The sequence below is a fragment of the Phoenix dactylifera genome, chromosome 9, assembly GCF_051530095.1.
Source record: "Phoenix dactylifera cultivar Ajwa chromosome 9, Ajwa_hap1_PhDact_Kaust_v1.1, whole genome shotgun sequence".
NCBI lineage: Eukaryota > Viridiplantae > Streptophyta > Magnoliopsida > Arecales > Arecaceae > Phoenix > Phoenix dactylifera.
Window position 1 is genome coordinate 14,763,503 of NC_143198.1, and position 72,089 is coordinate 14,835,591.

General features: G+C 41.3%; 1 long non-coding RNA gene and 1 other non-coding gene across 2 annotated transcripts; both read right to left on the bottom strand.

Moving 5' to 3' along the window:
• Positions 1–9,128: 9,128 nt before the first annotated feature.
• LOC148702463 (uncharacterized) lies at positions 9,129–19,088 on the bottom strand. Its single transcript, XR_016396434.1, has 2 exons — positions 11,577–19,088; positions 9,129–11,453 (listed from the first exon to the last, which is right to left on the bottom strand). It is a non-coding gene; the product is annotated as an uncharacterized LOC148702463 (long non-coding RNA).
• Positions 19,089–55,757: 36,669 nt separating this feature from the next.
• Positions 55,758–55,866, bottom strand: LOC148699883 (small nucleolar RNA R71). The gene has a single exon (XR_015973832.2). It is a non-coding gene; the product is annotated as a small nucleolar RNA R71 (small nucleolar RNA).
• Between the last annotated feature and the right edge of the window lie 16,223 nt (positions 55,867–72,089).

Consider the following 72,089-nt stretch of genomic DNA (forward strand, 5'->3'; position numbering starts at 1 on the left):
GTGCAACAAGCCGTTAAACCCCTAGGTTACCCTAGTGGACGAGTGTTGTCTCGTGAGGGTTTGCAGTGAAGTTACCCACAAACTTCAATCCCAAAATAAAATTTGGTTTATGAAATGAAAGTCTAATTTCAAGTAAATAACTGATAAGAATCTCAAAAGCACACAAGGTTTTAATTACTAAGTAGCCCAAATTCTAGGTTAGTATGCAATTTAAGTTGAAGTTATTAAGTTTTCTGCTAGGGAGTTGTAATACTTATTTATACTTGAGTGCTTAGTGAAGTCTAGACCATGCACCAGCTAAGGTTTCGGATCTCCAAAATATCGCTAATATTAGTAGTTTCCAAGAATTGGTCGGACAAGACCTATTTGCTGATTCAAAATCATCTTATCTGCAGAATTTCGAGAGCTGTGGATGTTTACTTTAATACCTCATGGGCTTTATCTGTAATATTCCAGTTTACTCGAATTTTTACAACGACGGCTTTCACACTATTGTCTTTCTTAAGGTCAATATACACATTTTTTTTTCATCATTTTTTTTTGTTTTTTTGTTTTTTTTTGTTTTTTTTCGTTAAAGAGAAATGATAGTGTATATATTGTGCACTTTTACTCCTGTGATGATTCCTCCATGTAGCGAGCAATTAGTCGACAATTCTCACACCAGTTGGCATGAGGTGTCGGGCATCAAGACTCCCCTACGGACCTATGCTCGGGTTCCTCATCACAAGCCCGCTGACCATTGTCAATAGGTAGCCCTTTTCGATGCACCTGACTAAATCCACCAAATAGTTTTTTTTTTTTTTTTAAACTTTTTTTTTTTTTGGATCAGAAAAAGATGGTTCATCAGGATTCGAGGTTGCTACCATATTCTCAACACAATGTCGATCCTATACCTTAGAAAATGCAGGCCAGATGTGTTGTGAAATTCAAAGCACTAATTAGCTTACAACTCACTAAAAGGAACTTAATAAAAAGAACTCACTTTGCACTACTTCCAACTAGTCATTGGGCTCTTAGATTTTATATACCTTGTGTGTTGTAGTTTTTTTTTTTTTTAAATTAAATTTTTTTTTATAAAAATTCCAAATGCTTAAAAATACCCCTAAACCTAAATCTAACATTGTCCTCAATGTTAAAGAAAATTTAAAGCAGTAAGAGGACAGAGGAGAAGTTACCTGATATGGGTGGGTAAATTGAAAGTTGGGGCAAAATCCCCCAAACCTGCATGTTAGTAATTTTTTGAACTTTTTTTTTCTTTTTTTTTAATAAAAGATATTTACATGTTGGGTTACCTCCCAAGAGCGCTAAGTTTTATGTCTTCAGCCAAACAAAATGTAAATCTTCTTTTTTTTTCAACCATTATCTAAGAATGGTTTTGGAAAAGTCCGATGAAGAACAGTCGGCTGATGACGATCTATGCTCATAAGGAGAACAAAACTAAGAGGCGCATGCTTGATCCCTTCCTCGGAATGGGCAAGGTAAGCTTCTAAAGGGTCCTTATTATAAGTTTGTAAGAAAGTCTCCTGAACCAGACTTTCAATCATGTCAACTTCATTGATTTCTTTGTCGTCTGGTGGTTGTTTACTTATGTTGAAGACATTAAGCTCGACTTTCATGTTGCCAAAAGATAACTTCAGCATCCCATTTCGACAGTTGATCACAGCATTTGCTGTGGCTAAGAAAGGTCTACCTAAAATTATAGGTGTGTGACTGTCTGGATGTATTGCAGGTTCAGTCTCAAGGATAACGAAGTCTACAGGATAGTAAAATTCATTTACTTTCCTATTACATCCTCTACAATCCCCTTGGGGTACTTCACTGTCCTATCTGCTAAGGAAAGGGTAATATTTGTAGGCTTTAATTCCTCCAAACCTAATTTTTGGTACACATAGTAGGGAAGTAGGTTTACACTGGCTCCTAAATCTAATAGAGCTCTCTGGATGATCGTCTCTCCTATTTTTATTTCAATAGTTGGACAACCAGGGTCTTTGAATTTCGGGGCAATCTGTTGTTGAATGAGAGATGAGGCTTGTGCAGCCATAACAGCTTGCCTAGGAATACTGGTTTTTCTTTTGACCGTGGTGAGGTCTTTCAAGAATTTTGTATAGGAGGGAATTTGTCTTATGGCATCGAGAAAAGGTATATTTATTTGAACAGTTTTAAAGACTTCCATGATTTCATCAAAGTTAGATTGTTTCTTGGAGTCCTGAAGTCTACTGGGAAAGGGAACCTTGGGTTTGTATGTTTCTATGGGTTCTTCCCTCTTTTCCGGTTTGTCCTGTTCTTGACCCCTCTTCTGAATAGGGTTCTTATCGGATTCAGTTTTATTTTCTTTTTCATGTTCAGGAAGTTGGACTTTATTGTCCACTTGCTTGCCAGACCTTAAAGTGGTAATTGCCTGGACTTCATAGGTCGGATTTCCATTAGAATTGATTTGATACTGACCTATCTGACCTTGATTTTGTTGTCTACTAGTGTTAGGCACTGGTTGACTAGGTAGTTCACCTTTCTTCCTATCCCCTAGAGAGTTAGCTATTTGGCTCAGACTAACCTCAAGTTTTGCAATTGCTTGCGCATGGAATTGGTTAGTCTGGGCTTGGGCTGTATTGGTCTGTTGTTGTTGCTTGATAAAATCTTGTTGTTGTTTCATCATATTAGCCATCATGGTTTCTAATTGTGAAGGTTGCTGTGAGATAGGGGCATTATAAGGCGGTACAGATGGAACCAAAGGTTGGTTCATTTGTGGTGGACCTATCCTGGGGAAGTTGTTCTGAAAACCTGGTGGACCACCTTGATGCTGAATAGGTTCATTTTGCTTGTATGAGAAATTTGGGTGGAACCTATTATCAGGGTGATAAACTGGGCTGAACGAGTTGGGAGTGGGCTTCTTAAAGGCACTATATGAATTTAGAGCATTTGCTTGCTCGGCCTTTATGGTGGGCAGATTAGGGCAGCACTCCACTAGATGCTCAGGACTGTTACACAAAACACACAAACTATATGACTCGTGATCCACTTTCATGACGGGATTTGACTCTTTGTATGAACTCGAACTAGTGGAAACAGTAAAAGCATCAAACTTTTTACTTAAGTTGTTCATTCCAGTCACCAGATTGGACATGACATTTTTGAGTTCTGGGTCTGCTTTCATTTCATAATTACCTGGTTTTCTAGACCCGAACTCATCTCTATTTACTTCCTCACCATAGCTACTCCAATTTTGGGCATTTTCAGCTAAGTCAACAAGAAATTCATAGGCTTGATCCGGGGTTTGGTTCATGAACCTACCCTTGTGCATGGACTCAATCATGTTTCTATGTGCTGGAGGTAGTCCTTTATAAAAGAAGTGGACCAGATCAGCCTTATCAAGCCCATGGTGTGGGCATTTGACCAACAAGTCATGGAATCTTTCCCAAAGTTGGGAAAATTCCTCCTCAGATTTGCCTCTAAAAGTTCTTATGGCATCCTTAATTTTTTCAGTCTTTACCATAGGATAGAACTTAGCCATGAACTTCTTAGATAGTTGTTCCCATGATGTGATGGAATTTGAAGCAAGGGAATACAGCCATGCAGCAGCACGATCCTCTAAAGTCATGGGAAACAACCTTAATTTAATACCCTCTTCATCTAAGTTTTGGTTTCTAAACGTTTGACAGATTGTCAAAAATTTGTTCAGATGAATGTAGGGTTGTTCACTCTCGAACCCATGAAACTTGGGTAACATGTTTATTGTTGCAGCCCGAATCTCGAATTGGGCTGCATTATTGATTGGTAATACTATGCAAGTAGGGGGACTAGCAGATGCGGGTGCGAATAATTCATTCAGGGTTCTAATATGTTCACCCATTATAGAGATCGACGGTTGGTTTACAGTTCGCAGGTTATGATGAAAAGTTCTGTCAATCTCAGGATCAAATGGGGTTAACTTATCCCTTAATGACCTTCTACCATGCATACATTTTCCACAACTTAATTAGACTCAATTTTTTTTTAAACGAAATCCTAAAAGATAAGAAGAAGGGCTAGACCAAGATGACCACAATCAACACCACACAACAATTTGACCCTATTAGTCTTAGAGCTAAGTGAGGTTTAGTAGGTTCTTAAATCTAGTTGCATAGAGACTTATCAGGTTAAAAAAGTTCCTGAAATTCTCTCTAGATTAGACAGCTCCTAATCTCCCTTTCAGATTAAGCTTGAGCTTACCAGTTAAGTGATCCAGTAACCAGTGACCAGGAAAGTCCTGGGGTGTGCAGTGGTGCCAGAAGGGATACACCGATACCACAATACCCGTAATAGTTCTCACTGTTGTAAAACTTTCCTAGACATCACCAATTACTAAATCCTCACTGGAGTGGCTTTCAGCCGCTTCTTTCCAAGAGCCTAATTGAGCTCGAAAACCCTAAGGCCGACGTCTAATTTGATTTTAATTTAATTTGGCTTAGGATAAGTATGCAAGGTGGTGATTTTTGGGCTAAGGACAGGTAATGACTTCCCGACCTTATCTTTTTAATGGGTTTTGCCCTTAATTACTTTATGCAAATGTTTAATACTAAATGCAGCAAATAATCAATATTTTTTTTTAAAGTTTATGCAATGTCATTAGGTTGTACTGATTAAATGAGCAAGCAAATTTTTTTTATTTTTTTTTTATTTTTTTTAATTTTTAATTTTAATTTTATGTTTTTTTTTAATTTTTAATATAGGAATAACTTGAATGTAAACTAAAACTAATCCTTATGCGTCAGTCAATCTCCGAATGCCCGTTGAATAAGCTCTGGAGATTACTCCGTAAGGAGTCCCAATAGAGGTATGATCACCTCGGGAGATTGCACCCTATCAATTACTAACAAAAATAATAATTTTTTTTATATTTTTTTTTGATTTAATTAAATTTTTTTTCTTTTTTTCTACTTCAAATTTCGAATCTCAGAATTCAAATTTTGAATTTTAAAAAAAAAATTTGAATTTTTGAATTTTTGTTTTTAAAATTTAATTTTTTTTTTGAATTTTAAATTTCGAATTTCAAATTTTAGAATTTAATAACTACGAAATTATTAACTAGAAATTATCAAAATAAGGAAAATTAATAAAAATAAAAAAAAAATAAAAAAAATAAAAACTTACTGCCGGAGTACGTTCACTCCGGGCATCCAAAATTTGATTTGATCTTCGTGATCGTTCTTGCTTCTCGATTTGCCTCCCCGGCAACGGCGCCAAAATTCTGTTCGTCCTTTCCTGTCTACCTAAAAATATGCTAGACAGATCGTTGTTAGAACCGACGGACAAAGTTTAAATTTAAATTCTACTCTTACCTGTTCTACCCGAAGAATAGTGGTCGTAAGAGGTCGATCCACAGGGAGGCGATTGGAGTTGCATAAAAATTAAAACGTTCACTCGGATTCAAAATTGACTTTTGAATGATGGAAGAAAAACATTATTTTGAGTGTGGAATGATTCTCTAGTCTATTAGAGAATTATTTTTAATTGAAATTAACTAGAAGACATGTACTTAGATTTAAAGAGCATTTATATTTGTAACTAATCAAAGAAAAGCTTTGGCATAAATTAAACTGGATGAAAACAGTATTAGGAAAATTGTAGACTGGAATATAGATTGCATGAAAGAGGATTTAATGGATTGCAGAACAGAAATTAAAATTGCAGAATAAATATACTTTCTACCTAAATAAACTCTCAAAAATTAAAACTCCAAACAAAACCTAAAATAAAACTAAAAATAAGAACAATATGCTTTCAAACTCAAAATGTACTCCTCAATAAAAACTTTCAACTAAAGTACAACTAAAACAGAAAAAAGAAAGTACATTGCTCTCTTAAATAAATAAAAAAAAACTCAAACCGAAAAACTAAAAAAAAATTTCAATGCTCTATTTTCAATGAAGTTGAAAACAGAGCAATGTTTTTTTTTTTTTTTTCTCTTTCTCCCACGTCCGCCTCTTCCCCTGTTTTTCTGGACAAACCGAAGGAGCCAAACTCCTTCTTCTTCCTTCGACCAGCCAGCCACCACCACCCCCAAGCTCCCTCTCCTCCTCCTCCTTCTTCTCCTCTTATAGCCGCAGGGTCACTTGAAATGGAATCACGGAAGGGGGGCGCGGACGCGGTGCGGGATCGCGGAATCACGGAAGAGGGATTCCGAATCCGGCTCGGGCGTGATGCTGTCGCGGAAGGAAGGCGGGGAGGAGTCGATTACGGAAGGAATCCGGTTCGGGATTCCTTCTTTGGATGTGCCAGACGCGATGCTTGGATCACGGAAGCGGGATCGAAGGCGAATCACGAATTAGGGAGAGCCTGGATCTCGGGGGGAAGGGGAAGGCGGTGATGCACTGCGGCTTGGATCCTGGCTGGAGCTGGGAGGAATCACGGAGGAACGCACGTACCGGCTTGATGCGGAGGGAGCTGATCTGGATGGTGATCCGTGGCTGGGGCACTGCGGAAGGAAGAAATGGAAGAGCTGGGATTTGGGTGCTGCTGGTACGGTGGCTGGCACGCGGTGGGGACGCTGAAGATGTAGATGGCCTGGCACAGATGCAAGGAAATCTGTCTTGCTGGGAGGGGGATCTGATGTGGAATGATCGCGGTTGATTTGGAAGGGATGCCATGGGACCGCTCCTGGGATTTTCCTTGCTGGGAGGGATCTGATCTGGATCATTGGATGCGGACACAGAGATGCTCGCGATGTTGTGTTGTATCGCGGGATGAAGTCAGGCAGGCCCTGGAAGATGACTTAAGCTCGGGCTGCCGGGCATTGGGCTCAATCCTAATGTTAATTGGTTTCTTGGATTACTGCACTCAAACACAAATACCACGTTAATTAGTTAATTTTATTATTAATGATTAGCTAAAATACTAATTAAAATAGTCTGACAATTGCACTTTTGTGCTCTCATCACTTCTCAAGTACTTAAGACTGCTCTTCATAGCTATCTAGCGCTTCTTGCCTGGATTTGACCGATATATGCTCGTGACACTCACAGCATGTACTATATCAAGTCACGTACATAGCATGGTATACATGAGGCTCCCTATAGCCGAAGCATAAGGGATCTTGCTCATCCGCTGAATCTCTTCAGATATGTTGGGGCACATCTTCTTGGAGAGATGTATCCCATGCCTAAGGGGTAATAATTCCCTTTTAGAGATTTTTCATGCCGAACCTCTTCAGCACTCCCTCTATGTATATATTCTGTAATAGGACAAGCATCCTCTTAGATCTATCTCTATAGACCTTAATTCTCAAAATATAGGATGCTTTCCCAAGGTCTATCATGGAGAATTCCTTACACAACCAAACCTTGACCTAAGTTAGTATGGAAATATCATTCCCAATTTGAAGGATATCATCCACGTACAATACGAAGAATGCAATGGCCCTCCCACTAACTTTCTTATAAACACATGGTTCCTCCTCGTTCTTGATGAAATCAAACGATTTGATTACATAGTTGAAACGAGTGTTCCAACTCCGAGATACTTACTTTTATCCATGGATGGACCTTTGCAGTTTGCAAACCTTGTGATCACCATCACAGTATCTCATAATCATATTATGCTGCAATAACAAGCAATATTCGAATGGACTTCAGCATGGCTACAGGTAAAAAAGTATCCTGATAATCAGTGCCCTCGTACTGACTATAACCTTTCGCCACTAGCCTTGCCTTATAGGTCTCTACCTAGCCATCCAAACTTAATTTTCTCTTATAGATCCGTTTACATCCAATAGGTACTATACCTTCTGGTGGATCTACTAAGGTTCAGACTTGGTTGGAATGCATGGAGTCCATCTCTGACTTCATTGCTTCCAGCCATTGCTCGGAATCGATGTCTAACATCGCCTCTTGTAGGTATTGGGATCCTTACCTTGATCCCTATCTTCCATGAGGAACACTTCCTCTATATCCTCTGTGAGTATACCTAAGTACCTTTCAGGAGGATGGAAGATCCTACTAAATCTACGAGGTGGAGGAGGTACAACATGTACTGGCTCAATATGAATAGGTTCTATAGGCACAATGGCTCATTGCTCTTCAGAGACTTTCTCTTAGAGCTCATTTTTTCTCCCACTGCCTCTATCAAGGATAAACTATTTTCCATGAAGATAGCATGTCGGCTTACAAACACTTTGTGATTCTTTGGGACGTAAAATTGTATCCTAATAACTCTTTAGGATATTCTATAAAACGAGCACTAATTGTCCTATCCTCTAACTTGTCCACCTGTTGTCATTTGACTTGGGCCGGACATCCCCAAATCTTGAAATAACCAAGACTCAGCTTCTTACCATGTCATATCTCATATAGTGTGGTAGGAACAGACTTAGAGGGAACACTATTCAATATGTAAATAGCTGAAAATAGGGTATCTCCCTAAAGAAACAAGGGTTGATCAGTGAAGCTCATCATGGACCTGACCATAGGGTCCAATAGGGTCTGATTCCTCCTCTCCGATACTCCGTTGAGTTGAAGTGTACCAAGAGGGATCCATTATGAAACTATACCATTCTCCTTGAGATAATCATGGAACTCTCTATTAAGGTGTTTACCTCCTCGATCCGATCCAAGAACCTTAATGAGTTTTCCTGTTTATTTTTCTACTTCATATCTGAACTATTTGAACTTTTCAAAAGATTCAGATTTGTGTCTCAAACACATATCCATACCGTGAGTAATCATCGGTAAATGAAGAAAAAAATTACAATCCCTAACCAGCACATCGAATGGGCCATACACATATGTGTGTACTAGGGTAAGTATCGTAGTGGACCTCTCCTATGTCCTACAAAGGGTAATTTGGCCATCTTTCCTTGAAGACAGGATTCACAAATCGAATATGACTCGAAAGTCAATGAGCTCAAAAGCTCATGTTTCTCCAATTTGTTTATTCTGTCTTCACCTATATGGCCAAGCCTGAGGTGCCACAAATACTTTAGATTTATCTCATCTCTGGATCTATTGGATCCTATGGTACTCACTGTTTGCTCAGATACATTCACAGATACATCTATATGTATGTGATAGAGACAGTCAATCATAAAACCACGTTGAACCAATTTATTTCTCAAATAAATGGAACAGTAGTCTTATAAAAATCTTTATGTGCTAAGCAAGATACAGAAATCAAATTTCTGCTAGCAATAGGTAACAGTCCCTAAGTATCCTGAGCATATCTGACATACCTTCTGGAGGTCTGTCACCCTTCATGTTCTTTATGCTTCCCATATATGTAGGACAGTTCCTCTTCCAATGGAAACACTTTTTCTTGCAATTGGCCTTTTTCTTGGAACTTCCTTGCTTGGCGTTTTCTCGATCTTTTGCTTCTTCGCAGGCTTCTTCTTCTTCCAGGTAGACTCTCTATTGGAAGTAGAAACCAACTCGACAGCAAGAACGATGCCCCTTGAACTCTTCAAGATCCCTAAGGTAGTTACCAATTTATTTAACAATTCTATTTTAGTGCATACAATCTTGTTCATATGGTAGTTTACTATAAACTATTCATATGAAGCTGGAAGGGATTGCGGGATCAAATCCGTTTGCAATTCCTTTTGCATGGTCATGCCGAGCTTCTCAAGCTCCTCTAAGTTCTTTATCATGGTCAAACCATGATCATGGACAGACTGCCCATCACGCATCTTGGCCTTGAAGAGCCTCTTGGACACTTCAAAACATGCTGCGTGACTCTGTTCACCATACAACTCTTGTAGGTGATATAATATGTCCCTGGCGGTCTTCATGTTCTCATGCTGGCATTGTAATTCATTGGACATGGATGCCATTATGCAGCACCTAACTTTATTGTTATTGTTCGTCCACTTAGCATGCGTCTTACGCTGACCAGTAATCGGACGGATTGGTAACACAGGGATTCCATGGTCTAGCATATACCCTAATTTCTCACAATTCAAAACTATTTTGAAATTTGCTGAGCCAGTTTTTATAATTGGGTTTGGTCAAACGGTTGTTCTATAGGATATGAGTTAAGAGTCTAGAAGCTGACTTTATAATCATCAGAGAGTAAAGATTCTAGTTAGAATTTTGTACTTGAACTCTATTTATTTTAGGGCCTTTTTTTTTTAAAACAAATACACCTCCCACTATTTCCTCGAATCTCTCACACTTCTCTGGTAGAGAAATGGAAACCTTGCGACTCTAGGTTTCAAGTGGGGTGCTACGGTCCCACCAATTTACATGCCACCTCACCTAACAGTTATTGGTGACATATAAATGATGAGTGTACAACTCTTGTACAATGCTTCTCAAGCAAGTTGTAGCGCTATCAGGTCTCTAAGTAATGAAGACCTCACCTAACAGTTATTGGCCCCATTCCTTAGTTAAGTCGGACCCACCGTATAACCGCAGAAGCAAAGCCGTCATTGGGTCCCTCACCTAACAGTTATTGAGCCCAACCCTATCTTTACCCCTACAACATCTCATGCCTAATAGAGAGGTCCAATCCCCCGATGCAACTTGTCCACTGTATCCAGCCGAGACAAATCAACGCCGGAAAGATCTTAGCAGCTCTACTACGGTGGAAGACCTATGGACTTAATATTTTTCGAGGAGATTTAATTTAGGTCTCTTTCATTTAATTATCTACATCTCATGCAAATAATTATCTAACTGCTATGCATAAACATAAACATAAACATCCAGGCATAATAACAAAAATTAAACTGGTGATGATCATGGATCCAAGATGGGGTCATAGTACAAGCACATGCACGTCAATTGGTTAGATCGTCTTCAACTCTTGACTCGATCTTGAGCACCCTTGGTCCAATTGCGATCAACTCCTTGATCCATCTCCAATCAACCCTTGATCTCGATCCGCGCAAATCATGCTTGTAGAGGCATGCACCGATCAACCATTGACATGCAAACACATCACAGATTACATCCCAGATAACTTTAAAAATAAATAAAATTAAATAATAGTTACAACCCTTTTTCATGAGACACGCAGGTCTCTAATACATCAATATAAGATGCACGCAGGCATCTGAAAATCTGATTTACATGCCATCACATAACATCACAGAACATCTCAGACATTGCAGAACATTTCAGCACAATTAAAGGGTCCATCCATGATCATCACCATACGCATCTCATGCATTAAATAAAATTTACAGATCTGAATATTTAACAGATTATGTCATCTTATGAGTTGCTGATCATGCAAGATATGATTCTAAATATTTTTAATCTCATTAACAAATCAATAGAATCATTAATCTAATCGCATAGAAAATCAGCATGTAGAAAAATCAGCAAGCTGAAAATTCTGCATGCAGAAAAATTCAGCAAGCATAATCTTTAAATTTTCAGATCTATTATGCCTTAATCATTTAATCCTAATCTTAATCTATGCAACCATGGCTCTGATACCACTGTTGGAATCCCTCGCACGCCGCAGAAAATTCCAGAAAAATTCTGCGCGCAGCGGAAGACATGCGCGAGATTCAGTTCATCGCATGAACTTATTTTAAAATTATCGTTCGTAGATAGATTAGGATTAAATATTTTTACATAATATTAGGAAGATCAGATCTTCACCTTGTGCGGGTAGATATTCACCGCAATCTGATGATCGTGGTATTTGTTGGAAGGTTCACTTGAAGCCGCACATGCGTCCGGCCTCTACGGGTATCCACACGAGGCAGAGGACCAATCCAAACACCTGAATCTCCCCGGAGTGCTAGCTCCCTTGCAGAGATTTGTTTTGATGGATGATATCCTCTCTTGATCTATCAACTCTTTGATTGATCTTAAGAGGAAGAAGAAGGATGAATCAAAAGAAAAATAAAAAGCCCTTGCAGCCTTTTCTTTTTCTTTTTCTTGGAACCAAAGAAAATGCATGAAAGAAGGGATGCACGCCTCCCTAGTTTTTCCTTGTCTTTCACGGCTGAAACCAAGAGGAATAGGATGCTGTTCACGGCTCCTTGGGAAGGGAAAAATCACATTTCACGGCTGCCCCTTTATCCTCCTTTTTAAAGGCATATGGAGCTCCTACCTTTTAGGAGCTCCATCATTATCCTTTTGTTTTTCCTTGTGGCTGAAACCAAGAAGGGAGAAAGGGGTTTTTGCTGCCGTATTCCCTTGTTGCTTGCGGCTCAAAAACCCAAGGGAAGAGGTGGTTCTTCACGGCTGAAAAAGAGGGAGAGAAAAAAACTAGGGTGCTGCCCCCTTTCTCTCTCTTATATATGGCATGTGGAGCTCCTAAAATTTAGGAGCTCCCATCCTTATCTCTAAGAAAAGAGGAGGGACATACGCCCCTCTTCTTTTCTTCACGTATTCAGCCAAAAGGAGGGGCGTAGCCCCTCCCTCTTCTCCCTATTTCACGCACGCCCGCTTAATCCAATTAAGTGGGGTGTGGGGCCATGTACAAGGTGGGTCTAATCCTCTTTCAAAGAGGATTGAGTGCACCCATTTTCTTTTCCCTTTAAATCCTAATCTAATTAGGATTCAATTGAACCATGACTCAATTGTACTCTTCAATCTTAATCCAATTAGGAGTCTTTTAATTAATTAGATTAAAATTAATTAGGAATTAAGAAATTCTAATCTAATTAGGACATATTAAATTTCAGTCCTAATCTAATTAGGACTCTAGAAATCCTACTCCTAGTAGGACTCTAATTTAATTTGAAATCCTAATCTAATTAGGATTCTTAGAATCCTACTCCAAGTAGGACTCGTGTCTAATATGATCAAGTCCAATTAATTAAATTAAATTACAATCAAATTGCAATTATTCCTTCTTCAACTCACTAACTCTTAGTGGGTTTACCAATTATCAATCAAATTGATAATTGTAAATTATTTGTGATTCCAAATCACAATTCAACCATCGGATCGGTCAATACCTCTAATGTGTGTGACCCCATAGGTTCTATTCTGTCTGGTAGTGAGATATATTGCGATCTCTATCACAATATCATTGAAAACTCCTTTCAATGGGTTGGAACAATTCCAACTCAACTCACCGGGGATCATCGGCCATCAAGATGGTCCCCGTGAGTCTCACCATCCACCAGTGACACCTAGCAGTATATAGTCGCTACCCAGCAGAATAGAATGATGAACCTCTAAGTGCAGTTATCATGTGATACAATCCTTCTATCATGGATTCCTACAGAACGGAGGTCATGGATAACTCGTCAAACCCCATCGTCTGTCATATGTCAAGATTTATTCGACTTAAGTTCGATAATGAAAAACTCCTTTTCCACTGTACATACTACCCCGGCCGAGGATTTACGAACTCAGTCTCATAAATCACATAGGATCTCTCTTAACCTATCAAGATCGATAGATTCTATCTAGATGCACCCCTACTCCTACAATGAACCTACTGCAGCCAATCTGCACCACAAGAACCCAATTGTCTAGGGCTCATGTTTATGTGCTCGTCAAACTACAGCAACCTCACTGTGAATAGCCGAGGCATCGCAGGTCAAAGGACCAGTCATACAACTGCAGCATCAAGTAAGTCACTGACGAGTGGATAGACATCCAAGTGACTACTTGCTATGGTCACGCTCAGTACCCTTGTTCTCTAACAAGCACTTGCACAATTACTCCAGTGTCGCCACACTGTGGACTCAAGACTCGTCCATCAAAGAAAGCGATCTGTGCACTAATCTCAGCGGATCGATCACCGTCCTCGTGATGATCCATCGATCAGGAGCAATTTAGAAATTAATCACCAATGACACATGCCTCAAATTCTCAACTCTTTAGAATATGCGTCATTATCTTATTAATTTCTTGGATGATTCATGGACACATAAGAACATAAATGAAAAGAATGCCCAACTTAATAAATTCATAATTAGGTCAAGTACAAATTTATGTCTCAGAATAAAATAATGCGTCAGCCAAATTGGCTTCTAGGGCATACTTCTAACAGTAAGGGCAATCACCCCAACAAGATAAGAACTGGATTTCATCACCAGATTCTTGCCCAAATTAGGTGAATCAATTCTCACATAGCTATCATGTTAAATAAAATCAATTAGACGTTGGCCCCTAGGGACATTCGAGCTCAATAGGACGAAGATCACCGAAAGTTACACCAATTTCGCTCTGTGGCTCAGTTGATGTCTAGGCAAGCTTTGTCCCAAGGGAGACAGTTCATCTGTTCGAGGCAAGTGATTTTTAAGTGGGACCTTTGCAACGCATCGTGACCCCCCCACTTACCTCGGAGCTTACCTGGTCAACTCAGTTCATTAGACCGAATTGGAGGCTTAGGTGCCCTCTTCAAACCAGTTAGGAGCTGTCTAGTGATTTTAGGGCAAACATGAGGAATTGATGTGTTTTTCTTTTAATGCATGCTTAACTGCACCTGATGCGTCTGGCTGAAGACGTTAAACTTAGCGCTTGTTGGGAGGCAACCCAATTCTCGTTGGTTATTTTTGCATATTTTCTTGTCACATTTTTTTCAGGATCCCTCATATTACTGATGCAACTACGGTAAAATGCTTCCATCCTCCATATGCATCATATTTTCGTCCAAAATAAAAAAATATATAAAACAATAAAAATAATAATATAATATTCAAAAAAAAATTCATCAAAAAAAAAAAATTGAGGACAATGTCTGATCTAGGTTGGGGGGTATAGGATTCGAATTTTTGAAGAAATTTTTCGCATTTTCACATTTTTAAGTGAATTTAAAAAAAAAAGTGAATTTCAAAAAAAAAAACCTAATTTCTATGCTTTAGTGCTGAAATGATAAACACACAAAGTATATAAAATCTAAAAAGCCCAATAACTAGTCAGGAGTAAGTCAATTTGAGTTCTTTTTATTAAAAATTCTTTTAGCGAGTTGTAAGATAATTTTTACTTTGGAATTTCACAACACACATGGCCTGCACTTCTAAGGATTAGGTTCAACATTATGTTGTTAAGTCTGATAGCAACCTTGAGTCCTGATGAATCATACCTATCTAATTCACTATTTAAAAAAAAAAGGGTGAATTTAGTCAGGTACATCGAAAAGGGCTACCTATTGTCAACGGTCAGCGGGCTTGTAATGAGGAACCCGAGCATAGGTCCGTAGGGGAGTCTTGATGCCCAGCACCTTACGCTATCTGGCGTGGGAGTGTTGACTGAGTGCTCGCTACACGGAGGAATCATTACAAGAGTAAAAGTGCGTAATTTATAAATCTCAAAAAAAAAAAGAAAAAGAAAAAGAGAAAAAAAAATATAATATTGACCTTGAAAAAGACGATAGTGTGAAAGCCGTCGTTGTAAAAATTCGAGTAAACTGGAATATTACAGATAAAGCCCATGAGGTATTAAAGTAAACATCCACAACTCTCGAAATCCTGCAAGATAGGATGATTTTGAATCAGTGATTAGGTCTTATCTGACCAATTCTTGGAAATTACTAGCTTTAGCAGTATTTTGGGGATCTAAAATCTTAGCTTGTGTATGGTCCAGATATCACCGAGCACCCAAGTATAAATTAGTCTTACAACTCTCTAACAGAAACTTAATGACTTCAACTTAAATTGCATACTGATTTAGGATTTGGGCTGACTTAGTAATTAAAACTTTGTGTGCTTTTAAAATTCTTGGCACTTATGCATTTAAAATTAGATTTTATAAAGCAATAAAATAAATTCATTAGGTAGAGACAACAGTTTGTGGGTATCTGAGCAGGAAACCCTCACGAGACAAAACTCGTCCACTAGGGCCACCTAGGGGTTTAAAGCCTTATTGCATACGGTAAATGCAATCGCGATTCCTGCGAAAGTTAGTTAGTTTTTTTTTATTTTGCTCGAGGACTAGCAAAATGTAGGTTGGGGGGTGTGATAAGTGCTAAATAATGCATAAATTAACCTTTTATTCATAGCACTTATCATTATTTTAATTTGCATATTTCGTAATTTAACCATTAAATATGTGTTACCATCATCATTGCATTTTAATAATTATAAGAGGTGATTCGAGTTGATTTAATTATTTAATGATTAAGTCTAATGTGTGCAGGTCAAGTCGAATTAATTGGGATGATGTCTGAACTAATGTGTGCAGGTCGCGTTTGCAGCTGAACCTGTGTCCACATCACCCTCTAAGTGCTTAGCGATTAATGCTCCAAGTTTGATCCCAGCTGTCCCATGTTGATCTCCCAATATCTTAGCTCACAGATCCGTTTCATTACTCTCCCAACTTCCTTATTTCTTTCAACATTGGGCTCAACAACCGACTCCCTTATTCCTTCCAAACCAAGTCCCTTCCCCATTCAAAAATAAAAAATAACACTCCAGCCACATGAACCTATTCCCAGCCGAAAGCCATATCTTCTCCCGTCCGTGTCATCTTCCCATCATTTCTTCATCACAGAACCAACTCCAAGCTTCATCCCGTTGCAATCAACCTTATCCCAATATCTCAGCAACCATCCTTTACCGTCCGCATCATCCTTAATCCCAGCATCCCCTGTTCCCAATCGGATCACATTCTCCACAACCGGAACAGAGCCGAGACCCAAGGATGATTTCCTTATCCGAAACAACCAAAGCCACGTCTTCATCTGGATTCATTCCCAGCCGAGTGGACATGTTCTCAGCCAAGATAGATGCAAATCTAGCTTGTATCCCAGATTTCCTCTCACAAAACCAATCCCGCAGCATGCCAGTCGTTCGGATTGACTCTGTCGTCCACGTCTGTGATAGCCTTACCCCTTCTTCGGAATAGAATCCCATCTTGATCTCATGAACTCCCCAACGTCTTCCCCTGTTCTGGAATAGAGTCGCATGATCCGTGGGATAAAATCAAATCCCAGCCGCATCTCAGCCGGAAGCGATCTCCCGCATCCTAAATCATCTCCTCGTCATCATGAATCAAATCCTCTCATCCACGTTTGATCCCAGCTTCAACCGTATTCATCTTCCCATCAACCTACGCTCCCACGTCATCCATATCATCACAGATTTTATCCAAACTCCCTCCCAGTTCCGTTCCCAGCACCTCATCCCCGGCAACGGCGCCAAAAATTGATAGTCAACTTTAAAGACCACGCAATAGCACGTATCTGGTAGGATAGTGATTACGGGTATCGATCCACAGGGATTGGGGTACAGTTGTTTTTCTTAAAAATAAAATAAAATATTTAAAAGGAAGAGTTTGTGAAGAAAAAAAACTAAACTAAGGAATTTAATAAAGCAAAATGCATTTAAAAGGATAGCAGTTTGAGGGAAACCTAGGGCAAGGAATTCACCACTAACATCGGAACAAGGGTTATTTATATTTTATTTCGTTCTTGGATTAACATGCAAATTGGCTACAAGCCTAATAAGCATTTAAATAAAAATTCACAAAAGTAATTTGGGCATAATCCATCTTCAGTTGGCATGAAATGTCTACCCTAATCTAAGGTGGCAGCACATTGTATCTTCCCTAAGCATGGACTATCTTATATTTACTTAGTGATCATGAAGAACAGTTGTACGAACATCATACTTAAAATCACAGAAATTAAATATGATTCAAAAGAAGATATTCATTAAAAACAATAAGTTCATACAACTCCAAGAATATAAAATTAAAATATAAAACCCTTATCTCTTTGTTAGGGCTGCCTCCAGCCCTAGAGAGGAAATCAGCTTTCCATGGAGTTATGGACGGCAGCAGCAGCACAGCAGCGGGCTCCCGTAACTTTCTTCTCTTCCTCTTGTGATTCCCCTGAGATCGATTTCTTTCTTTGGGAAATCATTCCCAAAATGCCCAGACTCTTCTCCCTCCTCTGTTTCTGTGGGATTCCGCCAGAGAAGAGCTTGCCGAAGAGGAGTTGGGAGCAGCCCCCGGTGGGGGAAGAGGGATCCCCCCCCCCCCGGTGGGGAAGGAGGAATGGAAGAGAATAATGCCCCCTCCCCTTTAAATCTTGACTCCTTTTATAGGCTGCCTCCCCCCTCCTCCTCTGTTTCTTCCTCTGGATATGGTCTTCCGAATGGGAAGATAAGGATAACCGAAGATGCTGATTCGCAAGAGGTCGATCCACGGTTGCTGCTGGTTGTGATTTACGTGAAGCTCGGAACGGTTGAAGCAGAGCTGGGAAGAACGCGTGGACTCATCCGTTGATAGGCTGGGAGATGATCCGAAACGAGAGGATCTGGATTCGGCTGGGTTTGAATGAGATGTTCATCCGACTGGGAGAGAAGCCATCGCAAATGAGAAGAATCCGGAGAGGATATGGGTCGGGAGATCTGATCGTGGACATGGAGAAGATCCTGGGGGGTTTGGGATGCTCACGGGATGAGGATGACTTGCGGATGCAGGGGGGCGGCTGGCAGCTGGGATGTTGGGATTAATCCGGAAGAAGACGTGGCTTTGTTTGGACGATGGAAGGTTGTGAGCTCATCCGTGGATAGGGGCAGGATGGCTGGGATTTGCTGGGAACGGGAAATCGTTGCTTAATCTGATCCTAACGTTGGGGAAGATCTCACGAACGGGGCTGAGATTTGAGTTTATCCGGGAGTTCCTCTATGGCTGAAGCAGGGGAAGAAAAAATGACGTGGAAGATGAATTTGATTTGTGGTTGGCTGGGGCAAACGACTCTGTTCCTTGGTCATGGGATGAAGATGAAGTTGATCACGGAAAAAATGGGATCCGGGGTCAAACGTGGACGCGGCTGAATGCTGTCGTGGGATACTGGAATCATTCCGCGAACGGGATGAAGTTGGGACTCGGGATAAGGATGATGTTGGAACAGGGGAGCTGATTCACTTGGAATTCCTTTTGACGTGGACGAAGGGGAGATAAGGATGCTGGGAGGATGAAGTCGAAGAATACTTGGGAGATGCTTTGGATGCGGAAGGATGATGGATAAGTTCTAGAATCGGTTCCGCTGGGAAGAACGCGGAGAAGGAAGATGACGTTAATCCGGAGAAAGGAGGATGATGCTTGGATGATGATAGGAAGGCTGAGAATTTGGTGATGGTGTTCTCGGCTGAGATGAGATACGGGAGGGCTGTGAATGACTTGGGAGATGAAGTATAGACAACGGAAATCACTCAAAGTCAGCTGGACACGGGATGAGGATGGAGTTTCGGATGGAGAAGGATGCGGACGCGAGATGAACTCGGGACGTTGGGAAAACTGGACTCTATTTTGAAACTAAAAACAGGGGAGGAAAGGGATGACGTGGAAGCTTGTTCTCTAAGCACTTAAAGGGTGACGTGGACATGGGTTTAGCTGCAAACGTGACCTGCACACATTAGTTCAGACATCATCCCAATTTGTTCGACTCGACCTGCACACATTAAACTTGACCAGTAAATAAATAAATAAAACACTAATTACCTTTAATTTATTAAAATGCAATGATGAAGGTAACACATTTTTTTAGTTAAATTTACAAAATATGTAAATTAAAATAATGATAAGTGCTATGAATAAGATATGAATTTATGCATTATTTAGCACTTATCACTTCTCATATTGGGATTGGTGGAGTTCTAAGCCAAGAGGATCATCCCATTGCCTTCTATAATGAAAAGCTCAACAAAACCAAGTGAAGGTATTCCACTTACAATATTGAGTTTTATGCCATGGACCATGGTCCAGACGCTTAAACATTGGAGGCACTATCTTCTACATCGGGAGTTCATCATGTACACCGACCACGACTCTCTAAAGTACATCAACTCTCAAAAGAAATTGAGTGCGCGACATGCCAGATGGGTAGATGTGCTGCAACAGTTTATATTTTTGCGGAAACATAGACCTGGTGCAGAGAATCGTGTTGCTGATTCCCTCAGCCGATAGTCACATGTTCTAACTCTTTTGAATGCTGAGGTAATAGGGTTTGATGATTTGAAAAACTTGTACCCTTCTGATGTATACTTTTAGCCTATATATATGTAGAAGTTTCAGCAGGAAATCAGAGGCAGCATCCAGAATTTTCTATCCATGACAGTTTTTTTTTCTGTGACATGCATCTATGTATCCCGAAGACCTCTCTTCAAGATCATATCATTTTAAAAGATCATATCATTTTAAAAGTTCATGGTGGAGGCCTGGCTGGTCACTTTGGCCGTGACAAGATAGTCGCCATGGTGGAGAGCATATTCTATTGGCCAACCCTGCAAAAGGATGTGACTCGAGTCATCAAGCAGTGTTGTATTTGCCAACTCGCCAAGGGGTCAAAGACTAATGCTAGTCCCTATTCTCCATTGCCCTTGCCGAGTTCACGATGGGAAGATCTCAACATGGACTTCGTTCTGGGATTGCCAAAACTGGTATGAGGACACGACTCGATTTGTGATTATTGATAGGTTTTCCAAGATGGTGTATTTTGTGTCGTGTGCAAAGACTTTTGATGCATCCCAAGTTGCTAGTTTGTTTTTGAGGAAATTGGTGTGCTTGCATGAACTACCATAGATTATTGTATCTGATTGTGATGTCAAGTTCGTTAGCTATTTTTGGAAGGCACTTTGGGCGAAGCTTGGCACATATCTTTTCTTCTCTAGCGCCTATCATCCTTAAATCGATAGACAGACTGAGGTAGTAAACCATAGCCTTGGAAACCTTCTTCAATGCTTATTCCGAGATCATATAAAGTCATGGGATTTGATTCTACCACATGCTGAGTTTGCCTATAATAGCAGCGTCAACCGGACCACAGGATTGTCACCTTTTGAGATTATTCTCGGGTTAAAGCCACAACAGCCCATTGATCTACTTTCGCTACCTGTCAACACAAGGACTTGTGAAGGTGGTGAGGACTTTGTGTGGAGTAATTGAGTATTTCCTAATTAATTTTGATGAGCACAAAGTATTTTGAGTATATCTTATATTGTACTAATAAATTCAATCTAGTGTTTCAGGCAAATATGTGTGAATTTCTGTTTAAGTGCCTCAAGCTTTGGTTCAAAGTAATTTGGTTAAGTGTTGGACTCAATTTTAACCAAAGTCTGCATCACGAGTCGACTCTGAAACTTTGCGAGTCGACTCCGAAACTTTGCAAGTCGACTCCGGGTGGTTTGATGTTTTTGGCACAAGCTCGAGTCAACTCCGAAACTCCTCGAGTCGACTCCGACTGAGAATAGACAGAAAGATAGAACGATGGTTTTCAGATCCTGTCAGCGAGTCGACTCCAAAAAGTTGCGGTTGACTCCGAAGCTTGGCGAGTCAACTCCAGATAGTCCCGAGTCGACTCCAAAGGGTAACAGACAGAAAGACAGAATGATGGATTTTAGACCATATTACCGAGTCAACTCCAAAAGGTTGCGAGTCGACTCCGATTCTTGGCAAGTCGACTCCCAGTATGTCCGAGTCGACTTCTAGAGAAAAGCAGTCTGAAAAGGCAGAGACTCACTTTTGGAGACTCTGTGAACGAGTCGACTCCAAGTGTTGCAGAGTCGACCCCCAAGATAGTCGAGTCGACTCCAGTAAGGTCCAAGTCGACTCCAAGGCAGAAATGTTCTAAAGTTAGAGAATCGATTTTTTAGTCTCTGAGAACGAGTCGTCTTCCGAGAGTATTGAGTCATCTCTCAAGTCAGCTGAGTCGACTCCAAGTAAACTCGAGTCGATTCGAGGAAGAAAAATAGAAAGTTGAGTTTCTGAAACCCTGAGAACGAGTTGACCCCTAAGTGCCCGAGTCGTCTTCAACTGTTGGGGGTCGACTCCAGTTTGGTCTGAGTCACTCCAGGTCGAGGCATGCACTTTAATTCAAATCTGGAACAGTGGGCGAGTCGTCTTTAGTAAAGCACAAGTAGACTCCGGTAATAGCTGAGTCGACTCAAGATCGCACGAGTTGACTCCGATCCCAACGGATACATTGTCAGAATGTGCAGACGGGACAGAATGGCTCCAAATCACTCTCTAACGGCTAGTTTTTGAATGGAACCACTTAAATAGCTAGAGTGAACAGTAGTAGACAACAAGAGTGCTATTCCATCTGAGCATTAAAGCATTTCAACTACCAAGAGCTTCCTAAGAAAAAATACAAGCAAAAGAAGGAAGAGGTGCATTCAACTCAAATCAAAAAGTGCTTCTCTCGCATTCAAGGCTCTGCTACTGTTCTCCATTCTTCGGCATATTCAAGAGAAGACATAGAAATCGAGAAGCCCCCACTTCTTCATCTAAAATTTGTTTGAGGGCTTCTAACTTTACTTTGCTTATATTGTTCTCACACTTGCTTTTTAGAAGCTTTCTCTGTGAACTTTTAAACTTTGTCTTTTTCTTACTTGATTCAATCAGGGGATTGAATCAAGGGTTGTAAGGTTTGTTGGTAAGCCAAAGATAAAACCGACGGTGTAAGATTGTGGTTGGTGAACCCGAAAAAACCAACTGGGTTTGATTGTGAATCCGAAAAAATAATCGGATGGTTCTAATCGGTGAGCCTGTCAAAACCGACCGAGTTCGTTGTGCTCTTGTGAATGTCGGGTTACCCCCGCACGCGTTGTGACGATCACAGCGAAAAGACACGCGCGGGGTCGTTCATCTCATGAACGTCTCTAGGAACGTAGATTTCAAAAAAATTCGGAGTTCTCTAACTCAGAAGATTATAAAATCTAATGATAGAGACGCAACCAATGATAGAGACGCAACCAACCCATCTAAAGATCCTTTGCATGGAATTGAAGGTCCTATGACTAGGGCCAAGACTAAGAGGATGAAACAAGCTTTGGAAAGCCTGATCATAAAAATCAAAGGAAAAGAAGGCCAACGTGAGATAGAGGCTGCACCTAATTGGGTCACTTTCATACAATTGGGTGAAGATGCTTTGAGTTCAACTTGAAGACAACACTTTGGAAAGTCCAAATCACATGACAAGAAGCATTCATGGGAAGGCCAACTTTCCTATTGTATTTGGATTTTCGTGCATACTTTTGGATATTTCAGATGATGTTTTGTATTCCCCAAGTCACATTCAGACTTTCTTGTAGTTCCCAAAGTCACTATAATTACTTTGGGATCTTTTTTCTAAGTTCTGGTTACTTTTCTAGGAGTAGGTGTAACATGCATCTTTTCCAAGCCTTGGTAAATGCAGCCTTGGAAAATGCATGACAAGTAGTGCTATGTAATTTCCTAGGAGTTGCTTCTCTTTGAAGCCATTTCAGCCTTAAAATAGCACCTGATTGTACTTGAGAGGGGGGGAACGCATGAATGAAATTTGAGAGTTTCTCTTATGTGAGAGCTTCACCTTTGTTCTTGGATTAGAACTTGATAGTGTTGGTTCCACCGGTAGGTCGCGGTTAGGGTCACGCTTCTTTTGATAACTTTGGTTCTACCGGCAAGTCGCGGTTAGGGTCAAGTTCCTCTTTCTCTACCTGTTTCCAGGACGGTCCGAAGTGTGCTCTTATCATTTGGTATCAGAGCCCGGTTCCTGAAATCAGGTGTTATCTATCCTTTGTGTGTTTATCTTGTTTAATTCAAAAAAAAAAAGGTGTTCCGCTATTGTTTATCTCTATATCCTTGGTGACATCTTCCTTTAATCGGTTTGTGTCATCGTCCTTGTTCCTTTCTGTTCTGCTATTTCAAAAAAAAAAAAAAGAGAAGGAAGAAAGAAGAAGAAGAAGAAGAAGAAAAAAAGAAAGAAAAAAAAAAGAAAAAATTCGGGGTAGATTTTGCTTCTAATTTTCTTGTGGGTTCTTCAACGCTTCCATTGAATTGTTCTCAATTCAAACCTTCCTTGAACCCTTTGTTGGTTCCAATTAAATTGTTCCTTGCGAGTTCTTGTTCCCTAAGGTTATCATCGACTCCTTACTGTTTCCTGTTGTGTAGAAACATCCAAAAGGTTCTTATTTAAGAGCTCATAAGGTGAAGCTAAGTGGTAAAAGGCAAGAGGGTGAGATCATCATCAAGAAAAAGCCATAAAAGAGTGTCCACCAGAGAGAGGAGTGTGTGAGGACCTATTCTGTTTATACTAATCTTTTGATTGCAGCATACAAAGATGAGTAGTGAAGGTAGTAAACAACCAGATGTTGATATGAAGTTATGGATGAAAGCCATTGCTGATCAACTTACTAAGCTTGGTGCACGAATGAATGATTTGGAATCACCAAGCAGACTCAAACCTTTGAGGGGGCGGATGTTTGAAGAAGAAGAAGAAGAGGAGTATTCGGATGGAAGAAGTAATGGAAGGAGGCAAAGAGATGAATCAAGAAAAGACAGTCATTTGGGAAGTATTAAGATGACAATCCCTACATTCCAAGGTAAAAATGATCCTGAATTATATTTAGAGTGGGAGAGAAAGGTTGAACATGTGTTTGAATGTCATAATTATTCCGAGGAGAAGAGGGTTAAACTAGCCATTGTTGAGTTCCATGATTATGCTAGTATTTGGTGGGATCAAATGGTGACTAGTAGACGTAGAAATGGGGAGAGGCCTATTGGTACATGGGATGAGATGAAGGCTGTCATGAGAAAAAGGTTTGTACCCAGCCACTACTATAGAGATTTGCACAGAAAATTGCAAAGTCTAACTCAAGGCTCCATGAGTGTGGAAGATTACTATAAGGAGATGGAAATAGCCATGATTAGAGCCAATGTTGAAGAAGACCGAGAGGCAACTATGGCTAGATTCATTGGAGGTTTAAAGAAGGAGATAGCTGATGTGGTAGAATTGCAACATTATATAGAGATGGAGGATTTGCTGCACAAAGCTATTCTAGTAGAAAGGCAATTGAAAGCTAAGAGTACTTTCAAATTTACTACTAGTTCCTCATGGAAATCGAATTGGCAAAATAACAAATCTGTGTCAAAGCCAAAAGAAGATGCAAAGGCCAAAAATTCGATTGCTGCACCTAAAGGTAAAATGGAAACTAATTCATCCTCTAGATCTCGTGATATCAAATGTTTCAGGTGTCAAGGAGTTGGACATATTGCTTCTCAATGTCCAAATAAAAGAGCCATGATACTGCTGGATAATGGAGACATAGAGAGTGTGAGCTCAAGTGATGATGACATGCCACCATTGGAGGATTGTAGTGATGTTGAAGTTGCTGAACCTGTTGTTGGAGATGTGCTTGTTACTAGGCGTGCTCTCAACATGCAACCTAAGGCGGGTGGTAATGAGGAGCAACGTGAGCATATATTTCATACAAGATGCCATATAAACGACAAGGTATGCAGCTTAATCATTGATAGTGGGAGTTGCACTAATGTTGCTAGCACCTTGTTGGTTGAAAAATTGAGTTTGCCCATATTAAAGCACCCTAATCCATATAGACTTCAGTGGCTGAATGATTGTGGAGACATAAGGGTGACTGATGCGATCCGATAGAATTTGATCCGTATCCCAAGATTCTTGACTCTTCTTGATTTCTGGAAGGGTAGTTCCGACCTGATTGCAGACACGATTTCTAAGGATCCGTCCGTCAGATTGATCTCAATTTTGGATATGTTGTAGATCTCCGCGTTAGCTTTCCAGCGGTAGGTCGTGGGTCTAGAGATGACATCGGGATCTTAAGATATCAGCCTCCGACTGATGACTGCGCAGGGAAGGACGGGCTGAAAATCCAACGGGAAGGAGTTGTTTGTAGAAGGTGGAAGGGATCAAGGAGGGGAGGAAGAAGAGGGAGGAGGTGGCTGGCCTCTCGGGACAGAGGTGGTGCAGCCGGATGAAGGAGGGGGCGGCGGCCTTGGACGGCGGCCTAGGGAGAGGAGGAAGGCGTCGCAAGAAGAGAAGAGAGAAGGGAAGAGAGTTAGGGCAAAAGCCTTTCAATCAATTTTTGCATACTGAAATAGGTGCTCACCACATCTATTTATAGGTGGCTACCGGACCCCTTAACTTGACTTGATCTAATTGAATTCAAGAAACAACTAAACCCAAAGCGACTCTAATAAAGGCCAAGTCGGCTAACCCGAGCAAGGCTATGCTGAAATAAAATTAACATCAAGGACTCAAAAGCAAAAATAACCAAATGATTAAGTCCGAGGCGGTCTAGTGGATCCAACCGCATCACTCCACCACGCTTCTCTTAACCTTGTCCTCAAGGTCGGAAGTCAGGAAAACGATCAAGTATCTCAGTCTCAAACTCCCATGTGGCCTGGTCTGCTGCTCTCCCCAGCCACTCCACTAGTATCTGGGTTTCCAGTCGTCCTTCTACTCGTATTCTACGCTTCGCCAGCACTCGAACCGGCTCCACTACCTCGTCCTCCGGTGGCTCATGTATGATTGGGCCGACAGATGTCTTGGGTCCAAGCCGGGCCCTCAGAAGCGACACGTGGAATACCGGGTGAACTCTCAATGTAGTCGGCAAGTCCAAGCGATACGCCACGGGTCCAATGCGCTTCATTATCTGAAAGGGCCCATAGAAGCGATGAGAGAGCTTCTGATTCGCCATGGGCCGCAGTGTCAACTGTCGATAAGGCTGCACCTTGACGTATACCCAGTCGCCCACCTCGTATACTGGATCTCTATGCTTCCGATCATGCAGCTGCTTCATCCTGTTCTGCGCAGTCGTTATGTGGAACTTTAACCGCCGTAAGGCAGCATCGCGGTCTAAGAGCTCAAAATCTGCCTCTGTCCGGTCCGCATGTGACAGTGGATCATAAACTCACAGCGTCGGTGGTACTCGTCCATACACCGCCTCAAAGGGTGTCATCCCAATGGCTGAGTGGAAAGCGGTGTTGTACGAATACTCGGCCCAAGGTAAATAAGAAAGCCACTCTCGGGGCCGATCACCAATCATACAGCGCAAGTACTGCTCGATGCAGCGGTTTACCACCTCCGTTTGCCCATCGGTCTGAGGGTGGTAAGCCGAGCTCATGGCAAGCTTCGTCCCTTGCTGTTTGAAGTAAGCCTGCCAGAATGCGCTAACAAAAATGCAGTTACGATCAGAAACAATAGTCCGAGGCATACCATGTAATCGAGCAATGTCCCGTATGTAGACCTCTGCCACCCGTCGAGCAGAAAATGGATGTGCGAGCGCCGAAAAGTGGGCATACTTGCTGAGGCGGTCCACAACGACCATGATCACTGAGTACCCTCGAACTAATGGCAGCCCCTCAATGAAGTCCATCGACACATCCTCCCAAACCTGATCAGGAATCGGTAAAGGCTGAAGTAGACCCGCAGGTCGCAGTGAATCCGCCTTCGCCCTTTGGCACACATCGCATTGCTACATAAGCTCTGACCGCTGCCTTCATGCCTACCCACGTACAGCTCTGACTCAGCCTCTTGTAAGTCCTGAAAAATCCCTCGTGTCCAGCAAAAGGAGTATCATGGAAGTGCTGGATCAATACCTGCCGCATGGCTGAATCGGTGGGCACGCGGATCAACCCATGGTCCAGAATCAACCCATCTCGGTCCTCCATCTCGGGATGACTGCTCGGATCTGCTGCCAACTCCCTCTGGATCTGTACTAGGTCCGGATCCCGGCATGTGGCGGTCCTCAAGTCTGAAATAAAAGGAAAAAACGGCGTAGTCAAAGCCGCCAACTTGCCGGACTCGGGATGGCGCGATAGTGCATCCGCTACTCGATTTTCTGCGCCCTTTTTGTACACCATCTCATAGTCGTAGCCGAGAAGCTTCGACACCCACCTCTGCTGGGCTGGAGTATGTATGCGCTGCTCAAGAAAAAATGGAAGGCTCTGCTGATCAGTCCGAACGATGAATCGGCGGCCGATAAGGTACGGCCTCCACTTTGTGACTGCATGGATGACCGCCATCATCTCCCTCTCATATGTGGACAGCAAGCGGGTCCTAGGGGACAACGCCTTGCTCATGAAAGCAATTGGCCGTCCCTCCTGCATCAAAACAGCACTAATGCCGGCACCGGAAGCATCGCACTCGACTACAAACGGTTTGGCAAAATCGGGTAGTGCCAAAACCGGGGCCGTCGTCATGGCTTCCTTGAGCTTCTCGAATGCTTCCGTCGCTGCCTCGGTCCATCTAAACTCGCCCTTTCGCAGCAACAGGGTCAGTGGCGCGGCGATCTTTCCATATCCCTCCATAAACCGACGGTAATAATCGGTTAGGCCCAAAAATCCTCGCAGCTCCTTTTGGTTCTTGGGTAGCGGCCACTCGGTCATGCAATGTATCTTTGCTTGGTCCGGCTCCACACCTGCAGCAGAGATGACATGGCCTAGGTACTCGACCTTCGGCTCGGCCCATAGGCACTTGGATCGCTTTACCTTCAATTGATTTCCGCGCAGAATTTTCAACACTTCTTCTAAGTGCTCTAGGTGCTCCTGCCATGAACGACTGTAAACCAGTATGTCATCGAAGAATACAAGTATACCGCCGTAGTAATGGTCTGAATATGTCATTCATGAGCCCCTGGAACGTCGCTGGTGCATTGGTGAGGCCGAACGGCATCACCCTGAACTCATAATGGCCATCGTGTGTCCGAAATGCCATCTTGTGCACATCTTCGGGCCTGACACGAATCTGGTGGTATCCGGCACGGAGATCAAGTTTGCTGAAGTATTCCGCACCAGCAAGCTCATCCAACAGCTCCTCGATGACTGGAATCGGATACCGGTCCTTAACGGTGATCGCGTTAAGTGCCCGGTAGTCGACGCAGAATCGCCACGTCCCGTCCTTCTTATGTACCAGCAGCACCGGCGATGAATATGAGCTTCTACTGGGCTGAATGATGCCGCTCTCCAACATCTCTCGTACCATCTTTGAGATCTCCTCCTTCTGAACGTGCGGGTAGCGGTAAGGCCTCACATTCGCCGGTTCTGCTCCCGGTACAATCTCTATGTGATGATCGTGCTCCCTCTCGGGTGGAAGACCATGAGGCTCCTCAAATAAATCTGCGAACCCCTGTAAGAGAGCAGCCAAATCAGTAGGTATACCTGCCTCCGTCGTGGTCTCCGTCGACAGAGGTAAGAGCTGCATCAAGTAGCTGTGCGCGTCGGGTCCGGGCAAGCCGACTAGGGGCTGAAGTGCAGCCCTTGGGCTAGGCCGAATGCCATCCAATCTAACTCGCCGTCCGCTCCGTCTGAAAGTCACCCACATCTCGGCGAAGTTGAATGTAACCGGGCCAAGACTCTGCAGCCACTGCGTACCAAGGACCAAATCAGCTCCTCGTAATGCCAATGGATAGAGATCGAGCTTGAATTGGCTGCCCTGGATCGTCAAAGTGATGCCTCGGCATATGCCCTCCGCCCTCAACGTGGCTCCGTCACCCAATGCCACGTCGAAGCCCAATGTCGGCTCTGCTATGAGACCGATCTGTTTGACGAGCCTCTCATCCAAAAAATTGTGGGTGCTGCCCGTATCTATGAGGATACGCACCACACGTCTTTTGATCATGCCGTCCACGCGTAGCGTTTTCGGTATCGCCGATCCAGAGTAGGCATGTAATGAAATCTGAGGTGGCACGTCCTCTTCCTTGGCCTCTAAATCTTGGGGCTCATCCTCAGCAACCTCATCACCATCTTCAGCCACGGCCTCGTCCTCCAATCCGTCGATCAACATCACCGCTCCGACGGGCCGCGCACACCGGTGTCCCGGTGTAAATTTCTCGTCGCAGCGAAAACATAGACCTTTTGCTCGACGTTTCTCCACTTGTGCTGGTGTCAAGGTCCTTCCGGGTGGACGCTCAACCCTCTTGACGTCACCTGACAAGCGAAGAGGGGTCCTCGGCCCTGTGTTGGCTGCTGCAACCGTCGGCGCTCTCGGCTGGCCGATGGAGCCCCCTGCGGTTAGGCCGGCCCGGGGGTTGGTCCAGCTGCCCCGTGCCGCTGATCGAGTGGTCTTGATCTTCTCTTCCACCATTAGGGCCAAGGCAAAGGCATCCTCCAGAGATTGTGGCCGCAAAGTCCTCACCTCGGCTTGAATGTCGACACGAAGTCCTCCGAGGTATACGCTTTTCAGCGCGGAGTCGCTCCACCCCACCACTCGGTTGCTGATCCTCTCAAACTCCTCTTGAAAGGCTCTAACAGTAGTCTTTTGGGTGACCCTTGATAGCATAGACTGGAAGTCATCGTACTCGGTAGGGCCGAAACGCCGACAAATTGCTGTAGAAAAATCCTTCCAACCGTTGAAAGGTCGGGCTCGGTCGGCAGTTTGAAACCATCGCAGGGCGGTCTCTTCTAGGTGAAAATATGAGATCAATACCTTTTGGTCCTCCGCTGTGCCATGGTAGTGAAAGAACCGCTCAGCTCGATACACCCAATCGAGAGGATCGCCGTCTTTAAACTTGGGAAATTTCAGCCTAAGAGTCAGTCCGCGATTTCCTCCCTCTCGATCTCCATTATGGTCCCGATCTCGTTCATATCCTCGGCGTGGGTACCCCCCCACACGCTGGTTCCTCATCTGAAAATTCTGGATGGGATCATCCTCCATATCCGACCCGTCGTCGATGCCAATCGGGCTCATCCCCCGAGCCCTAGCGCGTGCGCCAATCGGTATGAGCTCGGGTCGAGGTCTAGGTCGATCTTCTCCTTGGTCCAGCCGCATCTCCTCTGGTGGGTTGGGAAGGAGAGGCTCACGAGGAGGGGGTCCCCTCCGTCCTGGTCGTCCACGGGTAGGGGCCGGAGATTCCACCCGGGTCCGATGCGGAGCTCCCCCCGGTGGAGTTTCTTGCCGCTGATTTAGCAATAGTTGCAACATCATCTCAATATGGCATTGCGTGGTATCCATCTTCTCCATCAATTGTTGTTGGCTCTGCTGCATAGTTGTTTGATTCCCACGCAAGAACTCCAAGAGACGGTCGGTGGAATCAAGATCGGGTCTCAGGTCCGCCGGGGCCGCGGGTGATCGCGAGCCTTCTTGATGTGGGTCGACACCCCTTGAAGATGCCGCTTCTTGTTGCTTCGAGGTTGTAGAGCAGGTGTTCACCATCTTCCAAGGCCAAGGATTGAACTGCTCTGATACCAAATTGATGCGATCCGATAGAATTTGATCCGTATCCCAAGATTCTTGACTCTTCTTGATTTCTGGAAGGATAGTTCCGACCTGATTGCAGACACGATTTCTAAGGATCCGTCCGTCAGATTGATCTCAATTTTGGATATGTTGTAGATCTCCGCGTTAGCTTTCCAGCAGTAGGTCGTGGGTCTAGATATGACATCGGGATCTTAAGATATCAGCCTCCGACTGATGACTGCGCAGGGAAGGACGGGCTGAAAATCCAACGGGAAGGAGTTGTTTGTAGAAGGTGGAAGGGATCAAGGAGGGGAGGAAGAAGAGGGAGGAGGTGGCTGGCCTCTCGGGACAGAGGTGGTGCAGCCGGATGAAGGAGGGGGCGGCGGCCTTGGACGGCGGCCTAGGGAGAGGAGGAAGGCGTCGCAAGAAGAGAAGAGAGAAGGGAAGAGAGTTAGGGCAAAAGCCTTTCAATCAATTTTTGCATACTGAAATAGGTGCTCACCACATCTATTTATAGGTGGCTACCGGACCCCTTAACTTGACTTGATCTAATTGAATTCAAGAAACAACTAAACCCAAAGCGACTCTAATAAAGGCCAAGTCGGCTAACCCGAGCAAGTCTATGCTGAAATAAAATTAACATCAAGGACTCAAAAGCAAAAATAACCAAATGATTAAGTCCGAGGCGGTCTAGTGGATCCAACCGCATCAGTGACTAAGCAAGTGATGATTTCATTTTCCATCGGTAAATACAAGGATGAAGTTCTTTGTGATGTGGCACCTATGCATGCTGGACATCTACTTCTTGGGCGTCCGTGGCAATTTGATAGAAGGGTTATTCATGATGGGTACAAAAATAGATACACTCTTGTTATGAACAATCACACTATTGTTTTAACACCTCTCCAACCAACCGAGGCCTATGCTGATCAAATCAGAATTACAAGAGAGTGTAAGTTGAGAGAGGAGCAATTGAGCATTCAAGAAAAAGAGAGGAAAGATAAGAAAAATGAGAGTGAGCAGATGAAAGAAAAGAATAAATCAGAATCCAAGAAGAGAAAAAAAAGCGAGTGAGTGCATTTGCAAGCAAAAGAGAGGTTGAGATGCCTTGTTAGCAAAAGAGCAGCTACTTGTGCTCATACACAAGGATGTTTATTTCACTAACGAACTCAATTCTTCTTTACCTAGTATGGTTGCTTCTTTGTTACAGGAATTTGGTGATATTTTTCCAGAAGAAATTCCCCATGGATTACCTCCTACAAGAGGTATTGAGCATCAGATTGACTTAATTCCAGGTTCTTCAATCCCAAATAGACCAGCCTACAGAACAAGTCCAGAGAAAGCAAAAGAAATTCAAAGGCAAGTAGATGAGTTGCTGCAAAAAGGATTTGTGAGGGAGAGTCTTAGCCCGTGTTCTGCTCCTGTGATCTTGGTTCCGAAGAAAGATGGGACGTGGCGCATGTGTACGGACTGCCGAGCCATAAATAAAATCACTGTAAAGTATCGATATCCTATCCCTAGATTGGATGATATGCTTGATGAATTGCATGGTTCGTGTGTGTTTTCTAAAATAGATTTGAAGAGTGGATACTATCAAATTCGCATAAAAGAAGGTGATGAATGGAAAACAGCTTTTAAAACAAAATATGGTTTATATGAGTGGATGGTGATGCCATTTGGCTTATCTAATGCACCCAGCACCTTCATGAGGTTAATGAACCATGTTTTGCGTTCTTTCATTGGGAAATTTGTTGTAGTGTATTTTAATGATATTTTGATTTATAGCAAAACCTTAGATGAACATGTTAATCATTTGCATGTTGTTCTTAATGTTTTGAGAGAAAACAAATTATATGCTAATCTTAAAAAGTGTTCATTCTGCCATGAATCTGTTGTGTTTTTGGGTTTTGTTGTAAGCTCGAAAGGAATAAGTGTGGATGAGGAGAAGGTAAGGGCAATTAGAGAATGGCCTACACCTAAGAATGCAAATGAGGTAAGAAGTTTTCATGGTTTAGCAAGTTTTTATAGAAGGTTTGTAAAGAACTTTAGTTCTATTGCTGCACCTTTGAATGAACTTGTTAAAAAGAATGTTATGTTTAAGTGGAATGAAGTGCATGAGGAAGCTTTTAATTCATTAAAAGAAAAATTGACCAATGCACCTTTGCTTTGTTTGCCTAATTTTGATAAAGCTTTTGAAATTGAATGTGATGCATCTGGTGTTGGCATAGGGGCCGTACTAATGCAGGACTCTAAACCAATTGCTTACTTTAGTGAAAAGCTTAATGGGGCATCATTGAATTATTCCACGTATGACAAAGAGTTGTACGCTTTGGTGAGAGCTTTGCAAACTTGGCAACACTACTTGTGGTCAAGGGAATTCATAATTCATTCTGACCATCAAAGCTTGAAGTTTCTAAGATCTCAAGGTAAGCTTCAAAAAAGACATGCCAAGTGGTTGGAATTCATTGAGATGTTTCCTTATGTAATCAAGTACAAGAATGGTAAGGAAAACAAAGTGGCTGACGCATTGTCCAGAAGGTATGCATTGCTTACTTCTTTGCAAACTAAATTACTTGGTTTTGAGTTTATAAAGGACTTATATGCTAATGATTCTGACTTTGGCCAAGTATGGGATTCTTGTTCTAAACATGCTTTTGGGGACTATTATAGGCATGATGGTTTCTTGTTTAAGAAAAATAAGTTGTGTGTGCCTGTTTGTTCCTTGCGTGAAATGCTAGTTAGAGAAAGTCATGGTGGTGGATTGATGGGACATTTTGGGATAAAAAGGACCTTAGAAATATTGCATGAGCATTTTTATTGGTCTAACATGAAGCATGATGTGCAATCGGTCTGTGATAAGTGCATAGCATGTAAACAAGCTAAATCTAAAGTCATGCCCCATGGCTTCTATACACCTTTGCCTGTGTCTAATCAACCCTGGACTGATATTTCAATGGATTTCGTGTTAGGATTACCTCGATCTCAAGGTGGCAAAGATAGTATATTTGTCGTTGTTGATAGGTTTAGTAAAATGGCACATTTCATTGCATGCTCTAAAACCAATGATGCAACACATATTGCTGATCTGTTCTTTAAAGAGATAATGCGCTTGCATGGATTGCCTAGAACAATAGTAAGTGATAGGGATGTAAAGTTCCTAAGTCATTTTTGGAAAACTTTGTGGAATAAACTAGGAACAAAACTCTTATTTTCTACTGTTGCACATCCTCAAACGGATGGACAAACTGAAGTAGTAAATAGAACACTTACTACCTTGTTGCGTGCTATCATTCAAAAGAATTTGAAAAATTGGGAGAAATGCTTGCCACATGTTGAGTTTGCTTATAATAGAACTGTTCATTCAACTACTTCTTATTCTTCTTTTGAAGTTGTGTATGGCTTTAATCCTTTGACTCCTTTAGACATCTTACCTTTGCCTACTAATGAGTGTACCAATTTGGATGGTAAGAAAAAGGCGGATACTCTTAGGGAGTTGCATGCAAAAGTTCGAGCCAACATTGAGAGGAAGAATGAGCAATATGCAAAGCAAGCAAATAAGGGGCGTATTAAAGTTATTTTTGAACCAGGAGATTGGGTTTGGGTTCATATGAGGAAGGAGAGGTTTTCCACTCAAAGAAAATCTAAGCTGCAAACAAGAGGAGATGGACCCTTCCAAGTTCTAGAGAAGATCAATGACAATGCCTACAAGTTGGACTTGCCAAGTGAATATGGTAATGTAAGTGCTACCTTTAATGTGGCTGATCTATCTTTGTTTGATGTAGCTGATGAATCTGATTCGAGGACGAATCCTTTTGAAGAGGGAGGGAATGATAGAGACGCAACCAATGATAGAGACGCAACCAACCCATCTAAAGATCCTTTGCATGGAATTGAAGGTCCTATGACTAGGGCCAAGACTGAGAGGATGAAACAAGCTTTGGAAAGCCTGATCATAAAAATCAAAAGAAAAAAAGACCAACGTGAGATAGAGGCTGCACCTAATTGGGTCACTTTCATACAATTGGGTGAAGATGCTTTGAGTCCAACCTGAAGACAACACTTTGGAAAGTCCAAATCACATGACAAGAAGCATTCATGGGAAGGCCAACTTTCCTATTGTATTTGGATTTTCGTGCATACTTTTGGATATTTCAGATGATGTTTTGTATTCTCCAAGTCACATTCAGACTTTCTTGTAGTTCCCAAAGTCACTATAATTACTTTGGGATCTTTTTTCTAAGTTCTGGTTACTTTTCTAGGAGTAGGTGTAACATGCATCTTTTCCAAGCCTTGGTAAATGCAGCCTTGGAAAATGCATGACAAGTAGTGCTATGTAATTTCCTAGGAGTTGCTTCTCTTTGAAGCCATTTCAGCCTTAAAATAGCACCTGATTGTACTTGAGAGGGGGGGAACGCATGAATGAAATTTGAGAGTTTCTCTTATGTGAGAGCTTCACCTTTGTTCTTGGATTAGAACTTGATAGTGTTGGTTCTACCGGCAGGTCGCGGTTAGGGTCATGCTTCTTTTGATAACTTTGGTTCTACCGGCAGGTCGCGGTTAGGGTCAAGTTCCTCTTTCTCTACCTGTTTCCAGGACGGTCCGAAGTGTGCTCTTATCATCTAAAGGATAGATTAAAATTAATTACTTGATTAACTTTCAGATCTACAAAAATAATTGTAAAGATTAAATCTTTACCTTTGAGTGGGTAGATCTTCACCGCTATCTGATGACCATGTAAATTGGGTTCGTTTGAAGCCGCACAAGCATCCGGTCTCTACGAGTATCCACACGAAGATCTGGATCGATCAAGGTCATGATCTCACCGGGGTGCTAGCTCCCTTGCAGAGATCCCTTTTTGATGGTTGGAACTCCTCTAAGCAATCAACTCTTGATTGCTTCCAAGAGGAAGAAGAAGGAGAAGGAAGAAGGACTTTCTTGCCTTTCCTTTACTATGGATGAAGAAGGAGGGAAGAGAGGAACACCTTCCTCTCTTTATTTTCTTCCATGTAGCTGACCAAGAGGAGGAAGAAGACTCCATGCTTGCTACCTCTCTTTGTGTCTTGCGGATGGAAGAAGAAGAAGGGAGAGATGGAGTCCGCTCGCCTAAAAAGAACCACCAAGAATAATCCCAAGGGGGGCTGCCCCTCTTTTTATTCTTTTTCTTTGAAGCCCTAGGCGTGGACTCCTCCTAGAAGTTAGGAGGAGCCGCACCAAAGTTTGGCCAAAACAGGTCTCGCGACCCGAGCATCCGGGACGCAAGTCCCGTCCATCTGGCTCGCGCATCCCAGCCATCCGGGATGCGGATCCCAGGAGCATCCGAGGAAGGGAGGGGGAAGAGCTCCTCCCTTCTAATCCTAATCAAATTAGGATTTAGGTGGTCCTTGGTTCATTGAATCCTAATCTAAGTAGGACCTAATTAGTCTCCCTATTTGATTCACATGAATCATAATCTAATTAGGAGTCATCTTTATCTATTGGACCAAAATTAATTAGGACTCTAGGAATCCTAATTCAATTAGGACTTATATAATTTTAGTCCTAATCCAATTAGGACTTTTAGGAATCCTACTCCAAGTAGTACTCTAATAATTTGAAGTTCTAATCTAATTAGAACTCTAGGAGTCCTACTCCAAGTAGGACTACCAGTAGGACTCTTAATAATTTGAAGTTCTAATCTAATTGGTGTTAGGAACCCGCCCATGCCGCAGAAAAATTTCAAAAATTCAGATGCAGCGGAAGAGGCATGCGCGGGATCAACCGTTCATCGCATGAACGTTGTTTAAAACCGTTTGTAGATAGATAAGGATTAAAAACTTTTAAATAACATTAGAAGATCAGATCTTCACCTTGTGCGGGTAGATGATCACCGCAAATTGATGATTGTGCTTTTGGATGAAGGTTCGCTTGAAGCCGTTCAAGTGCCCGGCCTCTACGGGTATCCACACGAAGCAAGAACCGATCAAGCTTCTTTGTCTCCCCAGGGTGCTAGCTCCCTTGCAGAGATAACTTTTAATGGCTGATCTCCTCTCTTTCTTTCCACTCTTGAATGTGCTTGAGAGGAGGAAGAAGAAGGATGAAGAATAGTAAAGGAACAAAATCCCTGCAGCCCTCCTTCTTTTCCTTGCGTTGGAAGGAGGAAGGGAGGATGAAGAGGCCACCTTTCTTTTTCTTCCTTTGCTTGCGGCTGAACCAAGGAAAGGGGAGGAGAGGGGGCCACGAATTGGAGAGGGAGAGGGCTTCAATGATGCCCTAGGTCAGCCCCCACGCCTCCTCTTAAATAGCATGTGGAGCTCCTACTTTGTAGGAGCTCCTTGATAAACTTCCAAGAGGGGCGCTGGCCCCTCTTCTTTGCCGCACCAAGCAAGGAAAAGGAGGAGGGGCGTGTGCCCCTCCTTCATGGTTAACCTAATCCTCCTCCAAGGGAGATTATGTGTCCTTCTTATGGTTTAGTCCTAATCTAATTAAGATTAACCAAATCATGAATCAATCGGGTTCAATCTATGCTAGTCCTAATCCAATTAGAACTTGAATGAACCATGACTCAATTGAACTCTTCAATCCTAACCCAATTAGGAGTCATGTTGATTCATTAGATTAATAATTAATTATGACTTAAGAAATCCTAATCCAATTAGGATTTGTTTAATTCTAGTCCTAATCCAATTAGGACTCTAATTTGAATTCAAAGTCCTAATCCGATTAGGACTCTAGGAATCCTACTCCAAGTAGGAATCCAAATTTAATTCAAAACTCCTAGGGCTCATTTGGTTCGCGGAAAAAGAAAGGGGGAAAGTGTGGTCAACGGGAAAGTAATGAGATGCCTCTTGTTTGGTTGGAGTTTTCAAAGGAGAGAGAAGGGAAAATTGTATTCCCATGGGAATGTGATTCCCACATTTCATAGGAAAGTCTTTTCCATGAGAAACATGGGAAAGTTACTTTCCCATTAGGCGGGAATCACTCCATTTTTACTTTTTTCCAAAAAGTCCCTTCAGCATTAAAGAAGCATTAAAGAGGCATTAAAAACCTAATTTTTATTAAGGGCATAATAGAAATTATATATAACTTTCCTAGGAAAGTGGATGGCCAACCAAACATAAGCATCTTGGAAATTTGTCACTTTCCCATGGTCAACCAAACATGCCAAAAGTACTTTCCTAGGCATCCTCTTTCTAGGAATTTGTTTTCCAGGAATCATATTCCTAGGAAGGAAAATGCTTCCCGCGAACCAAACGAGCCCCTATCTAATTAGGATTATAGAAATCCTACTCCAAGTAGGAATCCTAGTCTTACTCCAAATAGGATTCCCAGTCCAAGTAGGATTCCTAGTCCTAATCCAATTAGGACTCTAAGAATCCTACTCCAAGTAGGACTCTTGTTTTAAGTCCAATTAATTAAGTTCATTTGTTCCTTCTTCAACTTATTATCAATCGAATTGATTACTTGTGATTCCTAATCACGATTCAACCATCGAATCAGTCAATGCCTCTAGTGTGTGTGACCCCATAGGTTCTACTCTGACTGGTAGTGAGATATATTGTGATCTCTTATTACAATATCATTGAAAACTCCTTTTAATGGATCGGAACGATTCCAACTCTACTCATTAGGGTTAATCGATCATCGAGATAATCCCTGTGAGTCCCACCATCCACCAGTGACACCTAACAGCATGTAGTGGCTACCCAGCAGAATAGAATGATGAACCTCTAGGTGCAGTTATCATGTGATACAGTCCTTCTATCGTGGATCCCTACAGGACGGAGGTCATGGATAACTCGTCAAACCCCTTCGTCTGTCATATGTCAAGATTTATTCGACTTAAGTTCGAGAGCGGAGAACTCTTTCTCCACTGTGCAATCTGCCCCGACCGAGGTCTTATGAACTCAGTCTTATAAATCACATAGGATCTCTCCTTATCTATCAAGGTCGATAGGTTCCTTGTAGATGCATACCCTACTCCTACAGTAAACCTACTGCAGCCAATCTATACTGCATGGACCCATATGACTAGAGACCATGTATTTGTGCAGTCAAACTACAATAACCTCACTATGAGTAGCCGAAGTCTCGCAGGTCAAAGGACCAGTCACACTACTGCAACATCAAGCAAGTCACTGACGAGTGGATAGACATCCAAGTGACTTCTTGTCTTAGTCACGCTCAGTACCCTTGTTCTCTAATAAGCACCTGCACTATTACTTCAGTGTCTCCACACCGTGGACTTGAGTCTCGTCCATCCATAGGAAAAGTAATGTGTGCATTGATCTTATCGGATCGATCACCGTCCTCGTGATGATCCATCGATCAGGAGCGTTTAGAAATTAATCACTAATGATACATGGCTCAAATTCTCAACTCTTGAGAATATGCATCATCATCTTATTAATTTCTTAGTCCCATCTTCTCAAGGTGGGCTTCAGTCTTTTGTTGACTTAGCTGCTTAGTGAATGGGTCTGCCACGTTGTCCGCGGAGTTTACTTTCTGCATCTCGACATACTTCTTCTCAACATAGTCGCGTAGAGGAGACCTTGGCTCCTTAGCAAGAGCTATGACGCCATGATTATCGCAGTAGAGTGTTATGGCATCTGATGTCATCACGTCCAACTCTGCAATGAATTTCTTGAACCAGAAGCCTTCTTTAGCAGCTTCAGAGGCGGCGATGTATTCAGCTTCCATAGTAGAATCAGCAATGATCGGTTGTTTAGAACTTTTCCAATTCACCGTACCACCATTGCACAAGAACACATATCCAGATGTTGACTTCCTATCATCGACATCAGTCATGAAGTCTGAATCTGTGTACCCTTCTACCTTTAACTCTGATGATCCTCCAAAGACCAAGAATAAATCTTTAGTTCTTCTCAAGTACTTAAGAATATTCTTCACGGCTGTCCAGTGTTCTTCACCTGAATTCGACTGATATCTGCTTGTGACACTCACAGCAAGGGCTATATCAGGTCATGTACATAGCATGGCATACATGAGGCTCCCTATTGCTGATGCATAGGGGATCTTGCTCATGCGTTGAATCTCTTCAGATGTGTTGGGCATCTCTTCTTGGAGAGATGAATTCGATGCCTTAGGGGTAAGAGACCCCTTTTAGAGTTTCCCATGCTGAACCTTTTCAGCACTTTCTCTATGTACATCTTCTGTGATAGGCCAAGCATCCTTTTAGATCTATCTCTATAGACCTTTATTTTCAAAATATAGGATGCTTCCCCAAGATCTTTCATTGAGAACTCTTTTGACAACCAGACCTTGACCGAGGTTAGCATGGGAATATCATTCCCTATCAGGAGGATGTCGTCCACGTACAGTACGAGAAATACGACAGTACTCCCACTAACCTTTTTGTAAACACACGGTTCCTCTTCGTTTTTGATGAAATCAAATGTTTTGATTGCATCATCGAAATGAGTGTTCCAACTCCGAGATGCTTGCTTTAGTCCATAGATGGATCTTTGCAGCTTGCAGACCTTGTGATCTCCATCACTGGAAGTGAAACCCAAAGGCTGTTCCATATAGATATCTTCATCAAGATATCCATTCAGGAAAGCAGTTTTCACATCCATCTGCCAGATTTCATAATCATGAAATGCTGCAATGGCAAGCAATGTTCGGATGGATTTTAGCATGGCTACAAGTGAAAAGGTTTCCTGTAGTCAATGCCTTCGCGTTGACTATATCCTTTCGCCACTAGCCTTGCTTTATAGATCTCTACCTTTCCATCCGAACCTATCTTCCTTTTGTAGATCCATTTGCATCCAATAGGCACAATACCTTCTGGTGGATCTACTAAGGTCCAGACTTGGTTGGAATGCATGGAGTCTAACTCTGACTTCATAGCTTCCAACCATTTCTCGGACTCGATATCAGATATCGCCTCGTCGTAGGTTTTGGGATCCTGTAAGTGATCCCTATCTCCCACTAGGAACATTTTCTCGGTATCCTCTTCTAGTATACCTAAGTATCTATCGGGAGGATGGGAGACCCTACCAGATCTGCGAGGTGGTTGAGGGACATCGTGTACTGGCTCTGTATGAATGGGTTCGATAGGATCCATGACTCGTTGCTTTTCAGAGACTTTCTCTTCAAGCTCAATTTTCCTCCCACTGCCTCTATCAAGGATAAACTGGTTTTTCAAGAAGATGGCGTGACGACTCACAAACACATTGTGATCCTCTGAGACGTAAAAATTGTATCCTAATGACTCTTTAGTAAATCCTATAAAACGAGCACTTATGGTCCTAGCCTCTAGTTTGTCCGCCTGTAGTCTTTTGACGTGGGCCGGACATCCCCAAATCTTGAGATGACCAAGACTTAGTTTCTTACCATGCCATATCTCATACGGTGTGGTAGGAACGGATTTAGAGAAAACTCTATTCAGTAGATATACTGCGGTAAGTAAGGCATCTCCCCAAAGAAACATAGGTAAATTAGTGAAGCTCATCATGGACCGGACCATATCCAATAGAGTCCGATTTCTCTGTTCTGACACCCCGTTGAGTTGAGATGTATCCGGAGGTGTCCACTGTGAGACTATACCGTTTTCCTTGAGATAGTTCCGGAATTTCTCACTAAGGTATTCTCCTCCTCGATCTGATCGAAGAGCCTTAAGAGGTTTTCCAGTTTGTTTTACTTCATTCTTGAACTTCTTGAACTTTTCAAAAGATTCAGACTTATGCCTCATAAGATACACATATCCATACCGTAAATAATCATCGGTAAAGATAATGAAGTACGAATAACATCCCCTGGCATGCACATCAAATGGACCACACACATCTGTGTGTACCAGGGTAAGTATTTCAGTGGTCCTCTCCCCATGTCCTACAAAGGCAATCTAGCCATTTTTCCTTGAAGACACGACTCGCAAACTGGATATGACTCGAAAGTCGATGAGCCGAGAAGCCCATCTTTATCCATTTTGTTCATTCTGTCCTCTCCAATATGGCCAAGCCTGAGGTGCCACAAATATTTTTGTGTTTATCTCATCCCTGGATCTCTTGGATCCTTTGGCACTCACTTCTTGCTCAGACACATTTATAAATACATCCATATGCAAATGATAGAGACTGTCAATCATAAAACCACGTGCGACTATTTTATTTCTGAAATAAATAGAATAGCAGTCTTTGTCAAATGTAAAAACATGACCTTCCTGTGCTAGACATGAAACAGAAATCAAATTTCTGCTAGCAGCAGGTACATAATAGCAGTGTCTAAGTAATAAACTAAAACCAGACGGTAGTCGCAGATGGTAGGTGCCTACAGCCACAGCAGCAACATTTGCCCCGTTGCCAACCCGAAGGGTTACCGCACCTTCCGCCAACCTTCTACTTTTCTTTAGACCCTGCATGTTAGTGCACAAATGAGCACTAGAACCAGAATCTATAACCCAACTAGAAGTAGAAGAAACCGTTAGATTAGTTTCAATTATGAGCAAATCTACACCTTCTGAAGGTGTGTCACCTTTCTTGTTCTTCAGGCTCTCGAGGTATGAAGGACAGTTTCTCTTCCAGTGGCCGTCGACATTGCAGTGGAAACATTTTTCTTTGTCATTAGCCTTTTTCTTTTGAATTTCCTTCTTTGGCTTTTTGTCTTTCTTCTGCTTCTTAGCAGGCTTCTTTTTCTTCCAAGTAGACTTTCTCTTGGAACCAGAAGTCAACTCAGCAGTAAGGACATAGCCCCTTGAACCTTTCAAGGCTCCCTCAGCAGTTACCAACATATTTATCAGTTCAGTCTTAGTGCATTCAATCTTATTCATGTGGTAGTTTACTATAAACTGTCCAAATGAATTAGGTAGGGATTGAAGGATTAGATCTACTTGCAATTCCTTGTGCATGTTCATACCGAGCTTCTCAAGCTCCTCTAGGTCCTTGATCATAGTCAGACGGTGATCATGGACAGACTGCCCCTCGCGCATCTTTGCTTTGAAGAGCCTCTTGGACACTTCAAAACGAGCTGTATGACTCTGCTCACCATACAACTCTTACAGGTGTGCTAGTATGTCCCTAGCAGTCTTCATATTTTCATGCTGGCATTGGAGTTCATAGGACATGGATGCCATCATATAGCACTTGACTCTAATGTCATCATCCATCCACTTTTGATGCATCTCACGTTGAACATCAGTAGCACGTGTTGGTAGTGTGGGGATATCTGAATCGAGTATGTAGCCTATTTTCTCACAGTTCAAAACAATTTTGAGGTTTCTTAGCCAGTTCTTGTAATTGGTTCCAGTCAATCGATTGGTCTCAAGAATACGGGTCAAAGGGTTTGAGGCTGACATTATGATCTGCAGAGAGTAAATATTCTAGTTAGACTTTTGTACTTGATCCTTAATCTGTTCTAAGGACTTTTAGAACAAATGTGCTTCCCACTATTTTCTCGAATCCCTTACACTCCCTGGTAAGAAAACGGAAATCCTACGCGATTAGGATTTCTAGTAGGTACTGCGGTCTCACCAATCTACATGGCACCTCACCTAACAGTTATTGATGACACATAGATAGATGAGTGTACAACTCTTGTACAATGCTTCTCAAGCATGTTGCAGTGCAACTTGGTCTCTAAGCCATGAAGACCTCACCTAACAGTTATTGGTCTCATTTCTTAGTTAAGTCAGACCCACCGTATAACCGTAGAAATAAAGTCGTCATTGGGTCCTCACCTAACAGTTATTGGTGCCCAACCCCACCTTTACCCTACAACATCTCATGTCTATAGAGAGGTCCAGCCCCCCGATGAAACTTGCCCACTGTATCCAGCCGAGACAAATCAACATCAGAAAGACCTTAGCAGCTCTACTACAGTTGAAGACCTATTGACTTAATATTGGTTAATCAGGTCTTAGTGTTTGCAACTTGAGCTCTTCATAAGAGATAATCAAACAATTGGCCAGGTAAGCAGGTGGGAGGCTCCCCTTACTCAGAGAGTAAGGTCCTAATTAAGTAACCACCTTTCATGCTTTTCTAGAAATCAATTAGATCAATTAATCTAATATGACTTGCTCATGTTGGTTCACTCTCGACTTGATTGAGGAGGTTTTAATTTAGGTCTCAATTGGATTTGTTACATCACATGTAAACCTATCTACCCCACTCTCATTCACATCACATGCAAACGGCACATCACAGGCAATTTTAATCGCAGCATCAAGTAAAACTAAACTTTAAATAGGTGATGACCATGGATTCTAATTAGGTCGTATTACAAGCACATGCATGTCAATCGATCAATTGATCTTCAACTCTTGAATTGGTTCCAAGCCTCGATTCGATCTTTGATAAACTCTTGATCCCATCGCCATCAACCGCTTAGATTGCCGTTCATCTCATGCCTTGTGATGAGAGCACAAAAGTGCGTTATACACGTTGCTTAAATTAATATTATTGCTAACAAATAATGATAAAAGGGCTGCATTAATTTTATATTTTATTTGGCACAGATTATAGTAAATCAGAGTTTAAATGTGCATTTGGTTGACTTCAAGCTTGATTACACTGGAACAAAATTGAACCCGGTCAAGCACACTTGCACCCGAGGGACACATGGCAGCCATCCGGAGGCAGCGCAAGATGCATCCACTAAGGGTCTAATTTCATCATCCGGGAGGATCCAAAACCCCGCAACGGATCTGTGATTTGATCTCCCGCAACCCCTCATCCAGATCCTGCGATCAACGCCCTCATCTTCTGCCCGTTTAAGGCGCTTCCCAGCTTCCTCCTTCCGCATGCGACCCCGTATCCCAGCGCCCGTGAAGCTTCCCAAAACACCCAAAGCACCGCATCCTCTTCCTCTTGATTCTCCTGCGGAACCAGCGAGCAGCACCCCACATCATCTTCCTTCCCCGTAATCCCAGCTTCCGGATCAAGCAACGCAACGCCCGTGATCACCGCCCAGCCATCCGCCTCCTCCACGGCGTCCGTCCAAGCTTCTCCCCCGCGAGCAATCTTCCGTGATCATTCCGCGATCACCTCCCAGCATCATGCGTCCGTGAACCGCGTCCAACCGCGTCCGCGTGCCAACCTCTTGTAGGGTTCTAGCATGTCATAATGGGCAGCGGAAGCTAGGGATTTTAAAATTTTCTTAATAAAGTCCCTATGCATGAAACCCTTTTAAGCCTAGATCACCTTAATGATTACAATCAAATAATATAAAATAAATACAGAATTAGTAGAATACCTCAAACGCTAATCCAAAGTGTACAATCTCCACGAGGCGTCCAAGTGTCCGCCCTCCAATGGTGATCCACACGAAAACTTGATCAAGACTTTAGCTCCAAAGACTTTTGATCCTTAATGCAGAATTCTTCTAAAGAACTCTAATGGCTTGCTTTCCTTCCTTTCTATTTTTCTTTAGCCTTCTAAAATCACTTCTAATCCTTTTGTCCTAAGGAAGACCACCTTGTCTTGGCTTAGGACACACTAGAAGCAATGTTAGAAAGAAAGAAACTAATGTAAGAAAGAAGGAATATGAGAGAGAGAGAGAGTTGGATTGATTTCCGATGATTAGAAAACACCGGGAGCATTCCTATTTATAGATGGCGTGGGGATGCATCACCAAAGGATGCATCCCATCCACACATCCTTCAGATGGGGCGTGATAAGAGGAGAGAAGGCGCCACAAAAATAGGGAGAGGCGTATCAAAAGTGGTTATGATAAGATCAAGCGCTTATGATGTGGCGCTTGATTCCCTAAGCACCTCTTCATGAAAATGCGCCGTACTCTTCCCTTTTTTTTACTTCTTCTCACGCAAGAAAAATAGGAACCAACCTTATCCATTCATCAAGGGTTGATGATGATCCAAAGGCCATGAAAGAAGGCGCCATATATCCCTTAGGCGTGATGAAGAGAGAAGAGAGAGAATGGATAAGATCAAATAAATGGTTCATCCTTATCCATTTAATCTTCACGTATTCTCTCTCTTTCCTTCACCTATTTTTCATCTCCACGCCTCCCAATGATATCCATCACGTCATCATGATCTCCCATCATCCTATGATGAAAATCCAATGGCTCCAATTCATGGTGCCATCCATTTGATCCATCTCTTCATCCAAATGTTGATCCAACGGTCAAAAATGAATGATTTATCAAATCTAATCCAATTAGACTCAAACCAAGTCAATTAGGAGCCAACTCTTGGCTAACCCATATTAGAATATGATCTAATCAAATTAGATCAATTAAGAATCAGATTCGAATTCAATTCGAATCAGATTCGAATCCAGTTCGAATCAGGAGCTAAGGTTTGCAACACCTGCTAGGATGTTTATCTTGCAAACATGATCTAATCCAATTAGACCCTTGATAAGTTTTCTTGTGTGTGACCCATTGGGTTCCATACTTAGCCAGCAATAGGTGTGAGTGCGAGTTGACCCAACTTGATTAGAACTCTTCTAATCGATTTAAGTCCAAACTGCGCGAACCCGAACTTAACAATTAGAATCCTTTCTAATTGGTGATCGAATTAAACTCTTTAATTCGATCAAACCTATAAGACAAGATTGACGTCTAGCAACGTGTCATGTCTACCCCAAAAATATGGAATTTGGTGGAAATACCAAAAATACCCTTCAGTGGCAAGTTACCATGCAATTCAATCCTTTAATCAAACTGCATCCCAAATATGTATATGAGTATGAATATATGTCAAACTCAATTTCATATTCATATTTTTCTCAATCTTTTAATGATAATTCAAATAATGAAACATTAGAAACTCTTTCTAATTTTCATTCTGCTTTGATCAAAGGCTTCCTGAATTATCATATGATTAGAATAAATAGGATGCTATCTTCTCTTACTAGAAGTGATTAATTCCTTGTTGATCTACTCATAATCTTCGTACACAATCCACCCAGAAGACCTCGTACATAACTTATTGTCATGAATGAGTGTAAACCAAAACATAGGTTCATGTGCACAAGATACCATGGTGATCTCAGGTCAAAGGATCAGTTGCACAACTCCCACTAAGAGAATCATCTTTTGACATGTAAGTAAGACTTCATAAGATTTCTCTTTGTAGGTCAATTTAGTGAACTCATTCTTCTAATGAGCACCCATATCTTTGTATTAGTGTCTCCACACAAATGATTGTGAGATCAATCATCCTCTGCATCGAGCATACATAAGACATGCCAGTCTTTCCGGTAATCATTGATCCCCGACTCAATGTACCAATGACTGGGAATATTTAAGATTAGGATTTTAGGATTTTAAGTCTCACTAGTATGATCTCATCATAGTCTTAAAACCATTGCCCTAATCTAAGGAGTTTATCATAAATATAATCAACAGCATATGATAAAACATAACGCCTTTATTCATATTTAAATGTCATGTACATGATTTGGACAAATCAAAAGAAAAACCCTTCGCAATACATATTGCGATTGGCTTGTAGGGCATCTACTCTTTCAATCTCCCACTTGCACTAAAGCCAATCGCTCTTATATTTTATCCCCATACAATCGAGGTGGCGATCGAACTGCTGTTGTGGTAGAGCTTTAGTGAACGGGTCTGCTAGGTTGTTCTTGGTGTCTACTCGTTCAATGACTATGTCTTGTCTCTCGACAATCTCTCGAACAAGATGGAAGCGTCTTAGAATGTGCTTGGATTTGTGATGAGACCTTGGTTCCTTCGCTTGAGCAACAGCTCCAGTGTTATCACAATAAACTGGGACTGGTCCAGCAATCTCGGGAACTACTCCTAACTCAGAGATGAACTTCTTCATCCAGACAGCTTCCTTAGCGGCTTCACTTACAGCAATGTATTCTGCCTCAGTAGTTGAGTCAGCTACAGTTTGCTGTTTGGAACTCTTCCAGCTCACTGCACCACCATTTAGGGTAAAGACATACCCTGAAGTGGACTTGCTATCATCTGGATCTGATTGAAAACTAGAATCAGAAAATCCTTCTAGTTTCAACTCAGATCCTCCATAAACTTGAAAAATATCTTTAGTCCTTCTCAAGTACTTAAGAATATTTTTCACAGCTATCCAATGATCCTCTCCTGGATCAGCCTGAAATATACTTGTTATGCCTAAGGCATAAGCAACATCAGGCCTAGTACATAGCATAGCATACATAATCGATCCTATTGCCGAAGCATAGGGAATAGAATTCATTCTATTCCTCTCTTCAGATGTCTTAGGAGACATCTTCTTAGAGAGACGTATGCCATGACTCATAGGCAAATACCCTCTTTTACTTTCTTCCATGCTGAATCTTTTCAGCACATTATCTATGTACCTAGACTGGGACAAGCCTAACATCCTTTTAGATCTATCCCTATAGATCTTTATACCAAGTATATAGGATGCTTCTCCCAAGTCTTTCATGGAAAAGCTTTTTGACAGCCAAGTCTTGACCGATTGTAACATTGGAATATCATTTCCAATGATCAGTATGTCATCTACATACAATATTAAGAAGACAATGGCACTCCCACTAGTCTTCTTGTACACACATGGTTCATCCACATTTTTGATAAAATCAAACTCTTTGACTGTTGTATCAAAACGGATGTTCCAACTCCTCGATGCTTGCTTTAATCCATAAATGGATCTCTTAAGCTTGCATACTTGATTTGCTCTCTTACTTGAGACAAATCCTTCTGGCTGTGTCATGTAAACCTCTTCCTCAAGATAACCATTAAGGAAGGCGGTTTTGACATCCATTTGCCAGATTTCATAATCATAGTATGCAGCTATTGCAAGCAAAATCCGAATAGATTTGAGCATAGCTACTGGCGAAAAAGTTTCATCATAGTCAATTCCTTGCTTTTGCCTGAAACCTTTTGCCACCAATCTAGCCTTGTAGGTTTCTACTTGGCCATCTGCTCCAATCTTTTTCTTATAGACCCATTTGCAACCTATAGGGTTTACACCCTCTGGTGCATCAACCAAAGTCCATACTTGGTTGGTATACATAGAATCTATTTCGGATTTCATGGCTTCTAGCCATTTGTCAGAGTCACTACTCATGACAGCTTCCGAATAGGTCAGAGGATCATTATTCTGAACAATGTGGGCTTCATCATTCTCAATGATGAACCCATACCTCTCAGGTGCTCTTCGCACTCTATCTGACCTTCGGAGAGGAGATGTGTGTTGTGGTTGTACCTCATCAATGGGTACATCTGGTTGAAGAATTTCTTGTGTTTCTATTTGTAGGTTTTGAACTTCTTCAAGTTCAATTTTTCTATCCTTGCCCTTTTCTAAGATAAACTCTTTTTCTAAGAAAATGGCATGCCTACCTACAAAAACTTTTTGTTCGGTAGGATGATAAAAGATGTATCCTATACTATCTTTAGGATAACCTACAAAAATACATTTATCTGATCTAGCACTTAGCTTGTGTCCAAAATTTCTTTTGACATAAGCTTGACAACCCCATATCTTAAGATACTTAAGATTAGGCTTCTTTCCTCTCCATATCTCATATGGAGTGCTAGGTACAGACTTAGAAGGTACCCTATTTAATATTAGTGCAGCAGTCTCTAGGGCAAAACCCCAGAAGGAAATAGGAAGATCAGTAAAGCACATCATGGACCGTACCATATCTAATAAAGTACGATTCCTCCGTTCAGCTACACCATTTAATTGTGGCGTATACGGAGGTGTCCATTCAGAGAGAATGCCCTTTTCTTTAAGATGATTTAAAAACTCACTAGAAAGGTATTCACCTCCTCGATCAGATCGAAGGATTTTAATACACTTTCCGGTTTGTTTTTCAACCATACTTTGATACTCTTTAAACTTATCAAAAGCTTCGGATTTATGTTTCATAAGATACACATATCCGAACCTTGTTAAATCATCAGTGAATGTGATGAAGTAAGAGTATCCACCTCTAGCTGGAGTTGTCATAGGACCACATACATCTGTGTGTATAAGTCCTAATAACTCACTTGCCCTTTCTCCATGTCCAGTGAATGGAGACTTAGTCATTTTACCCATAAGACAAGATTCACAAGTTCCTAATGATTCATAATCATAAGGATCAAAGAACTCTTCTTTGTATAACTTGTTGATTCTTGATTCACTTATGTGACCAAGTCGGCAATGCCAAAGAAGGGTGTTATTTACTTCCTCTCTCTTTCTTTTATTGCTTTTATTAATATGAAAGACATTGTCATTAAGTAATAAAACAAGAAGACCATTTTCCATAATGCCATTGCAAAGATGCTTATTAGAAAAATAAATAGAGCAACCATTGCCCTTTCCATTAATTTCAAATCCTTTCTTTAACAACAAAGGAATGGAAATTACATTTCTAATAATTTTGGGCATATAATAACAATCTTCTAATTGTAGGAGCTCTCCCGAAGGTAACTCCAAGTTGTAGGTTCCAACAGCTTCAGCCTGGATGGACTCTCCTCCAGCACCATACAGCTCGAAGTCACCTTTCTTCAAAATTTTAATTTTCTGTAGTCCATGCAAAGATTTGCAAATGTGAAAACCACAGCCGGTATCCAATACCCATGAATTTGAATTTGAAGAACTTAATGACAAGTTGGCATGTAACATAAACATACCTTTTGATGCAACTCTTGCATCGGTCTTCATACTTGCAAGAAAACTCTTGCAATTCCTTTTCCAGTGGCCAGCTTTGCCGCAATGAAAACAGGTACTTGATCCGGAGTTTTTCTTTCCTTTTTTCTTTTTGATGCTACTCTTAGGGTTCAATCATTTCTTAGAACCCTTATTGCCCGATTTTCTCTTAGAGGTGCCATCTATAAGAAGGAGTGGACCTTTATCCTTCTTAATATGGCCTTCAGCTGTTTTGAGCATATTTAACAGCTCGGGCAGGGAGGTGTTCAGCTTGTTCATGTGAAAGTTCACAACAAACTGAGAGAATGAATCAGGCAGTGATTGCAGGATCAAATCCTGACTGAGCTCACTATCCATAGCAAAACCTAATTGACTTAATCTAGTGATTAAGTCTATAACCATAAGAACATGGTTTTGCACTGGAGTTCCTTTATTCATTCTAGCACGGAACAACTGCTTAGATATCTCATACCTAGCAGTCCTGCTTTGTTCTCCATACAACTCTTTTAGATTGAGAAGTATGGATTGAGTGTCCATGCCTTCATGTTGCCTCTGTAATTCATTACTCATAGAGGCAAGTATGATACATTTGACAGTCAAACTGTCATTTTTCCACATCTTATGTGTGGCAACCTCCTCTTCTGTAGCATCATCCCCTAGATCTCCAAGATCAGAGGTTTCAAGTATATAGGAAATTTTCTCCTGAGTGAGTACTATCTTTAAATTCCTCAACCAGTCCACATAATTTGGTCCGGTCAACTTGTTGGCATCTAAGATGCCTCTTAGTGAAAGTGAAGCCATTTAATAATTCTACATATGCAAGAACATAACTAATATAAGCAGACCAATCATGATGACATGTTTGCAACTAGATAAGTACTTTAATCTAATTTGTCTCCTACTATTTTTATCGAATATCATAGCCCTCTCCTATGATAAACGTGAAAATATAATTTTTCTTAGTAGGGTTGAGATCCTAATTCATCATAAAAAGCCTTGTGTTTACACAACAAACTCTTATGAGTTCAAAGGTAGGAAACTCTTTCCAATTGCATCTCATGCAATTCTCAACTTTATCTTGTCCTCTTAAAATACTTATTGCCTTGTGTTAGCACAACAAACAATAATATTTTAGTTAAGTCAAACCCTTCATTTCCATATAGTCATATTCGAATAATATTGTCCTTGTGGTTACACAACAAGGCAATATATTAAAATATGCCATAAGCATCTTAATGCACCAAGACAGTATAACATCAGTCCCTATTGCAAGTTTTGTGTTAGCACAACAAACTAGCATGGATCTTGACATAATAATATCGAGGCATGAAGGAAGGCTATCAATAGTGTTATATCAATATTAAGCTTCTCCATAATAGACAATCAAACAATTGGCCAGGTAAGCAGGTGGGAGGCTCCCCTTACTCAAAGAGTAAGGTCCTAATTAAGTAACCACCTTTAGTGCTTTCCTTAGACACCAATTAGATTAATTGTTCTAGAATGGGTTAGCTCAAAATTTTTTAACACTATGACTTAATATAATTTTTATTGAGGGCTTACTAGTCTCTAGCACATTCTTTAATTGTAACATATATTTAACATATCTAAAATAAGTTATCATGCATCATAGCTATCTCATAGCATGTATAAATCATAAGCAACTAATTAACATGCTTCAACATATTTTCATATGAAAAATTTCATATCATGACATTTTATTACATATCATATCATATATGAATCATATATTTCAGCATTTCATTAAGCATATGACATTACTATCTCATAGTAAATTAATAATCATACATCATGCATTATTATTTGATTGAACCAATTAAGGATAGCTCTGATACCACTGTAGGGTTCTAGCATGTCATAATGGGCAGCGGAAGCTAGGGATTTTAAAATTTTCTTAATAAAGTCCCTATGCATGAAACCCTTTTAAGCCTAGATCACCTTAATGATTACAATCAAATAATATAAAATAAATACAAAATTAGTAGAATACCTCAAACGCTAATCCAAAGTGTACAATCTCCACGAGGCGTCCAAGTGTCCGCCCTCCAATGGTGATCCACACGAAAACTTGATCAAGACTTTAGCTCCAAAGACTTTTGATCCTTAATGCAGAATTCTTCTAAAGAACTCTAATGGCTTGCTTTCCTTCCTTTCTATTTTTCTTTAGCCTTCTAAAATCACTTCTAATCCTTTTGTCCTAAGGAAGACCACCTTGTCTTGGCTTAGGACACACTAGAAGCAATGTTAGAAAGAAAGAAACTAATGTAAGAAAGAAGGAATATGAGAGAGAGAGAGAGTTGGATTGATTTCCGATGATTAGAAAACACCGGGAGCATTCCTATTTATAGATGGCGTGGGGATGCATCACCAAAGGATGCATCCCATCCACACATCCTTCAGATGGGGCGTGATAAGAGGAGAGAAGGCGCCACAAAAATAGGGAGAGGCGTATCAAAAGTGGTTATGATAAGATCAAGCGCTTATGATGTGGCGCTTGATTCCCTAAGCACCTCTTCATGAAAATGCGCCGTACTCTTCCCTTTTTTTTACTTCTTCTCACGCAAGAAAAATAGGAACCAACCTTATCCATTCATCAAGGGTTGATGATGATCCAAAGGCCATGAAAGAAGGCGCCATATATCCCTTAGGCGTGATGAAGAGAGAAGAGAGAGAATGGATAAGATCAAATAAATGGTTCATCCTTATCCATTTAATCTTCACGTATTCTCTCTCTTTCCTTCACCTATTTTTCACCTCCAGCCCGAAATCCAGCCACAGATTGATGCCCTCCGCCTCTGCAGCACCCATTTCCTCGTCACAGCCGGATCCGGCGACCGGGCATCCCGCTGCCAGCCGAGATGGGCATCCCGGACGATCTCCTCCTCCCAGCAAAATTCCAGCATCTTTAGTTTGGAAATTTTGGTTTTAATTTGTGAGGAAATCTTGTTTTTTGGTGAGGTTTTCATTGTATAAAACAGGGGAGGGGTCGACTGGGAGGTGGTCCTTCATTCCCACACAAAAAAAAGGAAGAATAGAGGAGTCGGCTGCTGCGGTTGAAGGAAAAGAAGAATAAGGAAACAGGGGATGCCCTGTTTCCGAAAAGAAAAAGAAGAAAAAAAAAAATAGAGAGAGGAGTAACAGGGGAGAGTCTATGATGTTTGTAATGGCTTGCTAATTCCCTTGGCAAAGGGTGATGGATGAACCCTTGTCATGTTGTTTTCATCAAGTACACTCTAAACTTTAAATTTTAATTGTTTTATATCCATTGGTATGTTTTGGGTTCTTGCATATTTATTTATTAGATAGATCTTGTATGGTTTATATTTATTGATGCATGGATTGTTTCGATGCTTGATTTGTCGTAGACGTAACCGGCACGATAAATACTTGGATGTTTAATTCATGTTTTCAGATTTTATATTCCATGATTAGGACTACCCTATCATATTAATCCTTAATCAAGAATCGCCAAGTTTATTTGATGAAAGTAATATTGTCAAGGAGGATTCCGGATCCCTAGCCTTCTCTATATTCTTGAACTCTGTTTAGTTATCTATTAATCCTTTGCTTTTAACTTTTGAAAATCAACTGAAAATTACATCTAAAAATTACGCTAATAATCTATAGATCGTTCCCTAAGGAATCGACCTCGGACTCCCGAGTTATATTACTTGTGCGATTCTCCTGCACTTGGGAGAGCAGTTTTATTTTTGCACCAAGTTTTTGGCGCCGTTGCCGGGGAACGGCTGAGTTATTAGTATAATTTTAGATTTAATTTTTACCTTATTTGTTAGTATTTTTCTTTTGAAAAAAAAAAAATGCATCTTTACTACTATTTTTAATTCCCTACACAGTTGGCATCAAACTCTGATATCATAGAAATTAGCCGTCTGATTTGACTCAAATTTGGTCAGCTAGTGCAAGACACATTGTTAGATAATCTGAACGGTCTGATTGACATTCTGACATTTTTAAGACCATCAGATTAATACGAAACCTTGCTGCTTTCTACTTTAAATTTTCTGCATTTATTTTTTTTAGAATCAGAATTATATTGTTATTATATCTCATTAACCCTTGTTGCTAATTAAAAATTGAAGAAAAGAAACCTTAAGAACAGATCAAGGGTGATTATTCAAAAATAAAAAAAGAGAGAAAACCTAAAATTTCAAATTTCAAATTTCAGAATTCAAATTTCAAACGTCAACTCATAAAATTTTTAAAAAAAAATAATTAATTTGCTTGATCACCTATTCAATGAAATTTAATGTCATGTCATAAAACATTAAAAAAAAAAATCTCTTGATTGTTGCATATAGTATAAGGCATCAGTATAAAATATTCTAAGGGCTGAACCCATTTAAAAAGATAAGGTCGGGATTTCATCACTCGTCCTTAGCCCAAAAATCACCCCAGTGCATAAATATCCTAAGCTTAACTAAAATCAACTAGATGTTGGCCCCTAAGGACATTCGAGCTCAATAGGACGAAGACCACTGAAAGTTGCACCAATTTCGCTTTGTGGCTTAGTTGATGTCTAGGCAAGCTTTGTCCGTATAAGGGAGACAGTTCATCTGTTCGAGGCAAGTGGGTTTTAAGTGGGACCTTTGCGAATGCATCGTGACCCCTCCACTTACCTGGGAGCTTACCTGGTCAACTCGGTTCATTAGACCGGATTGGAGGCTTAGGTGTCCTCTTCAAACCAGTTAGGAGCTGTCTAGAAATTTAAAAAAAACATTAGAAATTGAGGTGTAATGTTTTGTTGCATGTTTGATTGTGAATAGACTTTTGTTTTAGGGTATCTTTAGTTAGTACTTATATTTAAAAAAGAAAAAAAAAAGGAAAATATTTTGCATGCTAAAGTGGAATAGGGACGACACCGGTCGATTAAGTCGTACAACTTTAGATCATCCCTTAGGACATACCCTTGAAATTCCTTCGCAGTATCTCACACCTTGTGAGATGGCTGATTTAAATGAAGATGCGGGAAGTCACCACAATCGAGAACGAGAACCCAATGTTATGACCCTAAGACAATACCTACAACCGGCTAGGACTAGTCAACCTTCATGCATAATTTTTCCTGATAATGTAGGACATTTTGACATCAAACCCGGGGTAATCCAATTGCTGCCCAAGTTCCACGGGTTAGAGTCCGAGAGTCCATATCTTCATTTAAAGGATTTTGAAGAATTGAGCATTACATTTAGAGTGCCAAATGTCACCGAGGATGTCCTCAAGTTGACATTGTTCCCTTTCTCTCTAAAGGATAAGGCCAAAACATGGCTAAACTCGTTGCGACCTAGATCAATAAGAACTTGGCAAGATATGCAGAGAGAATTTTTAAAGAAGTTCTTCCCCACGCAAAGGACCAACTTTTTGAAAAGACATATCAGCAATTTCCAACAAAAAGATAATGAAACATTTTATGAGTGTTGGGAAAGATTTAAAGACCTTCTTCTCTCATGTCCTCATCACGAGTTCGAAACTTGGAGAACCATTAGTTTCTATTATGAAGGTTTATCTCCCCAGTTGAAACAGTTTGTAGAGACCATGTGCAATGGTAGATTTTTAGAAAAACACCCTGATGAGGCGTGGGAATATTTGGATTCCCTTGCTGAGACTGCCCAACTTTGGGATAACAGGGATAGAAACAACAAGTCTTTGCCTAAGCCTACTAGCTCTGTACAGGGAGGCCTTTACAACCTCAGAACTGAGGATGATCTTCATGCTAAAATGGCAGCCCTCACTAGGAAGGTAGAAGAAATTGAGCATAGGAAGGCTGAGCCTGTCAAAACTATAGAGGTTAGAAACGAGTGTTGTGGTATCTGCGATATGTCGGGTCATACCACTACAGATTGCCCCACCATACCGGCATTCAAAGAAGTATTGCACGATCAAGCAAATGCTATGAACTCCTACCAAAAGCCTTATAACGATCCATACTCGAATACCTATAACCCTGGTTGGAAGAATCATCCGAACTTTAGGTGGAGAAATGATCATCCTCAACAGTCACACCATTCAGCTCCTTCACCTGCACATCCTACTTTTGCATCACCACCCTCTCAAAAGCCAAATATCGAGGATACCTTGCAATCCATACAAACTTTTCTACAAGGTCAAGCTCGAAATTTTGAAGACATAAGGAACCAATTGTCAATGTTGACTACCGTCCTAAGTACCCAAGAGAAGGGTAAGCTTCCAGCTCAACCCCAACCTAACCCACAAGTGCACGGTAGTAATAACACGGCTCCCTCTAGTTCACATACAGAGCATGCAAAAAGCATCATGACTTTGCGTAATGGGAAAGTCATTGATCAAACCGTCCAATTGAGATCGCAAGTCACTTCTAATTCTGATGCTCCCAAAGTTGATGAAAGGGACAAAGAAGAAGTTGAGGTCCCAACTTCTACTAAGAAAGTTGAATGTCCTTTTCCTCCACCTTTTCCACAACGGTTAAAGCCGTTGCAAAAGCTCGAACCTAACTATGAAATTCTTGAGCTTTTTAAACAAGTAAAAATCAACATACCTCTTCTTGATGCAATCAAACAAGTACCCTCATATGCCAAATTTTTAAAGGACTTGTGTACTGTCAAACGCCGATTAAATGTTAAGAAGAAGGCATTTTTAACTGAAAATGTGAGTGCTATTTTGCAGCACAACATTCTCCCTAAATATAAAGATCCAGGTTGCCCAACCATTTCATGCATCATAGGTGACTTTAGGATAGAGCGAGCATTGTTAGATTTAGGGGCGAGTGTGAATTTATTGCCATATTCTGTATATGAGCAACTTGGTTTAGGTGAGTTGAAGCCAACCTCCGTCACTTTGCAATTAGCTGACAGGTCAGTTAAAATTCCAAGGGGGATTATCGAGGATGTATTAGTCCAAGTAGACAAGTTCTACTTTTCTGTCGATTTTATTGTATTGGACACACATCCGGCTTCGAACTCACAGTCTCAGATTCCGGTCATTTTAGGACGTCCATTCCTTGCAACTTCTAATGCATTGATTAATTGTAGGAATGGCGTCATGAAGCTTTCTTTTGGTAATATGACCTTAGAACTGAACATATTTAATGTGTGCAAACAACCAAATGATTCCAAAGAGAGTAAGGAGGTTGATTGGGTTGAAACCATCGCAGAAGAATATTTGTTAGCTAAAGTAATTAACGACCCATCCAATGATAGCTTAATTGATTGGTGTCCTAATGGAACCGATGACGATGATTTGTCAGTCACACCTATTGTGGATAATCTGGATATCAAGATGGTCAATGGGTGGAGACCAAAAGTAGGAGAATTTGAGAGGTTGTCGCCTCGAGAGATGAAAATAGTACCATCCCGTGAGCAAGCACCCCAGCTCGAATTGAAACCCTTACCGAAGGAACTCAAGTATGCCTTTCTTGGACCCGAGGACACTTACCCTATAATTATCTCGTCTGATCTTAATCATGACCAAGAAAGAAAATTACTTGGTGTTCTAAAGAATCATAAAGGAGCCTTAGGATGGTCTATTGCCGATTTGAAGGGAATTAGCCCCTTAATTTGCACGCACCGGATATATTTGGAGGACAATGCCAAAACCACAAGGCAAATGCAACGAAGGTTAAATCCTACAATGAGAAATGTGGTTAAGGCAGAAGTCCTCAAGTTGCTTGACGTGGGTATTATTTACCCAATTTTCGACAGCAAGTGGGTAAGCCCTACTCAAGTCGTTCCTAAGAAATCGGGTTTGACGGTAGTAGAAAATGAACAAGGTGAATTAGTTCCAACTCGTGTCCCGACGAGTTGGCGCATGTGTGTTGACTACCGAAAGCTGAATTTGGTCACACGAAAGGATCACTTTCCTCTACCCTTCCTAGACCAAGTATTGGAGAGGGTTGCAGGGCAAGATTTTTATTGTTTTCTCGATGGCTATTCGGGATATTATCAAATTGAAATTTCACCGGAAGATCAAGAGAAGACTACCTTCACTTGTCCTTTTGGCACATTTGCTTTCCGACGAATGCCATTCGGGTTGTGTAATGCACCTGCAACATTCCAAAGATGCATGCTCAGCATCTTTGAAGACATGAACGAGAAATTTTTGGAAGTGTTCATGGACGATTTCTCCATTTTTGGCGACTCATTTGATGATTGCCTGTCACATTTACAAGCAGTCTTAGCTCGATGAATAGAAAAGAATTTGATACTGAATTGGGAGAAATGTCACTTCATGGTGCCAAAGGGAATTGTCCTAGGACACATTGTTTCATCAAAAGGAATGGAAGTAGATAGAGCTAAGACTGATTTAATTGCTAAGCTACCTGCACCCAAGACGGTTAGAGATGTTAGATCATTTTTGGGTCACGCCGGATTTTATAGGAGGTTCATCAAGAACTTTAGTGTCGTAGCTCGACCATTATGTAACCTCCTATCCCTTGATACATCGTTCAATTGGACTGAAACTTGCCAAGATGCATTCGAGAAGTTAAAGTCTATGCTTAGCACTGCACCCATCGTTCGACCACCCGATTGGTCATTACCTTTTGAGATTATGTGCGACGCTAGCGACTATGCGATAGGAGCTGTCCTAGGACAACGCAAGGATAATAAGCCATATGTCATTTACTATGCAAGCAAAATCTTAAACGATGCTCAAATGAATTACACTACCACCGAGAAGGAATTGCTTGCAGTAGTATTTGCCTTAGATAAATTTCGCTCTTATATCCTTGGTGCTCCTATTGTTATCTTCACGGACCATGCGGCACTAAAATATTTGTTGGATAAGAAAGAAGCCAAACCACGCTTAATACGATGGATACTTCTACTCCAAGAATTTGATATCACTATCAAAGATAAAAAAGGAGTAGAGAATGTGGTTGCTGACCATTTATCACGATTAGTTTTTCATGATTCAGTGCCACAGTTTTCCATCAAGGACTCATTCCCTGAAGAGCAGTTGTTTGCACTTTCTAGTATACCATGGTATGCAGATATTGTAAATTTTCTTGTTACAAGCCGGATGCCGGAGCATTGGGGGTCGACAGATAGAAAATTTTTCTTGCGCGAAGTAAAGAATTATTACTATGACGAACCCTATTTGTTTAAATATTGCAATGATCAAATCTTTAGACGATGCATACCGGATCATGATATACAAAGCATACTTTCTTTCTGCCACACTGATGCTTGCGGTGGACACTTTGCCTCTAAGAAAACTGTTGCAAAGGTCTTGCAATGTGGTTTCTATTGGCCTACTATGTTCAAAGATGCCCACGAGTTCTGCAGAACATGTGATCCATATCAACGTATTGGAAGTCTAACTCGTAGGTAAATGATGCCTCTTCAACCCATTACTATTATCGAAATTTTCGATTGTTGGGGCATCAATTTTATGGGCCCATTCCCACCATCTTTTGGATATGAGTACATTTTAGTCGGTGTCGAATATGTGTCCAAATGGGTAGAAGCTGTTGCTTGTAAGACCAATGATCACAAATCTGTCCTGAAGTTTTTAAAAGAAAATATTTTTTCACGATTTGGGATGCCTAAAATCATAATTAGTGACGGTGGAAAACACTTTTGTAATAAGCCTTTCGAAACCTTATTGAAAAAATATGGTGTCACCCATAGAATTGCTACCCCATATCATCCGCAAACCAGTGGCCAGGTAGAGTTAGCCAATCGAGAGATCAAACGTATTTTAGAGAAAACGGTGAACCCATCACGGAAAGATTGGTCCTTGAAACTATCAGATGCATTATGGGCTTATCGTACTGCATACAAAACCAATCTTGGCATGTCTCCCTACTGGCTAGTCTACGGAAAAGCGTGTCATTTGCCCGTAGAAATAGAACATAAATCGTATTGGGCAATTAGAAAATTGAATTTTGATTTACAAGATGCCGGTCTAGCTAGAAAATTGCAATTAAACGAGCTTAATGAGATTCGCAGAGATGCTTATGACAATGCTAAAATTTGCAAAGAACGAATGAAGATCTTACATGATAAATCAATTTTAAAAAAATCTTTTGAACCTTTGCAAAAAGTTTTTTTATATGATTCCCGCTTACATCTGTTTCCTGGTAAGTTGCGATCGAGATGGACAGGTCCTTACATTATAAAAACTGTTTTTCCACATGGGGCGGTTGAGATTGAGAATCCACGGGATGGTAGAATTTTTAAGGTAAATGGACACAGACTTAAACCTTTTCTTGAGAATTTTGCAGATGAAGAATTCTCCTTTTTCTTGGGGGAGCCTTCTTATGACCGAACATGAAGGCAAAGGTATGTGTATATTAGTTAGGATTATTTTTCTAGTTTTGTAGGTTTTATTTTCTGGATATCAACAGCTCAAGGTATTCCTCTTCTCTCCAATATTATTTTCTCTACTGTCTTTCTTTATAATTTTCTTGTATCTATTACATTGAGGACAATGCAATGTTTTAGTTGGGGGGAGGGAAGTATTTTGCAAAAAAAAAAGAAAAAAAAAAGTTTTTGCATTCTTTTTTTTTAGCAAATGCACATGTATTTTCATATTGAGTTTGTGCAACTATTAAGGCAAGGAATACATGCGTACTATGACTAATTAGAGACCTATTATTAGATCCCCGCACATGTATTTAATGATTATAGGAAGGCCTCAGGAGTTCACATTTGTTTAATGCATTTTTATTAAGCTATATCTGTAAAAGAAGTACGAGTATCCTTGTCCGTACTATAAGGTTCTTGATTTGGTTTTCACATAAAGATCGAGGTTGAATACCCCGGCTAGATCATCTAAGTGCCTTATGTTCCGATCTTGGTTGACCTATAGTCACGTTGCAGTCACATTATATGGTTCAGTTTACCTTCTCTATTTTAAAAAAAAATAAATAAATAAATAAATAAATGAGGAGATGACAAGTCTAACCTCGTGGCGTAGTTTGGTTCGAGTAATTAAGCTCGAGGGGTGTTTACACCTAATGCCTTGAGCCAACTGGATCAGGAGTCATTGGCCGAAAACTCGCTACATGGACCTTGCTAGAGCCTAAGGGGGTTGGACTATTGTAATCACCATATTTAAAAAAAAAAAAAAAACATGAATAGGGTTGGTCGGGCTGAACCCAGTGACATGTGGTAATGGCTGGTTTGACTCCATTGTATTGGACCTTTGTGTACTTTGGATATTTAGTTGGGATTGATAGCTCATTCTTTTTATGCAAACCATTCTTGACAATTTTAGACAACATGAGATATTCCGAAAATTTGATGGATCAGGCCCTAATAAACTGTAGTAAACACTTGTGAACTTGAGTAGTACACCTAAAATTCAAGCAGTACCATGTTGTGGTGGAGGTATTAGTACTCTGAGAAAGTCATACTATTTTATGCACACTACACTTTCATATTTTCCTTGCTTTGAAAGTTGCCGTATGTTAATTAATTACATGTGTATTAGCTTAGGCTTTATTTCATATTTTTAGGATCTCGTGTCATATCATTCATGATGTTTGTGGGTAACATCCCTGAAAACCCTCACGAGACAATACTCGTCCACTAGGGTAACCTAGGGGTTTAACGGCTTGTTGCACATGCTAAGTGCAATCGTGATGCCCTACGAAAGTGGGTACGTATCTTAGTTTTATGTCTTTAGCTTCAATAAAAAGTCATAAGTTAGACCACATTTTTTGTGTCCTCATTATTGTTTGCTCGTTAATTACTAGATACTAGCAATAAGCTAGTTGGGGGGTATGATGAGAGCACAAAAGTGCGTTATACACGTTGCTTAAATTAATATTATTGCTAACAAATAATGATAAAAGGGCTGCATTAATTTTATATTTTATTTGGCACAGATTATAGTAAATCAGAGTTTAAATGTGCATTTGGTTGACTTCAAGCTTGATTACACTGGAACAAAATTGAACCCGGTCAAGCACACTTGCACCCGAGGGACACATGGCAGCCATCCGGAGGCAGCGCAAGATGCATCCACTAAGGGTCTAATTTCATCATCCGGGAGGATCCAAAACCCCGCAACGGATCTGTGATTTGATCTCCCGCAACCCCTCATCCAGATCCTGCGATCAACGCCCTCATCTTCCGCCCGTTTAAGGCGCTTCCCAGCTTCCTCCTTCCGCATGCGACCCCGTATCCCAGCGCCCGTGAAGCTTCCCAAAACACCCAAAGCACCGCATCCTCTTCCTCTTGATTCTCCTGCGGAACCAGCGAGCAGCACCCCACATCATCTTCCTTCCCCGTAATCCCAGCTTCTGGATCAAGCAACGCAACGCCCGTGATCACCGCCCAGCCATCCGCCTCCTCCACGGCGTCCGTCCAAGCTTCTCCCCCGCGAGCAATCTTCCGTGATCATTCCGCGATCACCTCCCAGCATCATGCGTCCGTGAACCGCGTCCAACCGCGTCCGCGTGCCAACCTCCAGCCCGAAATCCAGCCACGAATTGACGCCCTCCACCTCTGCAGCACCCATTTCCTCGTCACAGCCGGATCCGGCGACCGGGCATCCCGCTGCCAGCCGAGATGGGCATCTCGGACGATCTCCTCCTCCCAGCAAAATTCCAGCATCTTTAGTTTGGAAATTTTGGTTTTAATTTGTGAGGAAATCTTGTTTTTTGGTGAGGTTTTCATTGTATAAAACAGGGGAGGGGTCGACTGGGAGGTGGTCCTTCATTCCCACACAAAAAAAAGGAAGAATAGAGGAGTCGGCTGCTGCGGTTGAAGGAAAAGAAGAATAAGGAAACAGGGGATGCCCTGTTTCCGAAAAGAAAAAGAAGAAAAAAAAAAAAATAGAGAGAGGAGTAACAGGGGAGAGTCTATGATGTTTGTAATGGCTTGCTAATTCCCTTGGCAAAGGGTGATGGATGAACCCTTGTCATGTTATTTTCATCAAGTACACTCTAAACTTTAAATTTTAATTGTTTTATATCCATTGGTATGTTTTGGGTTCTTGCATATTTATTTATTAGATAGATCTTGTATGGTTTATATTTATTGATGCATGGATTGTTTCGATGCTTGATTTGTCGTAGACGTAACCGGCACGATAAATACTTGGATGTTTAATTCATATTTTCAGATTTTATATTCCATGATTAGGACTACCCTCTCATATTAATCCTTAATCAAGAATCGCCAAGTTTATTTGATGAAAGTAATATTGTCAAGGAGGATTCCGGATCCCTAGCCTTCTCTATATTCTTGAACTCTGTTTAGTTATCTATTAATCCTCTGCTTTTAACTTTTAAAAATCAACTGAAAATTACATCTAAAAATTACGCTAATAATCTATAGATCGTTTCCTGAGGAATCGACCTCGGACTCCCGAGTTATATTACTTGTGCGATTCTCCTGCACTTGGGAGAGCAGTTTTATTTTTGCACCACCTTGTCTTCAACTTGATCGTTGACGTACATCACATCACAGAAATACAACCAGATGTAAAATAAAAATAATAATAAATTACATTCCCTTTTAAGAGGCACGCAGGCCTCCAAAACATCAAATAAGATGCATGCAAGTATCTGAAAAATTACATGACATTACAGATCACATCGCAGGTCATTACATTTGATACCAAAAGGGTTTGAATCCTATGATCATCACCACATGCAGCAATTATAATTTTCAGATTTGAAATCTAATTGATTATCTCATGACATAGGTTGCTGATCATGCTAATCATGATTCTAAACATTGTAATCCCATTAACAATGCAATTAGAATAATCTTTTTATCACATAAAAATCAGCATGCAAAAATCAGCACCCTAGAAAAAATCTGCATGCAGAAAATTTTCAGCATGCATAATCATTTAAATTTCAGATCTAATAAGCCTATTAATAATTAATCCTTACCTTAATCTACGATGCCTAGGCTGTGATACCACAGTTAGGAACCCGCCCATGCCGCAGAAAAATTTCAAAAATTCAGATGCAGTGGAAGAGGCATGCGCGGGATCAACTGTTCATTGCATGAACATTGTTTAAAACCGTTCGTAGATAGATTAGGATAAAAAACTTTTAAATAACATTAGAAGATCAGATCTTCACCTTGTGCGGGTAGATGATCACTGCAAATTGATGATTGTGCTGTTGGATGAAGGTTCGCTTGAAGCCGTTCAAGTGCCCGGCCTCTACGGGTATCCACACGAAGCAAGAACCGATCAAGCTTCTTTGTCTCCCCAGGGTGCTAGCTCCCTTGCAGAGATAACTTTTAATGGCTGATCTCCTCTCTTTCTTTCCACTCTTGAATGTGCTTGAGAGGAGGAAGAAGAAGGATGAAGAATAGTAAAGGAACAAAATCCCTGCAGCCCTCCTTCTTTTCCTTGCGTTGGAAGGAGGAAGGGAGGATGAAGAGGCCACCTTTCTTTTTCTTCCTTTGCTTGCGGCTGAACCAAGGAAAGGGGAGGAGAGGGGGCCACGAATTGGAGAGGGAGAGGGCTTCAATAATGCCCTAGGTCAGCCCCCACGCCTCCTCTTAAATAGCATGTGGAGCTCTTACTTTGTAGGAGCTCCTTGATAAACTTCCAAGAGGGGCGCCGGCCCCTCTTCTTTGCCGCACCAAGCAAGGAAAAGGAGGAGGGGCGTGTGCCCCTCCTTCATGGTTAACCTAATCCTCCTCCAAGGAGGATTATGTGTCATTCTCATGGTTTAGTCCTAATCTAATTAGGATTAACCAAATCATGAATCAATCGGATTCAATCTATGCTAGTCCTAATCCAATTAGAACTTGAATGAACCATGGCTCAATTGAACTCTTCAATCCTAACCCAATTAGGAGTCATGTTGATTCATTAGATTAATAATTAATTATGACTTAAGAAATCCTAATCCAATTAGGATTTGTTTAATTCTAGTCCTAATCCAATTAGGACTCTAATTTTGTTACCCAGATAGACAACCCAAGAGGGGGGGGGGGGTGAATTGGGTTTTAAAATAATTTTGCAATTAAAACATTTGAGGATGACTAATTAATACTTTTGCAAGATGATTAATTAGTTGCTATGTGCTGTGAGTGAAATGAGAGTGAGAGAGAGAGACACAAGCAATCACAAACACAATGTTTATAGTGGTTCGGAGCTAACCCTTGCTCCTACGTCCACTCCCCAAGTCTCACTTGGGAATTCACTATAACCCCTTGGATTACAGCCGGTTGTTTTACAAGCTCACAACCCAACTTGTTGTTTTACGAGCTCACAACGAACTCGGTCGGTTTTCCCAGGCTCACCGACTAGAACCACCCCGATTGTTTTTCCGGGATCACAATCGAACCCTTACACGTTGGTTTTACCCTCGGCTCACCAACCAACCTCTACACTCTTGATTCAATCCCCTGATTGAATCAAGCAAAGACAAGATGGAAAGAACAAGGAAAACAGAAAAACAGAGCTTCTAAAAAGCAGATATACAGCAATATAAACTAGAGAGAAGTTAAGAGCCCACAAACACTTTTGAGTTGGAGTAGAGAAGGGCTTCTTGAACTGTGAGTCTCCTCTTGAATGTCTGGTCGACTTGAAGGCAGGAGGAGACTTCTTTAAATGTTGGGAAGAGGTAGCTGGTGTTAGGATCCCACATATGCCATGAAAATTCGAAATAATTTTCATGTTGCAGCGGAAAAACTATGCGGGATCCGTTCATCGCATGAACGTGTTTTAAAACCTTTCGTTTGTAGATAGATTAGAATTAAATTATTTTAAACTATTTTAAAATCATTAAGAAGATCAGATCTTCACCTTGTGCGGGTAGATGGTCTCCGCAAATCTGATTTACGTGGTATTTGATCAAGGCTCAGTGGAAGCCGCACACGCGTCCGGCCTCTACAGGTATCCACACGAAGTACTGACTCGATCGAAGCCTTTGGATCTCACCGGGGTGCTAGCTCCCTTGCAGAGATGGCTATGGATGGCTGAAGTCCTCTCCTTTGAATCAACCTTTGATTGGCTTGAGAGGAGGAAGAAGAAGGAAGAACCAAAGGAACAAGAACAAAGCCCTGCAGCCTTTTTCTTTTTCTTCTTTTTGGAACCAAGATGAAGAAGGAAGAGGGCGTCTTAGGCTTTTCTTTTTCTTCTCTTGATTGTGGCTCAAAGGAGGAAGATGGAGGAGGGTGCTCACGGCTGGAATGAGGAGAAAAACATCCATCTTTTTCGAAATTCCATGCTCCCTTTTAATTAGTTAAGAGATAAGGATGAGTTCCTATTTTTTAGGAACTCATCTTTATCTCTTCTTTTGGCTAACAAGGAGGGGCGTGCGCCCCTCCTCTTTCTCCCACGCACACCCCAAGGGGAGGGGCGTGGGCCCCTCCCTCAAGTTCATTTAAATCTACTATTTAAATAAATTAAAGGGGGTTTTAATTTGGGTCCATTGCATGAGTCCAATCCTAGTCAAAATAGGATTTTTATGAACCCATTTCAATTTCCTCCAATTTCTAATCCAATTAGAATTTAATTGAGCCATGACTCTATTGAACTCTTCAATCCTAATCCAATTAGGAGTCATGAAATTAATTAGGACTTAAGAAAATCCTAATCTAATCAGGACTTGTTCAATTTTCAGCCCTAAGACAATTTGGACTTTAGAAATCCTATTCCAAATAGGATTCTAATTTAATTTGAAATTCTAATCCAATTAAGAATCCAAAGATCCTACTCCAAGTAGGACTCGTGATCAAGTCCAATTAATTAAATTAAATTAATTAAATTAAATTGCAATTCGATTGCAATTGTTCCTTCTTCTAGCCACTAACTCTTAGCGGGTTTTCATTTATCAATCTAATTGATTATTTGTGATTCCTAATCACATTCAACCATTGGATCGGTCAATACCTCTAATGTGTGTGACCCCATAGGTTCCATTCTGACTGGTAGTGAGATATATTATGATCTCTATCACAATATCATTGAAAACTCCTTTCAATGGGTTGAAACAATTCCAACTCAACTCACCTGGGATTATCGACCATTGAGATGATCCCTGTGAGTCTCACCATCCACCAGTGACACCTAGCAGTATGTAGTGGCCACCCAGCAGAATAGAATGATGAACCTCTAGGTGCAGCAATCGTATGATACAGTCCTTCTATCGTGGATTCCTACAGACCGGAGGTCATGGATAACTCGTCAAACCCCGTCGTCTGTCATATGTCTAGATTTATTTGACTTGAGTTCGATAGTGAAAAACTCTTTCTCCACTTTATATTACTGCCCTGGCCAAGGTCTTAGAACTCAGTCTAATAAATCACATAGGATCACTCCTCTTCTATCAAGGTCGATAGATTCCATGTAAGTGCATACCCTACTCCTGCAGTGAACTTACTGCAGCCAATCTACACTACAAGGACCCATATGGCTAGAGACCATGTATACGTGTAGTCAAACTACAATAACCTCACTGTGAGTAGCCGAAGCACCGCAGGTCAAAGGACCAGTCATACTACTGCAACATCAAGCAAGTCACTGACGAGTGGATAGACATCCAAGTGACTTCTTGTCTTGGTCACGCTCAGTACCCTTGTTCTCTAACAAGCACCTGCACTATCACTTCAGTGTCCCTACACTGTGGACTCGAGTCTCGTCCATCCAGAAGAAAAGTGATCTGTGCACTGATCGGATCGATCACCGTCCTCGTGATGATCCATTGATCAGGAGCATTTAGAAATTAATCACCAATGATACATGGCTCAAATTCTCAACTCTTGAGAATATGTATCATCATCTTATTAATTTCTTGGACGATTCATAGACACATAAAAAATATGAATGAAAAAGATGCCCATTTATTATTCAATAATAATAAAGTCAAGTACAAATTTATGTCCTAGAAGTAATAATGTGTCCGCCAGATTGGCTTCTAGGGCATACATCTAACAATCTCCCACTTGCACTAAAGCCAATTAGACATATATCTAAGTCCCATCTTCTCAAGGTGGGCTTCTGTCTTCTGCTGATTTAACTGCTTAGTGAGCGGGTCTGCCACGTTGTCCGCGGAGTCTACTCTCTGCACCTCGACATATTTCTTCTCGAGGTATTCACGTATGAGGTGAAAGCGCCGCTCTATGTGCTTGGACTTCTGATGAGACCTTGGCTCCTTAGCAATAGCTATGGCGCCATTATTATCGCAGTAGAGTGTGATGGCATCCGATGGCATTACATCTAGCTCTGCAATGAATTTGTTGAACCAGAAGGCTTCCTTTGCAGCTTCAGAGGCGGCGATATACTCAGCTTCCATGGTAGAATCAGCAATGATCGGTTGTTTGGAACTCTTCCAATTTACCGTACCACCATTGCACAAGAACACATATCCAGATGTAGACTTTCTATCATCAATATCAGTCATAAAGTCTGAATCTGTGTATCCTTCTACCTTTAACTCCGATGCTCCTCCAAAGACCAAGAACAAATATTTAGTTCTTCTTAAGTACTTAAGAATGTTCTTCACAGCTGTCCAGTGCTCTTCACCTGGATTCGACTGATATCTGCTAGTGACACTCACAGCAAGGGCTATATCAGGTCGTGTACACAGCATGGCATACATGAGGCTTCCTATTGCAGAAGCATAAGGAATCCTGCTCATGCGTTGAATCTCTTCAGATGTGTTGGGGCACATCTTTTTGGAGAGATGAATTCCATGCCTAAGGGGTAATAGACCCCTCTTGGAGTTTTCCATACTGAACCTCTTCAGTACCTCCTCTATGTATATCTTTTGTGATAGGCCAAGCATCCTTTTAGATCTATCCCTATAGACCTTTATCCCCAAAATGTAGGATGCTTCCCCAAGGTCTTTCATGGAGAACTCTTTTGATAACCAGACCTTGACCGAGGTTAGCATAGGAATATCATTTTCTATCCGGAGGATGTCATCCACGTACAGTACGAGGAACACGACAGCACTCCCACTAACCTTCTTGTAAACACACGGTTCCTCTTCATTCTTGATGAACTCAAACGATTTGATCGCATCATTAAAACGAGTGTTCCAACTCCGAGATGCTTGCTTTAGTCCATAGATGGACCTTTGCAGCTTGCAGACCTTGTGATCACCATCACTGGAAGTGAAACCCAAAGGCTGCTCCATATAGATATCTTCATCAAGATATCCATTCAGGAAAGCAGTTTTCACATCCATCTGCCATATTTCATAATCATGAAATGCTGCAATAGCAAGCAATGTTCGAATGGATTTCAGCCTGGCTACAGGTGAAAAGGTCTCCTGATAGTCAATGCCTTCGCGCTGACTATACCCTTTCGCTACTAGCCTTGCCTTATAGGTCTCTACCTTTCCATCCGAACCTATCTTCCTTTTATAGATCCATTTACATCCAATAGGTACTATACCTTCTGGTGGATCTACTAAGGTCCAGACTTGGTTGGAATACATGGAGTCTATCTCTGACTTCATGGCTTCCAGCCATTTCTCGGAATCGATATCAGATATCGCCTCGTCGTAGGTATTGGGATCCTGTACATGTTCCCTATCTCCCATGAGGAACATTTCCTCGGTGTCCTCTACTAGTATACCTAAGTATCTATCGGGAGGATGGGAGACCCTACTAGATCTACGAGGTGGAAGAGGTACTACGTGTACTGGCTCTGTATGAATAAGTTCTATAGGATCCATGACTCGTTGCTTTTCAGAGACTCTCTCTTCAAGCTCAATTTTTCTCCCACTGCCTCTATCAAGGATAAACTGTTTTTCTAGAAAGACGGCATGTCGGCTCACAAACACATTGTGATCCTTTGAGATGTAAAAATTGTATCCTAATGACTCTTTAGGATATCCAATGAAACGAGCACTTATGGTCCTAGGCTCTAACTTGTCCGCCTGTAGTCGCTTGACGTGGGCCGGACATCCCCAAATCTTGAGATGACCAAGACTCGGCTTCTTGCCATGCCATATCTCATACGGTGTGGTAGGAACGGATTTAGAGGGAACTCTATTCAATAAATAAATTGCGGATAATAAGGCATCTCCCCAAAGAAACATAGGTAGATCAGTGAAGCTCATCATGGATCGGACCATATCCAATAGAGTCCGATTCCTCCTTTCTGACACCCCGTTGTGTTGAGGTGTACCCGGAGGTGTCCATTGTGAGACTATGCTATTTTTCTTGAGATAATTCCGGAATTCCCCACTAAGGTATTCTCCTCCTCGATCTGATCGAAGAACCTTAAGGATTTTTCCAGTCTGTTTTTCTACTTCATTTCTGAACTCTTTGAACTTTTCAAAAGACTCAGATTTGTATCTCATAAGATATACATACCCATATCGTGAATAGTCATCGGTAAAGGTAATCAAGTATGAATAATGACCCCTGGCTAGCACATCGAATGGGCCACACACATCAGTGTGTACCAGGGTAAGTATTTCAGTGGTCCTCTCCCCATGACCTACAAAGGGTAATCTAGTCATTTTTTCTTGAAGACAGGACTCACAAACTGGATATGACTCGGAAGTCAATGGTTCAAGAAGCCCATCTTTCTCCATTTTGTTCATTCTGTCCTCTCCAATATGGCCAAGCCTGAGGTGCCACAAATACTTCTGGTTTATCTTATCTTTGGATCTTTTAGATCCTATGGCACTCACTACTTGCTCAAACACATTCACAGACACATCAATATGCAAGTGATAGAGACTATCAATCATGAAACCACGTGCAACTAATTTATTTCTGAAATAAATAGAACAACAGTCTTTGTCAAAGGTCAAAACATGACCATCCTGTGCTAAACACGAAACAGAAATCAAATTCCTGCTAGCAGCAGGGACATAATAACAGTCTCTAAGCAATAAACTAAATCCAGACGGCAATCGCAGAGGGTAGGTGCCCACAGCTACAGCAGCAACTCTTGCCCCGTTGCCAACCCGAAGGGTCACTGCACCTTCCGCCAGCCTCCTACTTTCCTTTAGACCCTGCATAGTAGTGCACAAATGAGCACTAGAACCAGAATCTATAACCCAACTAGAAGTAGAAGAAACCATAAGATTAGTTTCAATCACGAGCAAGTCTAAGATACCTACAGAAGGTGTGTCTTTTTGGTTCTTCAGGCTCTCGAGGTATGAAGGGCAGTTTCTTTTCCAGTGGTCGTTGACGTTGCAGTGGAAACATTTTCCTTTGTCATCAGCCCTTTTCTTATGAACTTCCTTCTTAGGCTTTTTGTCTTTCTTGTGCTTCTTTGCAGGCTTCTTTTTCTTCCAAGTAGACTTTCTCTTGGAACCAAAAGTCAGCTCAGCAGCCAGAACAGAGCCCCTTGAACCTTTCAAGGCCCCTTCAGCAGTTACCAACATATTCAACAATTCGGTCTTTGTGCATTCAATTTTATTCATATGGTAGTTTACTATAAACTGGCCAAATGAATCAGGAAGGGATTGCAGGATCAGATCTATCTGCAGTTCCTTATGCATGGACATACCGAGCTTCTCAAGTTCCTCGAGGTCCTTGATCATAGTCAAACAGTGATCGTGGACAGACTGCCCCTCACGCATCTTTGCCTTGAAGAGCCTCTTGGACACTTCAAAGCATGCAGTGCGGCTCTCTGCTCACCATACAACTCTTGCAGATGAGCCAGTATTTCCCTAGCAGTCTTTATGTTCTCATGCTGGCATTGAAGTTCGTTAGTCATGGATGCCATGATGTAGCACTTGACCCTAATGTCGTCATCAGTCCACTTCTGATGCGTCTCACGCTGATCATCAGTAGGACGTGCTGGTAGCCTAGGGATA